This window comes from Gymnoscopelus braueri (assembly GCF_963280865.1).
Source record: "Gymnoscopelus braueri genome assembly, chromosome: 4".
Classification (NCBI taxonomy): Eukaryota; Metazoa; Chordata; class Actinopteri; order Myctophiformes; family Myctophidae; genus Gymnoscopelus; species Gymnoscopelus braueri.
This window is the reverse complement of record NC_137605.1, coordinates 7,699,524-7,771,612: the sequence shown is the minus strand read 5'-3', so window position 1 is coordinate 7,771,612 and position 72,089 is coordinate 7,699,524. Positions and strand designations below refer to the sequence as shown.

Here is a 72,089-nt window from a genome sequence, read left to right as displayed (position 1 = left end):
CTGACCTCACTGGACGGCCCGCCACTTTTCAAAATGCACCTGTGCCGCTTAGCGGAGCGTGTGGCGGTGTAGAGGGGGTCTCCCCGAACGCGTGCGTACCTTGCAAGTTCCGGCACCAAGCTCCGTCTCCTGTCCAGTGTCCAATTTGTATAGGCTATGCACTGAAAAAGGCCCTTTTCTGACCCCTGACCTCACTGGACGGCCCGCCACTTTTCAAAATGCACCTGTGCCGCTTAGCGGAGAGTGTGGCGGTGTAGAGGGGGTCTCCCCGAACGCGTGCGTACCTTGCAAGTTCCGGCACCAAGCTCCGTCTCCTGTCCAGTGTCCAATTTGTATAGGCTATGCACTGAAAAAGGCCCTTTTCTGACCCCTGACCTCACTGGACAGCCCGCCACTTTTCAAAATGCACCTGTGCCGCTTAGCGGAGCGTGTGGCGGTGTAGAGGGGGTCTCCCCGAACGCGTGCGTACCTTGCAAGTTCCGGCACCAAGCTCCGTCTCCTGTCCAGTGTCCAATTTGTATAGGCTATGCACTGAAAAAGGCCCTTTTCTGACCCCTGACCTCACTGGACGGCCCGCCACTTTTCAAAATGCACCTGTGCCGCTTAGCGGAGAGTGTGGCGGTGTAGAGGGGGTCTCCCCGAACGCGTGCGTACCTTGCAAGTTCCGGCACCAAGCTCCGTCTCCTGTCCAGTGTCCAATTTGTATAGGCTATGCACTGAAAAAGGCCCTTTTCTGACCCCTGACCTCACTGGACGGCCCGCCACTTTTCAAAATGCACCTGTGCCGCTTAGCGGAGAGTGTGGCGGTGTAGAGGGGGTCTCCCCGAACGCGTGCGTACCTTGCAAGTTCCGGCACCAAGCTCCGTCTCTGTCCAGTGTCCAATTTGTATAGGCTATGCACTGAAAAGGCCCTTTTCTGACCCCTGACCTCACTGGACGGCCCGCCACTTTTCAAAATGCACCTGTGCCGCTTAGCGGAGCGTGTGGCGGTGTAGAGGGGGTCTCCCCGAACGCGTGCGTACCTTGCAAGTTCCAGCACCAAGCTCCGTCTCCTGTCCAGTGTCCAATTTGTATAGGCTATGCACTGAAAAAGGCCCTTTTCTGACCCCTGACCTCACTGGACGGCCCGCCACTTTTCAAAATGCACCTGTGCCGCTTAGCGGAGAGTGTGGCGGTGTAGAGGGGGTCTCCCCGAACGTGTGCGTACCTTGCAAGTTCCAGCACCAAGCTCCGTCTCCTGTCCAGTGTCCAATTTGTATAGGCTATGCACTGAAAAAGGCCCTTTTCTGACCCCTGACCTCACTGGACGGCCCGCCACTTTTCAAAATACACCTGTGCCGCTTAGCGGAGAGTGTGGCGGTGTAGAGGGGGTCTCCCCGAACGTGTGCGTACCTTGCAAGTTCCGGCACCAAGCTCCGTCTCCTGTCCAGTGTCCAATTTGTATAGGCTATGCACTGAAAAAGGCCCTTTTCTGACCCCTGACCTCACTGGACGGCCCGCCACTTTTCAAAATGCACCTGTGCCGCTTAGCGGAGCGTGTGGCGGTGTAGAGGGGGTCTCCCCGAACGCGTGCGTACCTTGCAAGTTCCGGCACCAAGCTCCGTCTCCTGTCCAGTGTCCAATTTGTATAGGCTATGCACTCCTTTGAACAGCATTTATCCATTTAGATAAATTATTAATGTTTTAAATCCGTTTTTGTTACACAGTAACATAATATGTGTTATATAGCTTCGTTTAAATGCTTAATTTATAGTTTTAATGTGCAAATGAACCGTTTTTCAATGGTTTTCAATGGTTTCTTTTTACTCTAGAGGGTACTCTTATTCTGAAGAGATCGTCAACCGGAAGTCTTATTTCTGCTCCGTTATTTCTGCTCACGGAACACAGATCAAGGGGAGCAGGTCATTATTGAGAAATAATGGGGATTTAATAATGGGAGACATTTGAAACGTTCACCCTCAACAGAAGGGGTCTATTTTTATTTCTCAGAAAGCTTGATGCTCCCAACTTAATAAAGTAAATAATGAATTGACCCCAAAAGTAAAATGATTTGATTTTTAAATGTATTTCATTGCTGCCTACGGTAAAAGTCCCATTAACCTATGTCAGGTGCGTCCATAGCCCTGAAACATGACTGTCATACCATGACAGTCATGGTGCCGAGTCCCCCTGGTCTAAAGTTGTGTTCGATTTTTTCACATTGCCATCTCTCACATAAACATAAACGTTCAGATTTCAAATATAAAGTGCTTACCACCGAGCCACGGATGTTACAAGGCGATGCGGACCGCGATGAGTACCCGTATCTCCCGTATTGTTCAATAAAAAGCATTTTAATCCCATCGCCGGCCATTTTCTCCAAATTGTCTCCGATACTTTCAACCATGCGACACTAATGGTTGGGAGGTGTATTGCACTCTGATACATTACAAAAAAAAAAAAAAATAATGGCCGGCGATGGGATTAAAATGCTTTTTATTGAACAATACGGGAGATACGGGTACTCATCGCGGTCCGCATCGCCTTGTAACATCCGTGGCTCGGTGGTAAGCACTTTATATTTGAAATCTGAACGTTTATGTTTATGTGAGAGATGGCAATGTGAAAAAATCGAACACAACTTTAGACCAGGGGGACGTCATGTGAACCATGGCTAGTGCGTCCAGTGCAACGCGGTCTGCTGTAAAAACAACAGGTTGATGAAATGAATAGAATCAATATTCGGTGTTTTCGAAAACATTGAGAGAGTAGGCTATACTGTTTAGCTGTGAATGGCATCGTGTGTTTGTTTACATAGGTGCAATGTTGGATAATATGGAACAAATCATGGGGCGCAGATTGATTTGAGTCAGTAGCCGTGGATCACAAGACGACCGTCTTGGATGATCTTCAAAATAGTGTTTGCACTTTCTCCCTTTTTGACCCATACATCTACATTAACGTTCAGATTTCAAATATAAAGTGCTTAGCCCATGGCCACGGATGTTACAATTATGTACGGGCCATCAGAAGTACCCATATCTTCCGTAATGTTCAATAAAAGCCATTTTAATCCGATCGGTGGTCATTTTCTCATAGTTATAATGTATCAGAGTGACACAACTCCCAACCGATAGGGTTGAAATATGGAGAAAATACGGAGAAAATGGCCACCGATTGGATTAAAATGCTTTTTATTGAACAATACAGAACATACGGTTACTTCTGAGGACCCGTACATAATTTTAACCTCCGTGGCCATGAGGTAAGCACTTTATATTTGAAATCTGAACGTTTATGTAGATGAGCGGACCAAAAAGGGAGACCATGCTATCACCACGTTGAAGTTCATCCATGACGGCCGCCATGTGATCCATGGCTAGATATGGAACAAATCAAGGGGAACTAATCTTTGATTAGACAGCAGGCTGTTACGAGTTAAGAGCAGAGTGGACCCTGATTGCAAATGGCAGATGTACAAGCTCACAGTGCGTGGTCCTACACCATGTTGTGAGCTTGTAGATCTGCTATTTTCGGTTGACGACTGCTGTACAGGTGGATACAGGGGCACTAGGGATATCTGGGCACCTCGATGTAAAATTGGCTATTTTATCCAAAATCTTAAAAAAAAAAAAAAAAAAAAAATATATATATATATATATATATATATATAAACTGCCCATAAAAAGTTCGATATTTTTTGTTTAAAACAAAAAGTATTTTGTTAAAAGGTTAAAGCACTATATTCTGATAGTAATCATTGCTATAGAGTGTTTGTTCAGTGACAGGAGTCTTCCCGTCTCTCCAGCTCTTTAATAAACAGAAAATACATTTTTCGGTAGGTGTCAAAATCTCAGCCAATCAGGAGAAAGTACCCATTTTAAGCTTAATTTTTATAGTGTTCCAGTTCCAATTTTGCCTGCTCATTTCTTAGTGTCATCACTTCCAATTTAACTTGTTTAATCTATATCCTGATTGAGTTCTCTATCCTGATTGGATAAAATTTGAAATGAAACTTCGGTCGATTATATCCCCCCTTTAATAATACCAATTGGTATTGTGTTTTAAATATTTTTTATCGTTGATTAGTCACCTTTACAACGAGGTACAGCTTGTAAGGATCAGGCTTCGTGGAATGAGCAACACAGCTAAACGTGTGGTATAGCGTCTCCAAAAAAATTGCCAAAATCACCCAATATGCTTCTGTTGGTAATCGCTCTTGTTTTGAGCGACATGCCAGCACACACCTGCTGGGAGGTGTGTGACTGCCTCACAGGTGTGTGACTGGCACCTGAGCATGGGTTCTGCAACTTAGTTGGGTTTGTGTATGCTCCAAGCAGCAACACTGCCCCCATGGAAAAATGCCACGTTCAGGATAAGGCCCGTGCTATTCACCTGTTTCCTAGGCTGTGTGTTTTCCACTTCCTGTCGATTTCATTGGATATCATTGGTCATCTGACCAGTTTCATTGGATTTCATTGGATCAAATCGACAGGAAGTGGAAAACACACAGCCTAGGAAACGGGTGAATAGGGCAAGTCGAAGCTGGTCTTCTGTTATGCAGAGTGACAGTATTATTACCATTTCCAAACTTAGGACCAAGTTCTGTGAGACTGGTCAACAGGGAAGATAAGTAACAACCCAAGACCCCTTGCTTCACTGAGGAACCATAGATTACGGCACCAAAGACGGATGTCAAAGTTGCAGGACCCATGCTCAGGTGCCAGTCACATACACCTGTGACTGGCACACACCTGCCTGCAAATGGTATCAGGGCTAACACCAGATGAATGAGTAACAGTTTGTCAATTAGTTTTTTACAGTTTTACAATGTGCAAGTGACTGTTCACATCATAGGTTTCACTCTCTGTAACTGGAACGCTCGCCCCAAAACACATTTTGTTTAAGTTTTCATGATTCAAACAGTCTATGTAGCCGCAAGCAACTTACATACTATAATGCTGTCTGTCTGTCATCTAGAGTTGCAATACCAACCCCTTGACAGCCCATTCATCCAAACCGAAAAGTCCTATCTGATTGTATTAAACAACGTTAAACTCGCTAACATTGCAGCTGTAAGGAAAGCTTGGTTTATCCTCTTTGTTAGCCTGACACTCAGCCTGAATTTTCATTTCGTTTCATTCCATTATTCAGTCTGAAAGCCCTCTCAATGCAGCGGAGTTCTGAGATGGGGGCGTGGCCAAAGTGGGACTCCACTATGAACCAACGCGATTGGTTCATACTGGATTGTCCCGATCCCGATTCGTCGTACAGAGAAACACCCGCCTTCGAAAGCGTCACCAGACCCTGAATGCTAGGCAAAGGATTCAGGGGGTGGAGCCAGGCTATACCTCTTTGTATCTGTCAAGCTGTTGTCTCATAAAACTCCACCGTATACATGTTATGAGCTACTTTCTGTCAATAAATTCCGTGCAGGTGATTCTTTTTCTAAGTGTTGGAGTTTGGAAGCACTCATTTTCAATAACGCTGCCTCCTACATTATGTGCCATTTCGAATCAGGTGGTACGCAGGACCGTCGAGTGATTTCCAACGAGCGCTTCCAAACTCAAATACTTAGAAATCAATCACCTGCACATAATTTATTGACAAAGTTGGTCATAATATGTCTACTGTGGATTTTTATGAAACAAAAACTTAACAGATACAATGAAGATAAACAAGCTTTCCGTACATCTGCAATGTTGTTGAGTTAAAAGTTGTTTAATACAAATAGACTTTCCTGTTTGGATGAATGGGCTGTCAAGGGTTGGTATTGCAACTCTAGACACCAGATGGCATTATAGCATCTAAGTTGCTTGCGGCTACAGTCAATGTAGCAAGAAATGTTAAAGGCAAGCCCTATGTGCCAGTCCGTAGCCTGAGGTCCTCTGATTCGGGTCTACTGGTTGTTCCTAGGGTGACCGGGCCATCACCATCAGGCCCCTAGACTCAGGAATAGCCTGCCGGAAGACTCGTTTTAAATCACTTTTAAAAACCCATTTTTATAAAAGGCAGCATAGTGCATCTAATTCTAACTTATGTCTGATCATTGTATGTTATTTGTTTAATTGCCTTGTCGTCTGATCATTGTCATTCATTGTTTTATTGCATTACTGAATTATTTTAACTCTCTCAGTGCCAGACCCCGAGTTATCCCGACTTTTATGGTTATACCCTCAGTGCCAGAACGAGAAATCCTGAGTTTAAAAAAAATATATATATATATATTTTTTTGAAAAAAGTGTTCAGAACCCAAGATATCATTATCTGAATATTTGCAGCTCCATCCACTCTTTGTTTAACCTATAACTGAAAAAGGCTGTATCTCGCTTCCTAAGCACTTTTTTTTTTCTTTGAAAAAAAAAAAAAAAAATCTGGCAAAGTTCGCAATAATTTTTTTATTTTATTGGCACTGAGAGAGTTAATGTTGTTCTTTTATTGTAAATTGTAGTTGTATCAAGAAAAGTTTAAAGTTTATTATTATTATCATGAGTTATTTACATTTTGTTTGACATGTCCTTATTCCTCCAGTCTGGCACACCAGGAGGTCAAGGTGAGCATCGAGGAACTAGTGCTTGCAGCAGGAGGGCTTCCTGCCATCAGCCAGGCTATGGGGAACCCGGAACAATACGCCCAGGACAGCGAAGTCTATTCTGTGTGCCTCACAGAGGCACAGATCACTTCCCTCCATGACATATTTAAATGTGTCATATGCTCAGGTTTGTAATCTACAAACTATAATCATAGCTAAATCTATTGCATAAATCCTGTTTGAAAATAACATTTTTTAGTGTTTGTATGGTTCGGTGCCAAACTTTGAACGAACTAACTAACCCCCGGTTATCCGTGGGAAGGACAGGCTGCATGTATGTCTCCTCTGATACATTCACTGACAGCCAACCACTTTTTTTTTCTTCTTTTTTTTATGCAGTGTTTGAAATGTGGACAACATTTAATCGAAATAACTGATTTAAATCGAACCCATTCTAGGCTTACATGTACATACATACATGTGAGAAATGTACCATTGATTGATGAGATTCACTCGAATACAACATTATTAAGTATGCTCTTTTCTAGGCCTTTTTCACATGCTACGCAAACATTTTACATTTGACAACATATACGATTTTTTTTAATGTTTTTCGTATGGGGCCCAAAATAAATGTGCACAATGTACAATATCGCACACCTAATGTTAGGCTGTCACAATAATGATATTTTACTTGCATTGAACATTGGAACATACATTTCCGTTTGGCTTAAACAAAAATTCCACAGGGCAAATAACATAAATATATAATCTAAAGAATATCCCATTTAGACCTGTTGCAACCTATACATCTTTATTCCTTTCAATCCGGGCCAGCATCTGTGTCACATGTTAGATGTTGCTATAAATATATACGTATATAAAAAACATTATTTGAAAAAATTAAATAACTTGGAATAAAAATGCTATGTTCTGTTAGGATTTAGAAGGCGTTTTTAGAATCGGCCTCAGGTCTAAATGGGATGTACAAAGAAATGACTGACATATCTTTATATCTTTATCATAACTTTATACTTTCAAAATAAATACAAAATTGTGTAAATCGATCTACAAGTTGACAACACTTCGCAAACTGCTATTTCTGCTATTTTTGGGAATGTATTTGAAAATGTATTTTACGTGTATAACATTTTTCAACGATTATGCAAAATAATTGTGATTATCTCAAATAATTGCGATCAGGTGATTATGTAATAATTATGACCAAATGTATGATTTCATCAGTAAGTTGGAGTGGGTTTGATAAACATTTTTTTTTTATGTTTTCTCTGTGGGCCGCGTATGGAGCTCTGTTCTGTACTGTGGATTGTGCTGAAACTTGACATTAAATACTAATTACATTTTTCTGATCTACAATTATTATGACTCTTACAGATGTGATGACGGACCCAGTGGTGCACACAGGCTGTGGCTACTTTGTTGGCTGTCGCATTTGTGTGCAGCAATGGGTGCTGATCGACCCAAGCTGCCCTAAATGCGGGAACAACAATTTCTGTGACACACATATGGAAATAAATGGGTTAGGGGAAATAATTGATATCTTTAGAGATATCATTATGGGTTGATTAATCTTTTCTTTTTTTTTTCCTTTTTTCTTTTTTTTCTTGATATCCTCAGAAATACCTTAAGGGTTGATAATTTGTTTGTTATGTTTTCTTTAAAGTCTTTAATTTTATTGTTTTATTGGAGGCGAGAAGATGATTACTTTTGACTTGACAAACTCTTAAAACTGATAAAAGTACAGCACCTCTTTTCCACAATTATAAATCACTTTAGTTCTGTGCGACAGAAATGCCAAACATCTCAAGTGAGAGTATTGGTTGATGATGAAGATACTGTACTGATCTGCAGGAGTTCAACTTTCTTTTGCTATGTGACACTTGCGCTCGCGCGCGCAAGTGTCACATAGCAAAGAAAGTTGAACTCCTTGTTGAACTTTCCTTGTTGAACTTTCAACTTTCCTTGTTCAACTTTGTGTGTGTGCGCGCGTGCGCGTGCGCGCGCACACACACACACACACACACACACACACACACACACACACACACACACACACACACACACACACACACACACACACACACACACACACACACGTGTGTGTTTCCAGCCACCATATTTATCAACACCCATCCATTCTTACGCTGCGTTTGGCTGATACTGTACAGCACAGTTACATTTAAAATACTTTGTCTAAAAGGTCCGTTCATAAAAGTCCTTGCGGTCTTGTTTCCAACGAGGTCCTTGATATTCAATTCATAGACATAACAGTATATTACTACAGTATATATATTAGTGGTGTCTGGAGAAGAGGGTGAACTCCAATTGTATCCAAACATTTGTATATCATAAAGATGATAACATAAGACGATCAAGATGTTCATTGTCAATGTATTCAAAATACAACTAAATTTCGCTTTAGTGCACCCACTTCAAATCAAATAGCAGCATCAACATAGCAATACAGATACAGCAACATTATGCCATAAACTCTTAGGTCTGTCGTAACTCAAGCCATCATAGTCTGTTGTCAAAAATAAAAACATCCAGATGAAGGACCAAAGACTAGGACTCCAAGCATCCTAGACCCTTCTACCTCCTGCCTCCCAAGCCATGGAATGACCTCTGACCTCCCCGTCAGTCAGGACAGCAGACCGATTCTCCATCTTCTACCACAGTCTGAAAACTCACATCTTTAGAATTGACCTCACCCCCCAAGCACTCCTTATTGTCTCCGCCAGGCCGAAAGGCATGGCGAGAGAGTATGTTTTGCCCCCTGTCCGTCCGTCCGTGTGTGTGTGTGTGTCCGTCCGTCCGTCCGTCATTCTGTCTGTGGACAGCTAATCTCCGGCGCCGTTGGCTTGCTCGCAGTGAAACTGTGCACACACACTCCCTGGATGCCACAGCAGAACCTCTGCCCCAAATTTTTCACATGGGCCTTTTATAGCGCCACCAGGAGGCCGATTTGTGCAAAACATATTTTTTGACAGTACTCCTACAGATTGTGTCCAAAAATCCCGTAAATCGGTACACAGTATCTCTATTGTCATTAAACGAAACGGGTCTTTCAGATTTTTCATATTCCATCCTGATTGGCTAAAAATGGCTTCCAAAGTTTGCAGGAGTGCTCCGTTTTGAACAAAATGCCTCAAATCATGAACACAGCATGCAATTTCCTTGAAATTTTGCATGCATATTCCCACTATGCAGAGGAAGAAATGCCACTTGAAAATGTTCAAATCAGCCTCATGGTGGCGCTATAACAGGCCCATTTGTGTTTTAACCTATAACTGCACCGATCTGTGTAAAACTTTGTAAGCACACTCCCTAGAGGTCAAGGAAAAACCCTTGCCCTGCATTTTTCAAATCTGCCTTTTAGAGCGCCACCAGGAGGCCGACTTATGTAAAACACATTTTTGTGTATTACTCCTTCCGATTTGATCCAAATTTCACGCATATCGGTACACATGATCTCTATAGTCATGTGATCAAGACGGATGTGTTTTATTTTTCACATTCCATCCTGATTGGCTAAGATTGACATCTAAAGTTTGCAGTAGTGGCTTGTTTTGAACAAAATGCCGCAAATCATGAATGCAGCATCCGATTGCGGTCAAACTTTGCACGCACATTCACACTATGTTGAGGAGCAAATGCCACCCTTTTAACATTGGCCTGTTATAGCGCCACCAGCAGGTCTAATTTAGCAAAACACATTTTTTGAACAAAATGCCTCAAATCATGAATGCAGTGTCCGATTGCCATGCAAGGCCTATGAAGAAATGGCACCCTTTTCACATTGGCCTATTATAGCGCCACCAGGAGGCCACAATAACCTACCTGACCTGGCGGAGACCTGTGCTCCGAGGAGCACTTTTTCTAGTTCATTGTATCACTTTGTTTACCTCACTTATTCCTTTCATCATTTATTGTTGCCTGTTTTTGACAGATGAAGTACAATATGAATATGTATGTTGTCTTTTTGTTCACATGTCAATTTAGATAGACATACACTGTACATACTTGAACACTAATTCTAAGACTGTTATTTAGATAGCATGTTGTTTAGACACATGCTAGGTTTGATGTTTACCTGCATCCTAGTTACTTTCATTTCATTGTTTTCTATGTACATTTACATGGCACTTTCTGTATATGAGCGTCTTATACAAATGCCTGAATTGTAGGCTAAAATGTATGTTTAACTTTAACTGACTTTTCTTTTGGAAATGTATCTCAACAGACTAGGAATGTACAGTTATTTATTCTGGTAGTTTGTGTGTAACTATTTGTGATAAGTATATCTTGACTGGATCCTTGGATCCCTTTTACATCAAAAGTGTGTTACATACTGCAAGCATGCAACTCTAAGTAAACATGCATACTTATGTAAAAATACACAAGTATGCATGATCCATTTGTACTGCAGGAGTCTAAATCTGGTGTAAATACTTTGAAGCTGGATTTCAAGGCTTATCTGCTGCCATTCATCTTGTGTTATCTTTGTTTTCCACAGCAACACCAAGCAAGTGTCCTATTGTCTGAGGACACCTTTTTAGGGTTACAGCTTTGAATACCTCTGCAGAGAGGAAGTGGATGGTTTCAAACTGATGCAGTACTGTTGTTCCTGTAATATGTTTAGACCTAAAATATATGTTAACATATAGACATACATAATTAAAACTTATGCTTTTGCTTAGCTAGCAAAAGTGTGAGCTACAACACGCCACAATGTGACATGTTGTGAGCATCTCTAGAATAAAGAAACAATGCACTGTGCATTTCCTTAGCTGTGGATGAGTCCACTGACACCACTGATAAAGTTCAAGGTTAAAGGTTCAGGTACACTACATACGAGTAAAACCTATTTTGGTTTGGCTTCTTCAGACATAACAGCATAAGTAATAATAGTAATTAAAAAAGACAGTACTCTAATCATAAGGGAATACATCTGCATAGACGTGTCATGTAGACCCAACATAAATGTGTTTACACAAGTACGTTTTAGACCACTGTCAACACAACAACCTGAAGAGGACTTCTATGAGGCAGAATCTGCACTTAGAAATAAAGCTGTCTGTCAAAAGAAGTGAAGAATATGCACCTGACATGATGATGTACCTGATATGGTTTCATGTGTCATCAGGATGAAGCACTTCACAAGCCATGACGCACAGAATGCATTCTCCCACCAAGTTCAACAGTGGACAGTGGACACTGCTGTATGCCATCTTAGCCAGTAGATGGCGCCCAAACACAGAGAACAGGTTACAAAACCCCCTTATGTACAACAGTGGTTCTCAGCCTGTGGGTCGGGACTCGGAACCCCCAGGGGGGTCTCCACATGATTGTTTGGGGCGGGGACAATTTAAGGACTTTTAAGACCCTTTCAATACCTAAAAAAGCATCAAAAGTAATCCACAAACTATACTATAAAAACTGGTCAAACATTGGCCAAATTGTCAAATAATATAAGAAAGAGGCAAAACATTTGAAAATAGCAGATCTACAAGCTCAGATCTACAATGCCTCACGTTGCAAGGCGTTGTGAGCTTGTAGAGCTGCTATTTTCACAATATTTATCTGGGGGGGTCCCCAGTTCAAATATGATTATTTTGGGGGGCACAGCCTGAAAAGGTTGAGAACCACTGATGTACCAAACAGGTTTCTGTAATGAGGCGCCCTCTACTGGCCAAGATGGCAGATAGCAGTGTCCACTGTTTTAGATTTTCCGGAGGGAGGGGCTTTACCAGGCTACGTACTGTACACTAAAATACAAAGATGGAGCTTTATTGATTCCCAAGTTTATGAGTAATTTTTAGCAACCAGGTTACAAAATAATTCAACAATAAAACAGATAAGACACATTGCAGGCCAGGCAGTGGAATTATTGTACTCTTGAGTTTACCTCCTCAACGGTGTGGAAAAAAGATGGTTAATATAGCATGTTAATAAAACATGTAGCCTAAACATGCTGCAGATCTCTGCTAAATTAAGAATGTGTGCAAATGTGGATCATGGACACATTTTGGAATTGTGTTCATGAAAAAGGAGTTAGTTACAGCTGTTATAAATTGTATGTGAAAGTGAAATTAAAATTTCACTTTCACATACAATTTATAACAGCAGAATATTTCAGTTTGATGTTAAGTTAAAAGGGACAGTTTTTAAGTTGCTTGATTCAGTATTTAGTTATTTGATATTGATTTTATCAGACACGGCTCCTTCCTATACAAACCCATTGTAATTTGTAACTTCAAACTCCATTTTAACCATGTTACTCATTGAAAACACGTCTGATGACTTACATTGTCCTTCCGTGTTTTGCTTTTTTCATTTAAGTGTCTGATAAAAGTGAATATCAAATATCTAAATACCGAATCAAGCAACTTGAAAACTGTCTGGGGTGTTCACAAAAGCCTGAGACGTTAAAATGACCCCCAAACATGTTTGAAAGTGAAATATCCCTTCAAGTGCTATGATCATTGTTGTGTCCGGAACATTATTTATATTATGATAGACCACAATCTGGTCTAAATGTATTGTGCTACACTCGAGTATCAACCATGGCAATCCTACTATATAATCCTACTATATAATTGGAGTAAACTCTGTCTGTCTTGGGTGGTGGGTGGTCGACCGGGTATGGGCTAGTTAACATAATTCACATTAATTGGAGTAACCTCTGTCTGTCTTGGGTGGTGGGTGGTCGACCGGGTATGGGCTAGTTAACATAATTCACATTATACTGTCAGAAATCAGTAAAGTAATCTGTAATGTTGAAATTATATAACATTTTTCAATGTTTAATAAATCTTCATCAGTTAGATTTGGCAAGTGACTAATACTAGGAGTGTATAAAATGTGTCTGAACACAAGTCTCTTGTTGGGATTCCATTTAGTGATGGCGTTTACCATTAACTAAACATAATGTGGATTGTTTTTTAAAGAGCGTATACTACATCTCATAGTGAATTCATAACAAGTTTCACAGCTATATCTCCCTGAAAACAATTGAAATAACTCAACTCACCCTTAACCAGAGGGTTTCTTTAAACCAAATAAAAACAACAGTCTGGAATGTAAATACCAATCATGGTGCTTTATTTTTAAAAAAGAAAATCCTGTGTCAATTTCTTTTGTCATGATTCTTACAATGAGAAAATAACTGGTAACAAAAGGCTTTAACTCGGCCATATTGAGGGCAAGCTTCCAGTTAAAAACATGTTTTCCATGCCATACATTTTTACTTTATTTCATAGGGTTCATTATGCGGACAAAAAAAAAAGTTAAATCATCCATCCTGATAAAGAGGCGGGTCTCCCTTCTCCATATTTGCCCGTCATTGGCCCCGCGGGCTGTCCGTTTTGGCAGTGGAATGTGTTGATGTGATTGGCTGATCACTCCCCTCTCCCCTACACCCTGATCCCACATCACCTCATAAAAAAAAGACTGAATAAAATCACTGGCAAACCAAGAAAAAAAACAAAAACAAAACATGACTACAATGATGGTGATTGGTCAATACATCTGTGGTTAACTTCCAGTTGCAGATATGACATTCAGTCTCATCTAAACACATCAGACGACTAAATTCGATTCCCCCGTGTTAAGAGTTGAGAAGAACAAACAAACCGTTCTACGTACAGTCATGCGATGGTGAGCCTTAACCACTTGCACCATATTTTATACATCATCGTGCGGGCGAAAAAAGCCGACGGGCAAGCTCGCAAGAGCTTGTCCGTCGGCTATGGGCTCTATGCACAGCAGCCATTTTGGAGAGAAATGGGCCTCTTCTTACTTCCTTCACAGGTGTTACCAAGGATACTAATGAAGGCTCTGTTCCATTCTGGTCAAACAGAGTCAGGGTGCCGATATTGTGCATGTTGGCTCACTGGAAACACTCTGCTACACCAGTGGGTCTTCATTAGTATCAACCAAATGGACCCGTAAGGGTCCATTTGGTTGCACTCTCAGAGTTATGGGGGTCCTTGAAATTAAAAAGGCTTGAGAACCACTGTGCTGCATAAAATGGAACAGAGCCTTCATTAGTATCATTGGTAAAAACCTGTGAAGGAAGTAAGGAAGAGGCCCAATTTCTTTCCACTATGGCTGATGTGCATAGAGCCTATTTCCGCATTTAAAAAAAAAAATCTTTGCCTATAATGACATGCCCAGAATAGGGCCGCCAGGTTGGAAGTGGTTAATGAAAGAACCTAAATGTTAAACATCTCCCTTATTCCAGATAAACCAACAGGTTTTATCTACCAGTCTGGCCTCTCATGTCAACATTAAATACTGAGGAGAAGAAGAAGAAAAGGGAGGGGCAGGGGGTTGGCACAGTCAGCTGACAGGAAGAGAAGAGTGCGGTTTTGGTGGCGTCTCTGAGAGGGAGGCTAGGATGGGGTGAGGATTTAGGACAACTTGTGTGTTTTTGTGGGAAAAGAGAAAGATGATTCAGCTTGGCAAGGGACGTGAACAAAAAACACATTAGTTCTCGTCACCAAAACATGTCTCCTGTGTTCAAAAAAAAAGAAAAGAAAAGAGGTGTGACATTCAGGCTCCTCCAGAGATGTGTGCATACAGAAGAGCACTAGTAGCCCTGTTAACAGACCAGACGTGGGACATTTAAGGCCAGACAAGACAGGAGGAAGGTAAAGCATGGAATCCTCTTAGAAAAAACAACAACAATTGCACGCTCAAAGCAGGAATGTATAGAAAGCAATGGAGAAAAGGTTTGAACTTGGCTAAATCAGGGAATATGGAGATGGACAAGTCCTCTTGTAGAACAGAGGAGAGGAGATAGTGGCCTAGTGCGTAAAAGGAGCTAACATTTTGGCTAGGTATGGCATGGCCAAGAGAGCTCCCTTCACCCAAACAAACAAGGACAGAGGACATACATGGGTGGAGGAGGATAAGGGAGGGTTCTAATGAGGAAAGAAGGAATGCCATGGTGACAGATTGCTACCTCCACCAAAACAAAAACAAAACGACTCAAATGACATCTCATCCCGACCCCCATAAGATCTCAGAGAGAGAGAGACTCGGGTGGAGGCGGAGGGTAGGGGGAGAATAAGGGTACATGGATAGAGAGAGGACAGGAGGTGCCGGGGTAGGAGGTGGTGGCAGGAGCAAGCAGCTCAGCAGGAGTTGAGCTCCTCCAGGGTCTGGTTGAGTGTGGCGTTGAGCTTCACGTTGGCTTCCTTGGCCGACTCCAGGGAATCTGCGGAGGACAAGAAACGCCATTTAGTGATTGATGCTACATTCATGCTCCCGTCGTGTGAGGGTGTTGCATGCCGAAAAAAAGGCTCATCTAGAAGCTCACAGCTGTTTTCGGCGAGCGACACAGTCATACGACAAAGCATAAAACCGGGCTGAAAAGTTCCTCGCACGCCGTGTGTGTCTTTTCATGCGATTAATTCACCCAGAAAGAGAAAATCCACATGGTAATGTCGTCATGAGTACATCCACACAGAACACACAGGGGTTGACACTAACGGTTGCCCAACTGCCCGTGGCAAGTAATTAAACGTTCGGGCAAGTGCAATTTGCTTTCAGGTTACTTTGAAGTTTTCTGAAAAACTTCAAATATTTATTAAAAAATTACAACAAATGCATGTTGCTATATACTGTACAAAGCAACAAGAACCCCAAAAGGGATTCCCGTCCTGAAAGGTATAGTTCCAAATCGGGGTTCCCGCCCAAAATGGGTTAAATATTATTGTTATTCATGAAAGAACAAATAATGCTCACCACCACTCTGCAGTTATTAATTGAATTTAACATTAATTTGATTTACTTTTCGGGCAAGTGGGCATGACCTTGGGGCAAGTAAAACTTGACCTGTACTTGCCCGACAGACAAGTGCCTCTGAGACCTTAGTGTCAACCCCTGCACAGAGATAAAACTTAAGTTTTGGGTTTTTGATTTCTTTGGTTTTTGATGTATTTTTTCAACAGGTCAATCTTTCAGCATGAATAAAAGCCTGTATGAATGAGTCATCAACTGATATAAATATTTGACAGTCACATTTATCATAGTTTATTTGTCACGCTGCCCGTGTCACTCACAGAGCACTTTTAACCCATTAACTGACAGAGGTATTTTCATATTTTTTTAGCCAGTGCCAGAGTTTTTCATTGAAAAAGAATAAGTACTCAGGAGCCGAGATACAGAATTTTTAAGTTAAAAAAAAAAAATCTCCTTGGTCTTTGGGTCAAATAAAAAAATAAAAAAATAAAATAATCAGTTCACGTAGATCTACGCGATTGGCACGTGGCGGCTTTAAATAGGTTCGCGTAGATCTACGTGATTGGCAGTGAATCAGTTAATCACCATATGTTTGGCAGAGAAAAACACACAAATAAACAACCTCTTCATGCGACACATTAGTCTTAATAAGTCACTGCCTCATTAATACTTTGTTGGTCGCTGGATGAAACCGAGCGTGCTCCAAGTATACGCATGTATCCAGTGCAGCCTGAGTGTGCAGGTATGTGAGCTGTGGGAATACGGCGAGGTTGCACTAGAAGAGGACGAGTCTATTTTTAACTGCCGAGCGTCACCTTGGCAGCAGCATCTCCTTGGCCTTGTTTCTTACCTCCAGCAGCGTTCAGGACACTGACTGGAAACAGCCTGACACACGCCTTTGCTCGAACCGTTTGCGTCGTTTACCAGCAAAGTATAGGGACTGTGCTTCTGTCAATTGGAGCATTTCCCAGAACTTGGTATGAATGACAAGCACATTCCGGCAGCGTTATGGGCCGACCCGATAGCCAAATGGCTAGATCCACTGTTACCACAGGGGGCACAAGATGCCCCGATCACCAAGTTCCCAGTTCGATTCCCTGTTACCATTTGCTGCATGTCATTCCCCTTACTCCCACTCCACAATTCATGTCTCTCTACTGTCTATCAAATGAAGACTTAAAAACTACTACTTATTATAAACAAACACATTGTTAAACAACACACATTTGCCTAAAAAATTACAAACTACTACTTATTATAAATAACAAACACATTATTAAACAACAAACACATTTGCCTCAGGCAACCACCCAAAACTAGCTTCATATTTTTAGATGTCCTGAATTCACTGGTGTTCCCTTAATTCCTGTCCCAACATTTTTGAGTCAACCCTCCCATTCTATTTTTGTTAGCGGTCCTTCTACCCCTTTAAAGCACTCTGCAGGCCCACCTCATTGCTGTCTACTCTACCGATAGGCCGTATGATATGTGAATCTAATACAACAATATGACTGACGGGCAGATCTGTCAAAAATATTTAGGGTTTAAGGAGTTAACCTGAAACCCTCTGTGATTGATTGCTGTACTGTACATCAAAATAGCAGATCTATAAGCTCACAACACCACACTGTGACATGTTGTAAGCTTGTAGATCTGTTTTTTTTCCCCTGCTCATTTTTGCCTATTTTGGCAGAATATTCTCCCATGACGACATGACCAGAATAGGGACACTGGGGTTCATGTGGTTAATGTACAGCACCTGTATGGTGATGTAGCAAGGCGTAATTGAACAACATCTCCTCCTTTCTAAAATCAGAAAATGGACCGATTCCACTACACTGCCGTCCAATAAAAGCTGGGTTAGAAGGCAGAAGTGGCTCACTCACAGTGACATCTCTGACCGCAGTCCATGCAGTGAGAGGTTCAGCTGGGGACATTTAGGGACAGTCTGTCACAAACACAACTCTGGACACAAAAACTCTCCCTTATTCCAGATAAACCAACAGGTTTTATATACCAGTCTGGCCTCTCATGTCAGTAGCACTGACCCCAGCCATTCCAACCAATGGTTGGAATTTGTTCAGCATTTAAAATCACTTAAATAATAATTATTAATTATAAGGCATATTTCTATGGTAGGTGGACTTCAAAATCTGTGTTGGCACTCTTATTTTGAAGTCAACCTATTATCTACAGGAAGTCTTTATTGAAGCCGTTTCGACACGGCGGGGGGAAAAACACAATGCTGGATTGAAAAAAAGATTTTGTATAAACCTTAGCATCGTTTAGAAATACTAGCATTCGGGCAGTATTTCTGCAGTGTGCGCGCACACAGAACTGGGACAGAGAGACAAACACAAGACAGGATGAGACGGAGGGGACAGATGTGTTTAAATGAATCACAACTAGAGAGCAGGATACAGAGACAACAGACAGACAGAGCAAGAGAGAGACCATCTCTCCGCAACCAGTCCTGAACCAGTACTCCCAATGCTGTCCAGTTAAGTTAATCTCAAATACACCAGCGGTACACACCACTTTATGAGCATGACTGCAGTGACGTCATTGGCAAACAGCTCCACATACAGTGTGTGTTAAATCAGTGTGCACGCGCAAGAGAGAGATAGTGTTTGCATCTTGTGCCAACAGTAGGGCTGCTCAATTAAAAGCAAACGTGCAACAAGAGGCTGTAGTCTTTCCGCTGCAGAGAACCACAAATCAATGTTCACATCAGAAAGCTAAGGCCCTTCAACTGGACTCTCTAACTGCCGCCGTGGCCAAGTGCTTGCTCATGGGTGAAATGTCTGGAAAGGTCAATTTATGCTTTGCATGACAAGTATTGAACACCACATGGCACTACTTGTGTCACAACGTTCTGAGTTTGGAGCATTATACCGACAGCGACCCGCAGACAGCATCGACACAAAAAGTAAACGATGAAGTGAATGTACTTGTGCGCCGTTGTGGAAACTGAGCTTATATTACATTTGAGGAAGGCTTCTGCCAAGCATCACACGTGAGTTACCCTCTGCCAAGATCCTATGAAACACATTTTTTGTTGTTTCAATGTCAGTTTGGTCAGGTGTCGTTCCACACTTGTGGTGCAGAGCTTAAGAGTACGGTCTTAACCTGTTCTACATGTAAAATGTCATGAGACAACTTATTTGATACTAAATAAATAACACAAGGGACAGAACAGAAACCGGAATAAAAGCGTCGACGTGCTGCCACAGTGTGAATCATTTTTCTTTTTGTTGAATGCCGTTTTTATATCAGTTCATAAAGAGAGTTCAAAAACAAACTAAAATAGTTTAACGGCTCATTAGGGGAAACACCAGTTGACTGAAACAAAAAAAGGAGCAGAACTTAACGCAGCCCTCCGGAGAGTGACTCACACTACATGTCTTCCTGTTTCTGATCACCATTCACCACACACACACACACACACACACACACACACACCTACAAGTCAGCACACAGGGGAGTGTGGCGTCTTGCTCAAGGACACTTTAGACAGGACACAATGGGAATTGATACCGAGACCTTTTAGAGGACGAATAGACGGAGACGTTTCTGTGCGTGTGGATTCAAACCCGGGCAGCCCACATGTGGGAACCAAAAATCCACCGCTAACCCAAAGGGGAATCCCCCCCCACCCCCTCCCCCTGCTTGACCAGGGGAGGTGTTAAGCTTATGAGCTTCAGGCAGATATACTGGCTGTGTGCGACTCCTCAAGATGTTTTTTTTTTTTGAGGGGGGGGGGGGGGGGGGGGGGCTGTTTCCACGGCAACAGACGCAGCAAGCTCTGAGAGCTCTTTTCACGCAGGAAAACCCTGCAATGTGAGGATGTTGTGCTGGTCCTCAAGTCAGCTTCGTACATAGCCCCACATCTATGTGCAGGCACGGTGTGCATTTAGAGCAGGGGTGGGCAACTTTGAAGATGGAGAGGGCCACTATACATTTACACACTCACTCCAGAGGGCCACATTGCATACACTGTCGGACAGACACCTCTTATCTCCGTATTTATAGTAAATAAATGCCGTACTTCGCCATTCTATGTCACACAAAAGTAGCAAAAATAGCCGATCTACAAGCTCAAAATGTGTCTGCTATTTTTTTATTGGAATCCTGAAAAGTATCATTTTTTCATTCTAACTTTAATTTCAAATGCATTCAGTTATACTTATGTTAACTTTATGAACTTAAATACAAATACATTGGACATAAAAAAAGACAATAGAATTTTAATACTAGTCATTAAGCTACTAATACAGACTGAAGTAATTAAAGCGGGTCATGATTGCATGTTTGGAATTGTAACAGCTGAAATCAATAATATATCAGTATTCCTATATTAACCTGTGGGCCGCATTAAGAGAAGGTGGGGGTCTCATGTGGCCCCCAGGCCGCCCAGTTGCCCATGTATGATTCAGAGCCATGCAGTGCAATTTCACCTTCCATACACTAGATAGCAACGTGAACATCACCGCTTATTGAGCTACAGGTAAAACTCCAACTCACCAAGTGGAACCGTTCCACTTAGGTTTAGCTTTGTTACATTTGTAATTGTTTATATGGATTATGAATGTTAAATTATACGGGGGTAGGAGTAAATACGTTTTGCTTCTTCCTACTCCTTTTTGAACATGTTGGGGGGGATGATCAATGATCGCTTTTTAAACGTTTTTTGTTTACTTCATTTGTATTTTATTTCCATATTGTGGCTTTCATTGTTCTTGGTTCTCGTTTTATTTTATCTGCAAGTTCAAAATAAAGTTTATCAAATCAAAGTTACATTAGCTACATATAAATCTACTGCTACATCCATCTACTGCAGCGGGTTTTCAACCCTTTTCATGCCAAGGACCCCTAAATTGATATACATTAGGCCGCGGACCCCTATCTGAAAATGTTTTGTGCCAGTGACCCCCAGAAGCAAATTTTGAGTTAAAAACGTAATGTAAAATAAATAGATTATATATATATATATATATATATATATATATATATATATATATATATATATATATATATATATATATATATATATATATATATATTCCAAGATATGCACACTTTTTCAAGATTTTTCAAAAATAGCAGATCTACAAGCTCATAGCGAGGCACTCGGTGCCGCGCTATGCGCTTGCCTTGTAGATCTGCTATTACCACCACCCCCCCCTACCCCCCAAGGACCACTGGTTGAGAACCACCGAAACAACTGGAATGCACCCCCACAGAGATGACAGGACAGACGGTGTGGATTGTCATGGGAACCAGCCAAACGTCCCCCACAGCTCTAATAGAACGGATAATGAAGCACGCCACCCTGAAGTCCCGCCTCACTGCTCTCTACTCCAATCGTCTCTAGGGGCCTTTGTGTCACCTGACGCAGAGTGACGCCTTCCTGCTGGGTGTGCGCGGCATCTCTGAGGCCAGCGCGCACACACACACACACACACACACACACACACACACACACACACACACACACACACACAGCCTCAGCTCCCGCTGATGTACGAACGATTAGGCATTAGAATTAAGGTCAGGTAGGTCTAGGCATGTAGTGGTGAGGGTTAACATTACTATTAGGGGTTGAATCTTGTCAATAAGGATCAATGGAAAGGTCTTCACAGGAATTGTAATGCAAATATGTTAGCGTGTATTTTGAGTTAAATTATTATATAGTCTTCTCATACTCGTCCTTTGTAAAATAACAGCAGTAAAATCTGTCCACTGCAAGTTCATCTGTCGACAAATTAACAGTCTATAAGAGGGTGCAGAGCATATGAATTGAACTTGTGAACACGACCTGACGTCTAGATTAGATGTCAGGGTAAATAATACAATCTACATATAATCTACAATCTAAGGCCTATTTCATAAATGGCGACAATGGCTGATCTACAAGGTCAGAAAACGTTGCAACGCAATGCGTTGTGAGCTTGTAGATCTGCCATTTCTGCTACTTTTGTTAAAGATTTTTTTTACAAACGTTTTCCTATTATGGCCAGACTAGGGCCGCCAGGATTAAAGTGGTTCAAGTTTCTGTTGGGGCGTCAAGGCAAAAAAACAAACAAGGTTATACAATTATATAGGCAAACACTCCACATCACACCAAACTCCAGGCCAAGTCAGACTGCATTCCAGTGCAAACCACACTCCATTCCACAGCACACAAGTCTCCGTACGTGTACAAAAGGATGACAAACTGCACTCCACTAACAGGCCCGAGCAAAAGAAACAGCACCTTGAGGAGCCGTCATAGAAGGCCGGTCACAGAAAGCAGGGTCCATTTCCTGTCTAACAGCCACGTGCTGCTGAGACGGACAGACACGCGGTCTGACCACGCACAATGGCAGCGGACTGGAGGAAACAAAACTAATTATTACAGGAACAATACTGGATCAAGGACAGAGAGAGAGAGAGAGAGACAGTGAGAGACGCATACCTTCCAGAGTGTCGATGGTCTTCTCCAGTTTGGCCACAGTCCTCTCGGCAAACTCAGCTCTGGTCTCAGCCTGACACAAAAGAAACAAACCGTTATAAAGTGGTGGAAAGTAACTAAGTACATTTACTCAAGTACTGTACTTACATACAATGTTGAGGTATTTTTTACTTTACTGGAGTATTTCCAATTTCAGTACTTTTACTTCTACTCCGCTACATCTGAGAGGCAAATATTGTACTTTTACTCCACTACAATTATTTGAAAACTTCTTTGTAATTATCAATTATAAAACATACATTAACCACTTCAGCCCTATTTTATACCTAGGCTATTTGAAAATAGCCGATCTACAAGCACACAACGCGTCGCATCGCGGCGTGTTGTGAGCTTGTAGATCTGCTATTTTCAAACATTTTAATACTTTTACTTTTGGTACTTTAAGTACATTTTGATACCAATATTTTTTACTCAAGTAAATTCTGAATTCCGGACTTTTACTTGTGACGGAGTATTTCTAAATTGCAGTATTGATACTTTTACGTAAGTAAAATATCCGAGTAGGTTTTCCACCACTACCGTTATCACACATGAACCTGCATCAACATCCATCTATAAATACCAGGCATCTCTGTATGTCTGTACAGTATGAATGCCCTTCACATTATCTCAAGAGCTGTTCAGCCATTCAAATTCACACTTGGTGGGTGTTATGCTGAGGACCCAATTAAGTGAAGTGTGTATTTGGGTCATTTCAGGCTTTCCATTAGGTAGCGATAAGGGTATTTTCTACATGGATATTTAGGTCACCCAAGGCCTTTCAGTCAGTCATTCACGGAGCTCATCTTTATTTTTACAAGCGGGTGCAGCTCTCATAGCTCTGATGTAGACACATCACTGGGTGTAGAAATGATTGGGTGTGTTTTTAAACACTATATATCCATTGTGCTGAGGGGTGGAGGATGTTAGCATGTGAAGTTCTTCACTCAGTATCTCTAAATGCTAACAATGCAGTAGACTAGGCTGTTGACATTTTGTTCGCTGTAGATTCCAGTCACCCATCTGTTATCATTTGGTTTAAATGTTTGTGTAACCCAGGGCCGTGTCCCGATATTAATTTCTTAAAGGATTGACTTTTTATCAAGCTTATTGACCCTTAGTTCACTTTCCCTTCATCAAGTAAAGCTTTTTCATGCTAACCTTTTTGTCAAACCCCAAACTATCAATAGAGATATTTGGTCAAAATTATATTTTGTCCACGTCACCCAGTAGGGCTTTCACGACTAGAGAGTTTTACTGGTCAACTAATTTGACCCAGTGGTAGTCGACTAGTCAATGTTTACCTATTTAAAAAAAAAACATTGTTTTAATGCCATTACTATTATCCTCCCGCCTTTATTTTTATGCTGTTTTAAGGGAAGCGCTTCTGGCACAGCAGGGTCTCCAAGGATCCTCAAAAGGGGGTTATTGCCCAATATTAGGCTATTATTGGGCATACTTTTGACCCCCTTTTGATACAAGGCAGGAGGATAATCATAATAGTAATGGCATTAAAACAATGCAAAAAAAATAATCTTTTTTTTAAAATCAACTATTTGACTAGTACCAACAAGGTCAACTAGTGGTTATACTAGTCGACTAGTTGGTGAAAACCCTATCACCCAGCCCTACCTGAGAGTCAAACACAAAAGTGTGCTGGCTGTTTTGAATTTGATATATGTACCATCTAAATGTAGACTGAGCATAGCCTAATTTCGTACAGCAATATGTATTTGTAGCAGATCTATATTCTGTCTCTAACATGTCTTTCATCGTATGGTACAGAACATGAGGCTCTGTTGTCTCTGGTGTGTCATTATGTACTGTATGACTTCCGTATTCTGTCAATGCATGGCTGCTCTAATGACACAGACGACACACGTTTCGGCACAGTGACGGGTTCTAAGAGATCCAATCCGTGGCGGTCGTCTCACCTCCTTGAGTTTGTCGGTCAGATTCTTTATCTCCTCCTCATACTTGTCTTCTTTTGTGGAGTACTGTGGGGAGGAGGGGGAGGGAGGGAGAGAAAACAAAGCAACCAATCAGAGAACCAGACGTCTGAGAAAGCAGTAAGTACCTCTACAGATGCAGATAAAACACAATGACTTTTAATCTGTACAATCATTTGGGCATGGTAGAGATGTCCTGATCATCTTTAGTCTCGGATACAGTCCTGAGCCCAGTTTAGTTGGCGTTTTCAACAGCTGCATTCAACAGCAACGCACTATAAAGATCAAGTAATTTTATTTTACATGCGTTCGTCCTTCTGTCCGCAGCTACACTCGCTGGTCAACAACAACAATGTTATTTATTTTTAAATATCATAAATCACAGGGCAATTGTTTCTCCAGGCTATGGGATAAAACGTCCCACCAGGCTTGCCTTGCCTGCGCATGATCCATCTCAACAGATGTAGTGATGTAGATTAACACCAAAATATACATGTATAAACATGTCGACATATCCCAAAAAAATCACATTACGAGAGTCTTTGCGTCTGTGCACATTCAACCTGGTCGGAGGTGTCTTAGTGAGCCACTTTTACAGTTTAGACTCGAGTCGCTCTGAAAAGCCTGCACCAAAACTAATATAGCCTACCACAGCAGAGTCTTGAAATCACAGACATGTAGCGCTGCCGAACTAGCATGCTGGATTTGAAAATAACATGTTCAGGGTGATGTGATCTCGACATACCGGGTGGAAGTCAGTAGAGATGATGTACAACAGGTAATCTCTCAAAGAGCACTGCTCTTTCATGGCTGTAAGTAGAAATTTGACTGACTAAATCACTATTATTATTATTAGGGCATGACTCCCCTCTACTGAGCACACCTTTTTCTAGTTTCTATATTAAGAGCCATCAACATAATTATACATTTAACACAATGTATAAATTCATTTGCATACCAATATAAAATACATCTGCACAGTAATATATAAAAACTCCAGCAGTTGCCTCACAACTAACTAGCCTATCATAGCTTGACAGTCCCTCCCAGGCTATGGGACCTGGACTTCCAACACTAATAAAACTGGGGGAACAATAGTGCTGGGTAATATGGGATCTATGGACCAAAATATCATTGCTCAACATCACATTCTTCTCTCCGACTGTCAGGACCTGCCCTGGCAAAGGCAGGATCACATAAATGTGAAGCAATAGAGACAGAAGATACTTTTGGCAAATCATCATCCTTGACAATTCTCATGCAGCCTGTAACCTGGGCGTGACGTTCGATTCCTATCCCTCCTTTAACCTACAGGTAACAAGAGTGTCCAGTCTTGCTACTTTCAGTTAAGGAATGTCGCCAAAATAAAATATTTTTTGTCAGTTGCAGACTTGGTTTTATTTCTTCCCGCCTAGACTACTGCAACTCCCTATACTCCAGCCTTAGCAAAAAAAGTTTAGAAAATATATACGGTAACTAAATTCATTATTGAGTCGTTCAAAACTTAAATAAGAATGCTTTTGCAATCAAAATATTGAATTTTGTCAATTTGCTAAACCTAAGTATTATATTGGAGAACTTAATATACCCCCCAGTGAATATAATTTGTGTGAACATTTAAGCACGGATGCCTCCAGTGAAAACTGAACTGAACTAACCATGACAGTTAGCGCTGTGATCTATGCATTGAGTAACACCTTTTTATAGTTCAAATTGATTTATTTTCAATCAATGTTTACTACAGCATAACAAATTCCTCTTCCACGTGACAAAAAGTATTAGTGGCACATAAGTGGATAGCATATTTGTTTATGGGCATTTATGGGTACCACATGTGACACAATGACATCTAAACCATTCATTAAGACCATAAGGCCCTGGGACAGCCAGTAGTAATTACCGCTGTATGCACTATGATCCCTACAGAAGTGTCCAGTCAGCCCAGCCTAGGCTAAGCTAGGCTAGCTGCTGTGTGGGGGGGGGGGGGCTTGGGAGGAAAGCAGCCTGTCTCTCTGAATGACATCAGTGGCAGGATGCATTGGTCCAGTTCTGTCTGCTGTAGGAAGGGAATGCGCTGATAAAGAGCCTCTTTCTCTGAGCTACAAAGCTCTGGTGTGTTGGGGAGCTCAGTGTTGTCGAGCCTTTCAGGGACACGGCTTTATGTGCCGTTTCCATTACTGCAGCTGCTCGGGCAGCCAGGCAGGGTGTGGCTGAATGTCTTCAAGGAGCTGGGGAAATAACACACCAGCTTACAAAGAGTCCGCTTAAGCTTAAATCGACAGCACTGAAGGCTGGGATGCATCTCAGATACATATTACGGGTGAAATGCTCCTTTAAAGTTCCGTGTGGCTCTTTCCCTGTATTTGGGCCACTCGAGCCTGAGCGTTCATTCAGGCAGTTGAGCAATGACAAACAGCCAGGACATAGTGTGAAATGACAGCAACCCTAACAGGTTCTGGGGTATGTGTGTGTAAAGCACGAGAAACAAAGACTTGTAGATCGGCTATTTTCGGCATGTGACACCATCGTATGATGGAGCATAGATTAGGCAGTACTGACTGTGCACTTCTGTCGAGGGTTAGCACGGTCGGCTAAAGAAAGCTAGCTGAGAATGCTGCAGAGCACCCACCTTCATTAAAATAAGTAGAAAACATTTGAGTGGTTCTCAACTCTGATCCTGAACCCATAGCTACCTGGTGTCTTAAGTCTAAATTAGTTTCTAATGAACTGAGAATGACAAACAGGCCCCCCAGGAAATGAAAAATACTGTATTGAGTGAGCAATATGGATATTATCACGTTAGCTGGTAAGCTTCTCTGAGACCAAAGCAATCTCTGCTATAGTGGTTCTCAAAGTGAGTTTTAGAGGGTCTCCAGTAAAAATGAAGACACATTTAATAAGCTACTGTAACATTACATCCTCTCCATTGGAATGATCTATGCTCTGGGCAGACTTTCTGAACCAAATAGCATATAACAACTTGTAGCTCAGGTGGAGGCGCAGAGGAGAGAAATTTACGGTATAATCATCAAATAAGCCTCTTTCTGTCGTCTGCTTCCGTTATCTGCTTGAGGTAAGACTTGATTCACAGCACAAAGATAATGTAAGGGTGCACCAATACCACATTTAGATTTCCATTTGTTTTCCAAATTTCATCACTTATTCGCATTATAACTATATCCAGAGACCCATTCCTAAGACGACACAAAGGGTGATTTATATGTGCACCAGTGTCACGGCCCGAAAATAGTCGATCGACAATCTCACAATGCGCTGTGTGAGCTCGTCGATCTGCTGTTTTCGGGCGTGTGACGTGGCACGCGGCCGAGCATTACTCAGGGCTTTAGCCATACAGTGACTGTGCAGTTAAGACATAGGGGTGATCCACGGTGAGAGCACATTTTCACATGTAGTACTTCTTCATAATGTCTGATGTGTAAAGGCATGCAGGGCCCTTCCATCCCCCTCCTACCTTCTCAGCTTGGGCTTCCAGGGACTTTAAGTTATTGGTGACATTTCTCAGCTCCTCGTCCAACTCGCCACATTTGCTGTCGGTTTGTCGCGTTTTTTAAATGTGGGAGTTTTGTTCGTGGGGGGGGGGAGGGGGAGGGGGGAGAGGTTTTCGTGGTGCGTGGAAAGAGGTGGGAAAGAATGGGAGGAGGGAAAGAGGAGGAGAGGGGGGGTGAAGAAAATGGAGAAGGGGAGAGGGGTGGGGTGGTGGAGGGAGGGAGAAGAGGGCAAAGAACAACCCAGGGTGAAGGGAAAGAGGGAGGACAGAGACAAAAAACAGACGTAGAGATTTACAACAAGTAACAACAGGGGGGGAGCAAGGAATGACCTTTGACCTTTTCTCCGCCGACTAGCGGGGGGGGGGCCTGGCTCCTAGCTACAGAACACCTGACAGTGGATGAGTTACACACCAAGGGAAAAAAATAACCTGCAACGCTAACTGAATGCACGGCCTGCCTGTGGAAGTGTCCTGGCAGAGTGAAGAAGCTGGACGGCTGTGGAGACAAAAGGTCTGCCTAAGAGGAGGTTAAGGACATGCAGATGCGGCTGGTGGAGAACACGAGGGAGAAGGGGGGGGGGGGGGGGGGGACGGAGGACGACGCGAGGTAGGCGTCGAAGCGGCGGGTTGCTGGGAGGTCATGCAGTGATATATATATATATTCTGTAGGCCGGAGCTCATGCAACGCTGCAGTGATGAAGTCCCAGCAGGGGGGGGAGCGGGGAGGGGTCACCTAAAATATAGCGCAAATAATGTATCGGATGCAATAAAATGACAATACTTTAGTGATACGTTGAGTCAATTCCTGAGTGGGCGGGGACTTCACAAGCCACTTTTACGGACGGGGGGGGGGGGGGGGGGGAGGAGTGTTTCGAGTCAAGACGCCTCCCCCGACCCCCTTTCGTATTGGCCGTCGTCCGGTTTGAGTGACTGGGTGGCAAAGAGAGTGGGAATAGACCAGTACCTTGTCCTCAGAGGCCTGCAGGCTCTTCAATGATTGGTCGAAACCTCTCAGTTGTTCCTCCAACATCCGGACTTTACTGTTAGTGATGCGAGCAACATGAGGCACAAGACACAGCGCATGCAGAGAGAGAGAGAGAGAGAGAGAGGGAGAGAGAGAGAGAGAGAGAGAGAGGGAGGGAGAGAGAGTGTGAGTGAGAGAGAGACGGAAAGAGAGACAGAACAAGTGAGTGGGACAGACAGGAAATACAGAGTCAGAGAAGGACAAAGAGAGACAGGAAGACAGAAAAGGGACAAAGAGAGACAGGAAGACAGAGAAGGACAGAGACAGATGCATGGAGGGAGTTTGACATATTGGCAGGACATGCAACCAGCAGGCATATTTTACATGTAAACAAAAAGGGGGGGAAAATGATGCATGTTATTACCACGCGACTTAAGCAGTCCCACGTTTATGGAATTTATTCACCAATTAACCTCATACAAGTCATTCTTCCTGGGCATTCTACTCTTAAATAAATTTACAACACATCACAACGTTACATACATCCTAACAACAAATAATACAGTTCGACGATTTAACCCATTAAAGCCGGGAACCATTATTTTATACTTTGGCTATTCAAAAATAGCAGATCTACAAGCTCATGGCGCGGCACCGAGTGCCGCACTAAGAGCTTGTTGATCTGCTATTTTCCTTTTTTTTTAAATCATGAAAATGTGTGCAAACCTTTTAATCTTTGTATGTATACTTTTGAAGCGAAAATTTTTAACTCAAATCTTTGCTTCTGGGGGGTCCCTGGAAAAACATTTTGGGTGGTCCTTGACATGAAAGAAGTTTCAGAACCACTGATATTATAGCAATATAACAAAAATAAAAGGATTTAGAAGACATTTGTTGAATCCCCCAGAAGCAAAGATTTGAGTATACAAATATACCGTAAATTTTGGACTATAAGCCGCGACTTTTTTCCCGTTTTTCGACCCTGCGGCTTATATAACGGTGCGGCTTATCTATGGATTTTTACAGCTAACGGCCACTAGGGGACCTCCTAAATCTATGGATTTTACACCCGCGGCTTATAGTCCAGTGCGGCTTATATATGTACAAATCATTCAATTTAGCTGCTGCGGCTTATATTCAGGTGCGGCTTATAGTGCGAAAATTACGGTATATATATATATATATATATATTTTTTTTTAAATAGCAGATCTACAAGCTTGTATATCTGCTATTTTTGAATAGCCCACAGAAATCTTAAAATGACACAGATGCGTTCCCGGTCTGAATGGGTTAAAAGCACAAAAAAAATAAACATGTTTGATGGCACAGAAACTAGCATGAATGCTCTGAATGTAAAAATGAAGGTGTGGCGTCATACAAGCGGCCGTGCAGCTACTGATGGTGTTGGTGTGTAGTAAAGCTGTCAAACACAACCCAGGGATCACACTCGATGCATCAATGCCTTGCTTTCTGTTCATATGACAGACAGTCTTCATATGAAAGACTGTTTTCATGTATTTAATTAAAGCTGTGAATCAATCGTTTTGGCCGTGTCATTATATAGGCAATCGCTTTTAAAAAAAAAATAGCAGATCAACAAGCTCAGAACAGATTGTGCTGTGAACGCGTTGTGAACTTGTCGATCGGCCATTTTCACCACACCACGCCATCACACCACAATTATAGAAAAGGGCTTCAGAGGTTCAACTTTAACCACATTAACCACATTAACCACATTAACCCTGGCGCCACTGTTTTGGGCTCTTTTGCAAAACCTCAGAAATTTTTCGAATTTCTTTCAAATTAGTCAAAATAAGCAAACATAGCCGATCTACCGCGTTGTGAGCTTGTAGGATCGGCTATTTTTGACATTTGGCGTACAAATTATATTGGGTTTCACTGGTTAACACAACAGATGCAGTGCATTGTGGACACAGTGTGATGGTGGTGTGGGGGGGAGGGGGGGGGGGGATGTCAGGCAATAACAAGACACAAGGGTGGGTGTTTACCTGTTGACACCTGCACAGCTGAGTTACATACATGCAGACAGTATGGTGGAGGCCTATAGGGACTTCTAACTTAAGACGCTTTGTAATAAGTGTGTGTGTGTGTGTGTGTGTGTGTGTGTGTGTGTGTGTGTTAAGATGCTGTAATGACAGTGTCTGTGAGGCTGAACTGAAGCTGGGAAGAGCTTTTGGTCAACATAATGACAGAGCATTTGAGGGTGTGTGTGTGTGTGTGTGTGTGTGTGTGTGTGTGTGTGTTAGAAATTGACTCACGATTCAGACTGTTCTGCTCGCTCCTCTGCGCGCTCCAGTTCCTGTTCGATCACCACCAACTTCCTGGCCACCTGGGGGGGGGGGGGGGTCATGGGTGAGGATGTTTGCTAGCTTGTTTTCATATCCATCTCTTGTCTGTGCACAGGAAGGTAGATGTGTGTGTGTGTATACTGACCTCCTCATACTTGCGGTCGGCCTCCTCTGCGATCATCTTTGCCTCCTTTAGCTGGACCTCCTGCATCTCCATCTTCTCCTCATCCTTCATGGCCCTGTTCTCAATCACCTTCATACCCCTGAGAGAGAGAGAGACACACACACACACACACACACACACACGGTTCATATTTCATTGTTTGGTCAATGGCTATGTCTACATGCACGCCAATATCCCCTTAGTCACTTAAGCTCTATATACTTTGTCATATTACGGATAGCAAAAATAGCAGATCTGCAAGCTCACAATGCGTTGCGATGCTTGCAGTTCTGCTACTTTTGAAAAAATATATATATATATTTTTGCCTTGAATAGCATTCAGAGATTATTTGCAGCAGTATGAATTTGCCTTATGCTAATCTTGACATCACCTGGCGTCCTCTCAGACTTCCATCCACCCCTTTACTGGAGTATTTCCAATTTTCAGTACTTTTACTTCTACTCCACTACATCTCAGAGGCAAATATTATACTTTTACTCCACTAAGATTATTTGAAAACTTTAGTTACTTTGTAATTTTTATTATCATTACAAAACACACATTAACCACTTCAGCCCTACATACATTTCGGCCATTCGAAAATAGCAGATCTACCGCATTGTGAGCTTGTAGATCTGCTATTTTCAAATGATTTGTATACATTTGAAAACTTGTGAGATGGGACATTCATTGGCCCAACGCTTGAATAAATAAAGGAAAGAAAGAAAGAAAATAATGAGTCTCAGTATTCTGAAAAACGTATGTTTCTATATCAGTGGTGCTCAATCTTTTTCATGTCAAGGACCCCCAAAATTATATGTATTTGGCCACGGACCCCCATCAAAATATGTTGTTCCAGGGACCCCCCAGAAGCAAAGATTTGAGTTAAAAATGTTCGCTTAAAAATATATATATATTCAAAGGTTTGCACACATTTTCACGATTTTTCAAAAATAGCTGATCTACAAGCTCGTAGCGCGGCACTCGGTGCCGCGCTATGAGCTTGTATATCTGCTATTTTTGAATAGCCAAAGTGTAAAATAATGCTTTTTAGCTCAAATCAAAAAATGGCACAGTTCCAGGCCTTAATGGGTTAAGTACATTTTGATACCAATACTTTGGTACATTTTGATACCAACACTTTGGTACATTTTGATACCAATACTTTGGTACATTTTGATACCAATACTTTCGTACTTTTACTCAAGTCAATTTTGAATGCCGGACTTTCACTTGTTAACAGAGTATTTCTACATGGCAGCATTGATACTTTTACTTAAGTAAGAAATGCGAGTACTTTTTCCACCCCCCCCCCCCGCCCCTCACCCCCAGGCCCTAAACGTTACCTCTCGCTCTCGTCCGCCGACTTCTCTGCCTCCTCCAGCTTGTGAAGGGCCGTGGCCAGCCTCTCCTGGGCCCGATCCAGCTCCTCCTCAGACAGCTGGATACGACGGCCCAGAGACGACACCTCGGACTCCGCCTGCACACACACACACACACACACACACACACACACACACACACACACACACAACCGGTGGTGTAAAGTAACCGAGTGCATTTACTCAAGTGCTGTGCTTAACTGATTCACTGCCAATCACTTAGATCTACGCGAAACTATTTAAAGCCGCCACGTGCCAGTCGCGTAGATCTACGTGAACTAAAAAAAAATATCTTTTTTTTTTTCTCTTTTTTTCAATTTGACCCAAAGACCAAGGAGATATGATTTTTTCGAAGATCTAGAATCTCTGGCACTGGCTAAAAAAATATGAAAATACCTCTGGCAGTTAATGGGTTAAGAACAATTTTTTGAGGTACTTTTACTTTACTGGAACATTTCCCATTTTGAATACCACTACATCTCGGAGGCAAATGTACTTTTACTTAGTTACTAAATTTTAGTTACTTTTCAGATATAAACTATTATATTATAAAACATACATTAATCACTTCAGCCCTATTTTATACCTAGGCTATTTGAAAATAGCCGATCTACAAGCTGAGCTTGTAGATCTGCTATTTTCAAACATTTTAGTACTTTTACTTACGCTACTTTAAGTACGTTTTTGATACCAATACATTTACTCAAGTACATTTTGAATTCCCGACTTTTACTTGTAACAAGAGTATTTCTACAATGCAGTATTGATACTTTTACTTAACACATTGGGTGCCAAAACCGTATATATACGGTTTTGCGCATACTAACGTTGAGTGCCAAAACCGTATATATACGGTTTTGCGCATACTAACGTTGAGTGCCAAAACCGTATATATACGGTTTTTGAAAAAAAAAAAAAAAAAATTACTTTTTTTTTTTTTTTTTTCCTTCACAGCAACAGGAAATATCACTCCTACAAGATTTAGACTCCAATCCACCTCCTGGTTAACTTATGACTTCAAAAACATGTATCTCGGCTCCTGTGCACTTTTTTTTTTTACAATGTTAATTTAACTATTTTCAACTGGCTGCAACTATGGAATGGATTTCCGAATGTTTTAAATTTTTTCCCCCCGATTGTACGAGACCTGTATGTGTGTAATGAGGGGATCACCGTGAGGACGGTGATCACTGAAAATATTTTGTGACTACTTGAAAAAGGTTCAAAATGTTTAAAAAGTCCTGGCACTCAAAGTATAATATTTTAATAAACCTCTGGCACCCAATGTGTTAAGAAATGTGGGTACTTTTTTCCACCACTGCGCACAACAACAACACTACACGTTCATGACTGGAGAAGACACACAGACAGAGAGTCAGAGGGAGAGAGAGGCAGGGATGGAGAGAGAGTCAGGGATGGAGAGAGAGTCAGGGATGGAGAGAGAGTCAGGGATGGAGAGAGAGAGTCAGGGATGGAGAGAGAGAGTCAGGGATGGAGAGAGAGTCAGGGATGGAGAGAGAGTCAGGGATGGAGAGAGAGTCAGGGATGGAGAGAGAGTCCGACGGAGGGAGACTCTAGTCAAATGTATGCACCGTCACGCGACAGGCGTCGCTCGTCGAAAAGAGCCGACCTACACGTTGTGAGCTTGTAGGTCGGCTATTTCCTTCATGCGACTAAGTATGAATCGGGCTTCAGACAGAGAGATCGGGCTTCAGACACAGAGAGAGAGAGAGAGAGCGCGAGAGAGAGCGCGAGCGCGAGGGTGAGCGAGAGAGAGAGAGAGAGACTCAAGGTTGGAGAGAATCAGACAAGAATCAGGGTTGGAGAGAGAGAGTCACAGAGAGACAGAGACTCGGAGGGAGAGAGAGGGGGGCGACAGGGATGGAGAGAGAAAGAGTCGGAGAAATGGAGAGGAGGACAGATAGCCTGGGAGCAGACGAATGTGCCAGTGAATCCATTTCCTGCTCCGGAAGTCTGGGGTGACCAATCAGGGCCCAGTATTCAAATATGGGAGACTGTGATTGGTAGTTGGTTGTAGGACTAACCAATTGCGTCCAGAGCCATCGTTTTGATCCCGCCCCCTTGGGGGAAGAAAAAAAACGTCCTCATAGAAGCACCAGACTCGTATCTACGCGAGGCTAGAGGACAGAGGGATGGAGAGAGAAAGAGTCGGAGAAATGGAGAGGGGGGACGGAGGGATGGAGAGAAATAAACAAACAGTTGAAAGAGGGAGGAAGGGAAAGAAAGGGTCAGAATAGGGAGAAAGGGACAGGAGGGCAAAGAGAAGTGGGATAGGGAAAGTGTGATGAAGAGCTATGGAGATAAAAATGGGGGGCGGGGGGGGGGGGGTACTGAGAAAGAGAAACAGGATAGAGACAGAGGAAATATAGCCTTGTGCTGCGAAGAATGACTTGCAATATTAAACACCCACGACCAGTGCTGTGGCCTGTTGTAACAACCAGTGGCTGTTTGTTTGTCAAAGCAACAAACTAAATTTTTTTCAGAATTAGCCAATGAGTTGGGTGTCGGTTCAGGACACGTTCTATTGATTTATCACATCCCAACGAACGACTTGAAAACTCCCATCTTCACAAATAATGAAAACCTTTATTTGTGGAGTCGTCGAAAAGCAAAACTATTCATATCAGGCGTAGTTAGAGGTGTGTCTTCCATTAGTTATTTAAAAAGGTAGGATACGGAATCCCTTGTTTGGGCAACAAAATTACGTATGTATGAAGGAGCAAGCAGGGGGGGGGGGGGATTAGACTCACACACTGTCTGGGTTGAACCGACCCAGCCTGCCCTCCATGTGGGAGAGAGACAGGGAGGACACACACAGAGTGAAAATAAACTATGAAAGGCAGAGTCCGACTCCTGACAGCAGCCAGCCCCCCCCCCGAGAGAACAGACGAGGGAGGAGTAGAGAGCTGTGATGTAACGAGGGAGAGAGAGAGAGTAGTCTCCAGAGTTTCAACAGAGTTGGGAGTGACGTGTAATAAGAATGATTTGCTTTTGCGTTCATTTTAGCCCCAATAGCGGACGGTGGGACTACAAGGAAGACACTGATTGGTCAGTCCAACGCATAGAAAACAAGATATCTTGGAAACTACTGGTTGATTTCCTTAGTTGCTTTAACCCATTGAAGACCAGAAACTAAATCTACAAATGTCTTCTAAATCAAAACGGGCATAAAAATATATATATATATATTCAAAAAGGTTTGCACAAATTTCCAAGATTTTTCAAAAATAGCAGATCTACAAGCTCATAGCGCGACACAGAGTGCCGCGCTATGAGCTTGTAGATCTGCTATTTTTGAATAGCCAAAGTATAAAAGGTTAACATTATTGTGATGCTATATTAGCACATTTTGCTGGTGACCCCCTGGAACCCCCGAAGGACCCCTGGGGGTCCCCGGACCCCCACTTTGAGAAGCAATGCTTTAATAGACTGTTAGTCTTGTTCAACAATCGAAGCCAACGCGTCGTCATGGAATTCACTCACGCGGACGTAAACACACGTGTACTTACAGAGTCCAGTGTAGCGACATTCATGAGTGTCAAAAATATGATTCGCGCACATTTTCTGAAGTGCTTTTGGGTTTAATCAGATTTGTGCAGCATTTTCCAGGGCATGCTGATTGTAATAGTTACAGTAATTGAGGACAGCCAAGCAGTTGCCTGGATTAAAAATAACATGCAACACAAAAGGACAACTGGAGACAGAGGGTGAGACAGACTGAAAGAGGAGAGAGCAGAGGAGAGCAGTGATAGAATAGAGGCCAACCGATGCCAGCTTATATGGATCCATGCCCGTCCGCATTTAGAAGTTGTTTTGACTAATATTTTGTTAAAAAGTGGAAGATCAAAACATGTATTTGATTTAAGTTATAAGCAAAACAAATATAATAAACAAACCATATGTAAGTTTTCAAAAATAGACAATCTACAAGCTCACAACACATCTCAACAGATGAGCTTGCTTGTAGATCAGCCATTGTTTTGTATTTTCGCCATGCCCAAAATAAAGACTAGGTTGAAAAAGAAAAATCAGGACACATCGGCTGCTTAATTGCCGATACCGATGTCAGAAAAGTCAAATAATAGCCAATAGAGTACAGAAGTCCTAGCCTCGATCTCCAGGCTTTTATTGTTTAGTTTTGCTAAAAAATAAAAGCCTGGCCCAACTAGTCGGTGTACTCGGTATGAGGAAGTGTTTCATTTCCCAACCAACCAGAGTGCAGTGGGCGTCGCTCGTAATGTTGTGTTAACGGGGCGGGGGTTGACGGACAGATCGGTGAACCAATGGGATCAGGCGCAGTCTCTCTCCGGCTCTATACACCCGCCCCTTTATACACGAAATCGGGAGGGTTGGGGCAGGCTACAGAAGTCCTGACGTCACTCGTTCATCCCCTGGGTCGTAAAGTAATTTCTCTATGGAGAATAACATTGGGTCATCTTAGAATTGTTTCATATAAGAATTGTGGTCCAAAAATAAACAAACTGTCCCGGCGATATTGTCAGGGAGGAGGTTCTGTATCGTTTATGTTAGTCAGTCACTTATATTTGATACAGTCTGTTTCTGGCGAAAATGTAACTAATTCGGCGGAAGTAACATTAGCGTTTTCTCACCATCAGTTGATGCTTCTCATATCCATAAGAGTCAAACCGCCGGGATCATTCGTTTATTTTTGAAACACAGTTCTTATTTGACGCGATATTAAACACGTCTATGGGAATTCAGAACGGGGGTGGAAAACCGCGAACCAGGTAGGATGTGTGTGATCTTTGTCTTGCTCAAGCACACTTCAACACTAACCAAGGAAAACATTTAAAACGTTTTTATAATATAACATTAAATACGTCAGTCATTTCTTTGTATATTTAAGTTATTTGTCATACCTGCCCTGTGCAAGTTCTGTTTACAAAGCCTAAAAAGGCACATTTTTGTAATCAATGTTCGATGTCAAAAACACAATTAAATTCAGACATTAATGGCAATTATTTTTATGACAATTAATCGTCATCTTACATTTTGTAATCGTGCCAGCCCTAATTATGAGGCAAGATTCAACAGTTGCTGTACATGTTTCTACACTTCCTGAGTTGAACCTTTTTCTTTCACAACGACTGGCTTTGAATGGTGTTTTAGTGGCTATAAGGAGTAGAAACCATTGGTTCCCAAGATTGTTCAGCTGAGACCCGAAAGATGTATTTGGCGTCTCCCCGGGACCCAAACTCCTAAAAACTCCATTATGATTTAACCACTTAAGTACCATTTAATAGTGAAAATGGTCGATCTACAAGCTTACGATTTCTTTTTTTAATGGATTATTTCTTTGAACTGAAATAATTCCCAATTTATTAATAAATAAAAATGTGTAATATATATATATATATATATATATATATATATATATATATATATATATATATATATATATATATATATATATATAAATAAAATTAAAAAAAAAAATATATATATATATATATATATATATATATATATATATATATATATATATATATACACATATATACTTTTGAAACAATGAAAAGAATTGTAGGAAATTGAAAAACAAAGAAACAAGAAAATGGGTCCCGACCCACTGTTTGGGAAACACTGCTGTAAGCGATGCACTGGTTAAGAAAGGCCTCCAGACACACATGTACCATTCAGATGGCCAAGAACTGAACCCCAGTAGAGCTTTCCTCCCCGTGTTGCCATTAAGCTCTCGGCTATCTAAACTACATAAAAAGGGAAACTCACAGGAGAGGGCCACCCACTCTTTTTTTAATAAAGCATTAATCTGTTTGTTTTTTTTAAAGGTGGGGTTAAAGAGCCTGCCAAGTTAACATGCATAAACAGAAAACCAAAACCTTGAGGAACAGTAGTTTGTCTATCAACCATTCTGCTTAAACTACAAGGTTTCTTCACTGCAACCTCCAAAACTAGGAAATGATCATTTTATGACCAGGTCGACATTTGCATGTTAGAAGGATGAAGTTGCAGTTGTAGCATCTAGGACATACTGTACATGGGCAACTGGCGGCCCGGGGGCCACATGTGGCCACCTTCACTTAGCCCGCAGGTTAATATCGGAATACTGATATATTATTGATTTCAGCCGTTCCAATGGACCCTTCGCTAAACCCCACCCCAAAAGCGATTGTCCAATGCCACCTTAGCAACCGTTGTTAGCCTGGCACAGGTCTGGCAAGCTTTCGTCACCTGCCATAGCTGTCAATGTTATTTCGTCCGCACACACACAATCATTTGCAACATAATAGCAAGAATAGGAATACCACGATAACGCAATGGTGACTATGAACCACGTACCCAAACCCGTTGGAGGCTGCTTTTCCCAAGCTGAAATCTGCACTTAAACTGCAAGGCTGAATATGGCTGTGTTGTTGAACACATACACAGCTTAACGTCAGGAAAGTTACACGACACGACTCACTCGCCCAGGTGGTGTCAATAATAGGCTACTAATCACCGTGATCGTAACAAGAATCACAGCGCTGCCTGTTTCGGATTCCGCACGTTAAAGTATATTCATTCATTTGTTCGTCTATTTATTAACTGCTACTGTAGTCTTACCCTGCGGTACATGAAAACTCCTGTTACAGTCATGGATCAACTTCAACCTGGTGTTTGCACTATCTCCATTTACGGTCCGTACATATATATAAACGTTCAGATTTCAAATATAAATTGCTTACCCTATGGCCACGGATGTTAAAATGATGCACGGGACTCTCAAAAGTACCCGTATATTCTGTATTGTTCAATAAAAAGCATTTTAATCCGATCGGTGGCCATTTTCTCATAGAGTTATAATGTATCAGAGTGCAATACACCTACCAACCGATAGGGTCGCTTTGTTGAAAGCATATGGATAAAATGGCCACCGATCAGATTAAAATGCTTTTTATTGAACAATACGGATGATACGGGTACTTTTGAGAGCCCGTACATAAATGTAACATCCGTGGCCATGGGATAAGCACTTTATATTTGAAATATGAACGTTTCTGTAGATGTACGGGCTATAAATGGAGAAAGTGCAAACACCAGGTTGAAATTCATCCATGACGGTCGAGACAGACGACCGTCGTGTATCCATGGCTATTACTCCCTCTAACATTTCCCGTGTTTTTAGTTTATTGAAATAATGTCATGCACATTTGTCCAGTGCATAGCCTACTGCAGGCCTTGTTGACTAGATTTAGAAGAGATTTTGAAGCTATTGCTGCTGAAATGATCGATTATTTTTAAGGGGAAAAGCCGTCATTTAACATGCAAGTCAATGGGTGAGAAGCAGAGATTGCCAGGCGCTGCCAGGCCTGGGTGTGACTAACTTCGCACCACCAGTCACAGAGTGGAGTGGGTGGGGCTTAGCGAAGGGTCCATTCCAAACATGCAAACATGACCCGATTTAATTACTTCAGTCTATATTAGTAGCTTCATGACTAGTATTAAAATGTTATTATCTTTTTTATGTCCAATGTATTTGTATTTAAGTTCATAAAGTTAACATAAGTATAACTGCATGCATTAATCTTCAGGATTCCAATTCAAAATTAGCAAAAATAGCCGATCTACATGTAGATCGGCTATTTTTGCTACTTTTGTGTGACATAGAATGACGAAGTAGGGCATTAATTATAAAAAAAAAGTTATAATACAGAGATAGAGGTTTCTGTATAGTATTATGCAATGTGGCCCTCTGGAGTGAGTGTGGAAATATAGTGGCCCTCTACATCAAAGTTGCCCACACCTGATCTAGGACATACCCTGATTAGTAGGAGAACACATTCCTTCTTTCACTAGGATGGATGGATTATATATATATATATGCATACTTACTGCAAACATATACAAACACTATTATTATATTACAGTATAATACATGAAAATTTTGATTTACATATTGCAAAAACATTTGCATCACCTTCCAACTTCTCAGAACGTAAACATCGCTCTGGAGCCACACTTTAGAGGGATTTTCCTGACACCAGCCATGTGCCAGTGCTCAGTCACGCAGCTCACTGGGCCCATTAACACCATGGCAAAGCTGTGCACAGTGCACGTCAACAGTTACTACGGAAAACCAAGTTTCAGCTCGTACTGAAACCAATCTGGTTCCTTTATGCGTTCGTCATTTTCAATGTGTTTTGGGGAGCCATTTAATCATCTCATTTTAACCATTTAAAATGTAATAATAAAATCTTCGCATATTCTAGTTGTTCCATGCACATATATTCATTTAGAGGACGCTTTGTGGTGGGATTGGTGTTACAACTGTAGATTTGTATATCTACAACAGATTTTATTTATTTATTTATTATAAATATATATATATATATATATATATATATATATATATATATATATATATATATATATATATATCCCAAATTGTTATTACCATAAATCGAAAAAGGACCTAAGAAAATATGTATATGCCTAATTGGTCAACCAATTATCATCACTTCATCTAAGATACCAGTGTCAATGTAGCGTCAAAGTCTAAATTAGTCTTTACTCTCAAGTAATTACCACAGCTCTGCGTCCATTAGGTAGGGGATTGTGGTCAATGTAGTGATAATTACCTCTGATCTACATGCTGTAATGTCAACATTCACCTTTTAAAAATGGCTTTTTTTTTACACAACCTAATGAGAACGCGTAAAATCACTAAAAGGCTCTTATACTGTCAAATCCTAAGTGTTTAAAGTGCTAAAGGGAGACACGGTAGGGGAAGAATGAGGCTAACCTGTCTGATCTCTAGCTAGCTGGTCTGAGGCTCAAGGAGAAACAGTAGGAGACCCAGGCTAACCTGTCTGATCTCTGGCTAGCTGGTCTGAGCTGGCAGAGAAACAGGTGGCCAAATGACACATAGACCACTCCTCCTGACCAGACTAGCCTTGACAAGGAGGATTTGGCCCAGACAAATCTGCCGTACAAACACAAAGCAGCACTGACTGACCTTCGTGCACTTGAGAAGTCTAAAAGCCATGACTAGGGTGGAGCTTTCTACACAAAATGACAGCTATTAAATGCTATCCATTCTGTAAATACATTTTATTTTATCAGCACTGGACATTAAGCGTTTCATGCGGTTACTGGCATTTGTAGGAAATGGCTTCACTTAAAGAAAAGCCACAGCAGGAAATATTAACATTCATAGGCCAGAACCGAAATTATTATTATTTTTGAATCAAATTCCAAGTTCAATGCCTTTCGACCACAAGTACCACCGGTGAAATACTGTCTCTCTACAGAAAAACAAACGTTAAGCATTTACAATAAATGCATAATCCTGACACAACTAGCTGGATTCATAATGATGGGTCACCTCTCACTGAGCTGTAAGCCATTTATGTCACATCCACCACAGAGACCTATCTGATCATCATCATGACCACTTCCTCACAAATGGAGAGCTCAGTCTGTCATTTGTGCAAATACAGTCTATTGTCTTCCGTCTACTGAATGTGTGTTCTCTGCTATGTAATATTGCACTAATGTGAATCCTGTGTGTCCACTCCCTTTTTTTCCCCCCCCTTTTCTTATTTGTGTTATGTTGTCACAGCAACTCATATTGTACATGGCAATAAAAGTGATTATTGGCTAACTACCAAGTGTGAATGAATCGGTTCGTTCTGTGCAATTCTGGGCTTGATGTGTTTCCAGCGCTGACATAAAATGAGTCGAGTGCCTGACAACTGCATTGTGACTGGGGCACTAGCTGTCCAATCCACACTTACTGAACTGAATCTGCCCTAAAAAGGTTAATAGTGGACCCTCGTCGTTTAAAAAAAAGTTAGGTGGGTGGCTCTAGGAAAAGCTGACATGTGCATCACCAGTTCCCAGCTACCATCTCTCTGTCTATATTTGAAACGAACCGTTTCCTCCTCCAATCCGCTGTCTGTCGGTCCCTGCTGTCATTTCCTGCAGCCTCACTGAGCGGCAAATAAGGCCTCGCCACAATCACTTGGCACTCACACTTCCTGACTGTCACCCAGCCATGACACTGTGATGTCTGACTTCTCACCAGAGCCACAGAGAAAGCCTCTGTTAACATATCATTTACCATCCAGTACTACACATTTACAACTCCAAAAAGAGATAATCTATCAGTCAAACTAAATAGAACACACACAACCCTGTTACACAAGTACAAAGTAACATACAAACGTAAGTCTTTATAGGTATTTAATTAACTAGTTCCTTGGATGTTTCACATACTTTTGCCTTATTTGAGTCATCAATCATTCTGTAAATACTTAAGGCCGACTCGGTAGCTACAATGGTTAGAACCCAATAACAAATGGGCTCTAATGGCTGACTGCGAGTCCCTGGTTCAAATTCTGGCCGGCCAAATCTTTTTTTCATTGCGATGCGAACAATATTTTAATGAAAAACAACCAACGTTTCGACCAGATAAGGTCTTCTTCAGGGTTAGACAAAATTACTTAAAAGAAATGTGTAAATACTTGAAAATATTTGACCTCAGCTTGCAGTACAAACAGGAAGACATGTCTATTAATTTTGCATGTTCCTGTCACAACTAAGATTCATTTGGTGTCTCCCTGGGACCCAAACTTACAAAAATACATTAGTAATTAATCACATATGCACTATTTAATAGTGAAAACAGAAACACTGGGATACATCACACAATCCTCTATGAACAATATTCAAGAAAGGCCACTCTGGTAATGACTTCAACTCAATTGAATTCTTAATACATTATTCTTAGTATATTATCAATCTGTCACCTGTGATTGCACAGATGACGTCCTCAGGGAGGAACCAGCTGGCTGTTGCACAGTTAAGGTTTAAGACTATGGGTGACTGTACCTTTGTCATTAGGGCCTATCGGCTCTGGAATGACCTGCCTGAGGAGCACAGCACAGGCTTCCAAATCAGTATCTTCTTTTAAATCATCTTAAAACATACTTTTACATCTTTTGTTTTTATGTATTTGTATGTTGTATGTGAGGCCATTTGTAACAGCTGTGTTTTTGCTATAAAAACTGTGAATTTCCATGGGTATTATGATCCATTTCCCAGTCAAAACGTTACCATTCCATAAGGAATATTTGGAGTGCGTGTTTAAATAAAGGGCAGTGTTTATAAAGGCTTAGTCACCTCTGCCTTGAGTAAGAAGCTTCTATAGGCTAGTTATCAGTGACAACACATGTCTTGAAAGACCCTTATCGCGGTCTAAAAAAAACTCAAGTCTACCATATGGCCAGCCTGATAGGGCTTCACGGTCTGTCTCAGTGTGAATGCTAGCTAAAGCTACAGTATTGCAGTACACTGCTCTCTCCAAGGACACACAAAGAATAAGAACGGGGTCAAAAGAAGTTGGTCATAAACCAGCAATAAACCACACAATAAATACTGCACCTTGTGGCCACCAGGCGCTTACATCCACACACACACACACACACACTGAGGTTGAAGAAAGGGACAGGAATTTGGCGAGTTGTCACGGGCCTTGCCTGACATTCCACAGCGTGGGAGATTGCAAGTTCCTCACACAACAAAAGAGTTCTAACTATTTGTGGCATCTGACCTGACATCATTTTCAACTGCTTTGTCCAACATCCAAATAGTCCTGGCATGGGTGATGTGATTTTTCCACAACTCAATATGATCATCAATATTTGATGCGTGCCGATATGGTCATGTTTTCTCTCAACCTCTTTACCTTAATGATGCAACTCAACCATGTACCTCCATGTATTATGTCTTTAATTACTGACAGACTTCTGAATAGGCCTACATGTTACTGGGAAGACAATGAAAACCTTTCTTTTCATATATCTATTTAAAATCTATCACATTTAAGAATTTGATACATTTCCCAGAGCTATTGTCAAGCGTCCAAAAACCAGTGGTAAAAAAAAATTAGAAATGCATGCTCCAAAGAGTGTGCAAATGTCCATTTGGTTAAACTCTCAGAGTAAAAGCAACCCTGAGGATTTGACTGTGTTGTAGAGAACCTAGCTGGCCAGGTGAGCGTAGTGAGGTCCCAAGCAGGGCCAAAGTACAGCCCATTACATCATAACAAGTCATACAGCTGTGGTCTGATCTGCAACAGGCTAAACCGGAAACACATTAAGGTGTCATTATGTGATTCCAGTTCAAATCTGTCGCTGAAACCAATCAAACTATTAATTATAGGAAACTGAAGAGGAAATCGGAATCAATTGGTATGCCACCTTCTGGAAACTACAGTTACGCACAGAGCCTAGCCTATACAAGGCCAGAATGAAAAGTTACATGTTCTTCTGGTCATATCGGCAACACTAGGTCAGGATGAAGCAGGTAAAGTTACAGGTTATTGGGGTGAAAAACATGTAAAGTTACACGTTATTGGGGTGAAAAGCATGTAAAGTTCCATGTTCTCAGGGTGAAAAGCATGTAAAGTTCCATGTTCTCAGGGTGAAAAGCATGTAAAGTTACATGCTCTCAGGGTGAAAAGCATGTAAAGTTTCATGTTCTCAGGGTGAAAAGCATGTAAAGTTCCATGCTCTTAGGGTGAAAAGCATGTAAAGTTCCATGTTCTTAGGTTGAAAAGCATGTAAAGTTCCATGTTCTCAGGGTGAAAAGCATGTAAAGTTACATGCTCTCAGGGTGAAAAGCATGCAAAGTTTCATGTTCTCAGGGTGAAAAGCATGTAAAGTTCCATGCTCTTAGGGTGAAAAGCATGTAAAGTTCCATGTTCTTAGGTTGAAAAGCATGTAAAGTTCCATGTTCTTAGGTTGAAAAGCATGTAAAGTTCCATGTTCTCAGGGTGAAAAGCATGTAAAGTGACATGCTCTCAGGGTGAAAAACATGTAAAGTTTCATGTTCTCAGGGTGAAAAGCATGTAAAGTTCCATGCTCTTAGGGTGAAAAGCATGTAAAGTTACATGTTCTTAGGTTGAAAAGCATGTAAAGTTCCATGTTCTCAGGGTGAAAAGCATGTAAAGTTACATGCTCTCAGGGCGAAAAGCATGTAAAGTGACATGTTCTCTGGTCGTGTCTGCGACACGAGGCCAGGATGAAGCCAGTAAAGTCAGAAGTACTGTACCTGTTCTCTGGCCCTCTTCTCCTCCTCAACCTGTCTCTGCAGGGTCTCCGCTCTCTCCTCGGCCTCGTCTGCCTGCTGTTGTAAAACTTTGATTTTCCGCTTCACCGCCTCGATGCTGTTGACTCCAGCCATGTTGGGTCTGTGTGTGTGTGTGTTGTTGGGGGTTGTTAGTTAAGCCGGTGAGAAGCCTTCCAAACACGCTCCTCTGATCAGCGAGGTCGCTTCTGGAGAGGGTCAAAGAGGTAAAGAAATAGGGTTGGTTTAAAGTAGAGTCAAGTTAAATCCCCTCACGTCGATCCTAACGCCAGTGGTATAAAGTAACTAATACATTTACTCAAGTATTGTACTTAAGTACAATTTTGAGGCATTTTCACTTCAGTGGAGTATTTCCAATGTTCTGTACATAAAACTTCTACTCGACTACATCAAAACAAAACATACATTACAAATTCAAACCTATGTACATTTCGGCCAACTTATCTACAAGCTTAGCCATGGTTCACATGACGCTTGTCATGGTATGACAGTCATGTTTCAGGGCTACTACAAGCTCACAATGAGTCATACAGAGCTTGTAGATCTGTTATTTAAAAAAAAAAAATTAAACGTTTGAAAACATGGGAAATGGGACATCTGCATAATGAGTACTTTCTACTTTTAGTAGTTCCAAGTACATTTTAACACCAATACTTTTAAACTTTTACTGGAGTTAATGTTTTATTCTGGAGTTTTACTTGTGACAGAGTATGTCTACATCAGAATATTGATACTTTTACTTAAGTTAAGAAAATGTGAGTACTTTTCCCCACCACTGAGTGAAATCCCCTCCCCGTCGATCCTATAAGGCTGATGTCTCCTGAAACAACGCCCTACTGGTGTCAACCATAGAGTTACTCTATTGCTGGTGTCAAACTCAACGCGAAGTCTTCTGCTCTAGAGGATAGCAGATCTTCAATCTAAGCTTCTATAAAAAAAACACCCTGGAGTTCGTGACTCGCGAGCTTGGTTATCGGCTATTTTCGCCGAATGTTCGCCCATTTTCGGACCCAAATAAATCCCAAACGTTCACTCTCTATCATCACATGCCCCAGAGAAACTAAAAGAGCCAGAGGGTTCATAATATGTTGGTTAAATGGTTGGTAACTTAGTGAAAAACATGGAAGGATCATTACCTGGAAAGTTGTTTAAGTCGACGCGTCGGTACAAGTTTGATCTCACTTCTTCACACACACAGCAAGTTTGTCCAGTTTCTGTTAGCTACGGCTAAGCTAACGCAGGCTAACTTACTAGTGATCGGGTGGCACGCTTGTTATATACGCTGCCGGTAGCTATGAGGCTATAACAAATGGATATAGTGAAGTTTGATCGCGGTGAGTTGAGTTAGACGGCAGAGAGGAGCGATCAGGAACCCGAGGAGAGATAAAAGAGTTTTTTTTTTTTTAAGGATAGTGTTGGAGGGTAAAGTTGTCGTAGTTCAGACACGGCCTCTCCCTCTTCTTCCTCTCTGACTGGGTCTCCTGACTTCCTCTGTCTTCAGCTCGAGCGCGGGGTTGCCAGACTTTTGCGAGAGAAATAAGCGACCAGGGTCTAGGAAAACGGTAACTGGTCAGGTGGCCACCAAAACCATCTGGGCACTAGGGACATGTGGGCACCTGGTCAACTGAGCACTGGGGACATGTGGGCACCTGGTCAACTGGGCACTAGGGACATGTGGGCACCTGGTCAACTGGGGACTAGGGACATGTGGGCACCTGGTCAACTGGGCACTAGGGACATGTGGGCACCTGGTCAGCTGAGCACTGGGGACACGTGGGCACTGGTCAACTGGGCACTAGGGACATGTGGCCACCTGGTCAACTGGGCACTAGGGACATGTGGCCACCTGGTCTACTGGGCACTAGGGACATGTGGGCACCTGGCCAACTGGACACTAGGGACAACTGGGCACTAACATGTGGGCACCGGGACGAGTGGGCACTTAAGGGTGGAGACATCTGGGCACTAGGGACATGTGGGCAGGAAAACAAGCCCAGGCCACACTTTTAAACCTATATCATGCATTGGGTGTTTTGAAAGTAGCTGTTTGAAAATAGCATCGGCTTTTTTGAAAATAGCCGATCTACAAGCTCACAACGCGTCCCAGTGCGATGCGTTGTGTTTTTGTGAGCTTGTAGATCTGCTATTTTCAAAAACTCTTGCAATGAAATGTGGAATATTTGGAATATTTTTTACATACATTCTAAAACACAAATGCTCCCCTGAGCACAAAACATTTTCATGAAAATATTTGAGAAACACTGATTTAAATGTTTCTGATTTTAAACTTTACAGAAAAAGAAGCCCAAAGTCGCTTATAATAAAACGACATGGCAACGCTGCTTCAGCTGTGTAGAGTTAAGGGAAAACAACACTTCCGGTGGAGGACTTCAAAGTAAGACGCAAATTTGTGTGTGTGTGCGTGAGTGCGTGCGTGCGTGCGTGTGTGCGTGCGTGCGTGCGTGCGTGAGTGCGTGCGTGCGTGCGTGCGTGCGTGCGTGCGTGTGTGTATGTGTGTTTTTTTTGTTTTTTTTTTTTTTGTTTAAACAACATACATAACAAACAAAAAAAATAAAACATGGTTGATAAAGTGGCCATTCAAAACATTGGTCTCATTCGATGAATTGAATACACAGGACCCCAATGGAAAGTTGGAAACAAGCCATAATTAAGGCTTTCTTGGGTTTAATCCCTTTAGCATCCTTTCGTATGGAACTGTACCTCTGTGTTTTTTTTTTGTAAAATTGTTAATGAATTCAATCAATATTCAATCAATCAAAACATTAAAGTTTTAGTAGCCGTGCTTGAGACTGGAAAATGCCAAAACGTCGAGAGAACATTTCATACAAAGTAAACTTGATGAGCTTCACATTAAAATAGAATAAAAAATATGCCTGTGCAAACAACAGATACAGTAGAGTACACACACACACACACACACACACACACACACACACACACACACACACACACACACACACACACACACACACACACACACACACACACACACACACACACACACACACACACACACACGGTCACACGCATAAAAGCATTTAGATATTCCATCTATCCACACATTCACATGGTCAGCATTTATGATCCCCTAGCCACAACTCGTGTGTGTGTGTGTGTGTGTGTGTGTGTGTGTGTGTGTGTGTGTGTGTGTGTGTGTGTGTGTGTGTGTGTGTGTGTGTGTGTGTGTGTGTGTGTGTGTGTGTGTGTGTGTGTGTGTGTGTGTGTGTGTGTGTGTGTGTGCGTGCGTGCGTGCGTGCGTGCGTGTGTGTGTGTGTGTGTGTGTGTGTGTGTGCCTTAACTCTATGGTGTGTGCAGAGAGAGACAGAGGAGGGGTTTCCTAGCATGGCTGTGTCAATTTATCATGCTTATTATTTAGTTATAATGTGCAAGGGAATGTGTTTATTGGGTGTAATGTGTCATGGGGTTTGTAGTTGTTATAAATGTGTATTTGTCACACACCACTGCACTACAGTAGTACTATAGTAGTTGAGAAGAGGCCTCCTTTCTCCACTTCATCATTTTTACTTTGGTTGGACACATATTATTAATGTAACACATAAAAGAGATTCCTATTGCCAGAAGCTTTTTTCATACCAGCGGTTGTTGCATTGCTCTCAGAAGAGGGATGACATCAGTCAAGGAGATCACCACTCCCTTCAGTGTCTTCATCAGCAGTGGTGTAAAGTAACGAAGTACATATACTCAAGTACTGTACAAATTTGAAGAATTTTGACTTTACTTGAGTATTTTCTATTTTATGTAGGCTACTTTTACTTCTACTCCACTACACCTCACAGGCAAATATTGTACTTTTACTCCATTACAATTATATGAAAACTTTAGTTACTAGTTATATATACCAGACTTTTACTTGAAACAGAGTATTTCTTCATTATGGTATTAATACTTTTACTTAAGTAAAACATGTGAGTACTCCTTCCACCACTGAGTGTACACAGACTACACACAGACACTCACCGACCACAGTAACGGCGCTGCCCAAGATGCAGCAAGAGCAGCTGACGGGCAGTACTGACAACTCTGTGTTGGGAAACACACTGCAGACCTCTGAGCTCTAGGAGCCGCCATGTTTAGTTTATGTTTGGTTTAGTTTATTTCAGTCAATGTTGTGGTAACATTACAGTAGGCCTACTAATAGGTAAAAAAAAAACAGTTTATAAAGAAAAGATAACCACATTTCTGACCAAAAAGGTATAGGCTGAAGCATTGCTTATTACGCCTACCCTTTTACAAAACAAAGAAAAATGAAAGTCAAAATGGAGAGAAAACAAAAAACAAAAACAAAAAACAACCAAAAGAAAAAGAAGAAACAAGGCACACTTTTCTGTACGTGTTTGCTGTAGCCTACTGTACAAGTATATCTCTGCTGTCCGGCAGGAACCAGCCAACTCCAAAATGTTCATTTTTCAAGAAATGAAAAAAAGTGGAGTTGGGAGGTTTTGTTCATCATTGATAAGAACAGCTGAATGGAACTCCAAGTTCACAATGAGGTTGGAGGTCTAAAGGGGGTGGAGCCTGGAGTCAGTAAAATGCTATAGGCTAATAAATAAAATCCAATTGAAGGCATGCCTTTTATGTTTTTTTAATTTCTAAGTAATCATTTGAATATTAATGAGCCAAAGCCAAGTAATTGCACGTACCCCCGAGATAATACTTTGTTTGTCCTTTATGAAACATCTTCTGGATGGTCTTCTGGAGGAGCCGCCGTCAGAGCCTCACTGCGGGGGGAAACACTAAAAGAGCATTCCTCAAACCTGGAGGTTTACTGGCCATCCTATGTGGGCCTCGTCGTTCAGCTTCCATTGCCGCTGGCAGTGCCAAGCAGTGGTGGAAAGTGACTAAGTACATTTACTCAAGTACTGTACTTAAGTACAATTTTGAGGTATTTGTACTTTACTTTAGTATTTACAATTTCCAGTAAAGGCTACTTTTACTTCTACTCCACTACATCTCAGAGGCAAACATTGTACTTTTACTCCACAAAAATTATTTGAAAACCTTAGTTACTTTGTAGATTTTGATTATTATTACAAAACATACATTAACCACTTCAGCCCTATATACATTTCGGCCATTTGAAAATAGCCGATCTACAAGCTCACAATGTGTCACAATGCGACACATTGTGAGCTTGCAGATCTGCTATTTTCAAAAGATTTTAATACATTTGAAAACTTGAAATGGGACATTCTGCATAATGAGTACTTTTACTTTTGTTGCTTTAAGTACATTTTCATGCCAATACCTCTGTACTTTTACTCAAGTACATTTTGAATTCAGGACTTTTATGTGTAACAGAGTATTTCTATATTTCAGTATTGACACTTTAGTTTTACTTAAGTAAAACATTCAAGTACTTTTTTCCACCACTGGTGCCAAGGGTCCCTGACAGCCACCACTCCCTGCTGCTCAGTCAGTTGCACCAGCAGAGCACCACCTCTCTAGGTCCTAGAGGACATGCCAAGTTCTGTTGGTACTACAGAGAAGGGTCTAATAGCGTCTAACCACGTCCAGGTTGAAATAGCGGCTCGACTCGCCGGCTGGCCCGACAGCCAAACGGACGCTTACCTTGGCATTGGAACTGAACTATGCTGCTATGGGCACTTTGGAACAGCAAATTGACCGGCCTTGCCTTCGAGGATGAAGCCAGGGAACAACTGACTGCTAGACAGAGAGGAGAAAAGGAGAGCATATAGGAGCCTGTGTCGCAGCACTAATTCAATGTAGTTATCGCACCGTCCCGTGTCATATCCAGGAACAGTTGGTGCTAAAGGTCTTTATTCAAGGACTCCGCACTAAGCGTCTTGGGGAACGAATTTGTGTTCCCAGCCCCCAGACATTTCACAATGCCCTGAAAGAAGCAGAATGCTACTCAGTAGGTCATTTGTTAATTGACACACACACACACACACACACACACACACACACACACACACACACACACACACACACACACACACACACACACACACACACACACACACACACACACACACACATACCCACAACATACAAATGAAGTGAAGGTCAATCTGTCCTGTTATTTTCTGATGCCATTCTGGCCACAAATTCACAAGGTAAGCAATTCTGCTTGCGTTGCCATGCCTCTCCTGTCTCGTGCTTGGTCCCGCCAATGCAAATGTAGCCAGAGCAAGTGGTTTTAACTTTTGCTGGGAGCAGTCAGTCAGAAAATAAACTGTGTGTCCCAGGATTGAGCTGGCACTATACAGAAGCAGTGCAAAATGCTTATGCATAATGCAAAATGCATTATGCAAAATGTCCCATTTCACAAATTAAAAAATGTATACAAATCTTTTGAAAATAGCAGATCTACAATCTCACAATGCGTCGCATCGCGACACATTGTGTGCTTGTAGATCGGCTATTTTCAAATGGCCGAAATGAATATAGGGCTGAAGTTGTTGATGTGTGTTTTGTAATAATAATCTACAAAGTAACTAGTAACTAAAGTTTTCAAATAATTGCAGTGGAGTAAAAGTACAATATTTGCCTCTGAGATGTAGTGGAGTAGAAGTAAAAGTACTGAAAATTGGAAATACTCCAGTAAAGTAAAAGTACCTCAGAATTGTACTTAAGTACAGTACTTCACACCACTGGCTGGCACTAACTAGAAGGATGCTCATAACTCCACCTGCAAACACAGCACTCTCTCTAGCATACAGAGAGGGGGAATGGCATGGCTAAACAAGGGGAATGCATTTTGATCATTTTTCTAACAACGGGGATGGTATCCCTCCTCATCCCCCCGCAAATTGCCTACTGACTCTCTCTACCCATACTTGTTACCCGCCAGGCTTCCAATGCTCCTGCCAACAGCAGACAAGCAGAGTCGGGGAATGATGACACAGACGGTGAGGAGCCAGTGCAGCGCATGTCTCTAGTTCTCCCCCACTAGTCACAAGAGATGCCGCGAAGGCAGAAGAAAGGCCATTGACTCACTGTCCCTTGTGTGGTCAACAACCAACATGCAGGTGCCTGAGTGATGGGCAGCCATGGTGGACATTCCGGGGCTTGCCTGCACATGGGCTCTGAGACAATAGCCATCCAATGTCGCAGCGGACAGAGAGCAAATAATATTGACATTCCTCTGCAGGCACAGCCTGCGTGCTCATGCACAACCATAGTCAGATAAGGCACCATTAGACAAGCTCAACCAGCCGCCCAGAGGGTCATGCTGGACAAAGTGGGGTCCATACAGCCATAGGTTTGAATGCACAAAGCATCGCCCATGCCACTGGTACTGACACTGCCAATGAAAGGTCCATTGAGGGAGACCCTTGCTGGTATAAAGCTGGCTTAGACATCTGCATCCCGAAGTTTTACCAGCAGAGCAAGGAAGGCCTCTCTTCCACACAGAGCCACCAGCTACGGGACCTGATGGAACAATCGCTCGACGTCTTCGCTGCCTGCGACAAGGACTGTACCCAGACCAAGCCGGTCCAACATCGACACAGGGGTTCTGCCCGTGTCGGTCTCATGTTCACCCACGTGGCAGAGGTAATCAAAACCCTCCAACAGTCCCAGGGTTATTGCATTGATAATAATATTAATAATAATAATAATAATAAACTTTATTTGTATAGCACCTTTCATGACATGAAATCCAGCTCAAAGTGCTTTACAGAGCAAGCATAAAACAACATTAAAATAAAAGCAAAAAAGACAGTGAATCAGGCAAAACAGTGAGGACATGAATAACAACACAGATATTTAAAAATCAACTAAAAGCAAGAGTGAAGAAATAGGTCTTGAGCTGTGCTTTAAAACTATTCACATCCACAGCTATCCACGTGATGTGTCACGTCGCGACATGCCGATCAATATGGTCAGGTTCTGGCACCCAGCATTGGCCGGGTTGTTATGTGGGTGAAATAAGCTCTCTTCTGCCCTATCTGCCTCTCTTGCACTGATCGAGCTCTCCCTCTCTAATCCCTCTCTCTCTCTCTCCCACCTCTTAGTCTCTCTCTCTCCCTCTGTTCATATTGGGGCATAATCAATTTGCGCTGATGTCGGGGATCTCCTTACATATTGTGATCTACATATCGACATATCAGAAACCGCTGCCCCACATCGCTGATTTGCACATGTCCATATTTTGGGCATATTTTGCGCACCCACCTGCCCGTCATTGTGAGCTTGTAGATCTGTTATTTAGAAAACGTGTGAAATCTAACATTCTGCGTAACAAGTACTTTTACTTTTGGTACTTTGAGTACATTTTGTATTTCTATATTGCTGTATTGATACTTTTACTTAAGTAAAACATGTGAGTACTTACTCCACCACTGGTACGTGCAGACGCACAGAAAAGAGGGATTTGGTCTCAGAGAGACCAAAGGCCCTCTGGGTCTTAAGTCTGTTTTAAATAAATGACACAGTTGTGGCAGGTCATCACAGGTCATCAGACAGTTCCAGAGAGACTAAATGCATCTTCACCTGTTTGATTTTATTCTAGGTGCAGTTAGGAGATCAATCCCTGATGATCTGAGCGTTCTGATAGTGAGCAGGCCAGAGATAAGAGACATAAAGATGCTCTGCTGGCTCCAGTGACACAAAAATGAAGATGATTTGTGAAATATCGCCCTCATGTGTTGAAAAGATGTAATGTCATTGTCTACTCATTGATTTGCTAAGTATTTTTACTGAGTGGTAGCTACACTGACTCTATTTATGAAATGTGTTTCTTATATATATTTATAAATTCACGAAACCTCTGTCTGTCTGTCTGTCTGTCTGTCTGTCTGTCTGTCTGTCTGTCTGTCTGTCTGTCTGTCCTGGACATAACTCAGGCACCATCGACCGATTGGGCCGATGACCCGGGGAGGTGTTTTGCCGATTAGGAACGCTGGGGACTCTGTGGACTATCAAATAAAGGCAGAAAAAGCCTCCAAAAATATCTAAAGAAAGAAAGAAAGAAAGAAAGAAAGAAATAATTAGTAATTGGTGGTTGCAGTAGCAGAGGTAATAACAGAATGATGAATTGAGTACAATGGACCACAATGGAAACAAGCCCCTGGGGCTTTTCATGTTATCCTTTTAGCATATAACCTTTGACTGTACTACTTGTACTTTGAATAATCTTGTTAATAAAGTATTCAATCAATCAATCAATCAATCAATCAATCAATCAATAGAAGTGGTGGTAGTAGTAGCATCAGCACTCATTAGTAGTAATAGAGTCATAGTAGCTTTGTTGTAGCAGTAGAATTAGTAGTAGGTGGTCCCTATTATACTTTTAATTTAATAAGATTATTAATTAGATGATTTCTTTCATACATGTGGTCTGAAAGCAGTTCTAAATGTGTTTACACAGTAAGAACACGTTGATTAATCCACACATTTTGCTTAACACATTTGAATGCAGGGTTTCTAATTTGTGAATGTTTAGTGAATGGGGCCAAATGAGTTATGGCCATCTAAAGTTTTGATGTTGCCCCTTATTTCAAGGGGATGGTGGGGGGATGGTACATTCCTATGACTGGGTCATCCCCCGTAGTAGCCTGATTTATGCATCGCTTATAGTGGTTCTCAAACTTTTTCATGTCAAGGACCCCGTATTTGGTCGCAGTTTTTTCAATAATAGCAGATCTACAAGCTCACTTAAAAATGTGCAATGCACTTGTAGATCTGCTATTTTTGAATAGCCAAAGTATAACATATGGTTAAAGTGGTTAAAATTATTGTGATATTATACAACACAACACGCTATAACACATTTTGCTGGGGACCCCCTGGAACCCCCCCAAGGACCCCTGGGGGTCCCAGGACCCCACTTTGAGAGCCAATGCATTATAGAAGACAAGGGCCCTCAAGGGAAAAGCCTGCAATAGGCGATCAGTCAGTGCGGGTCCAACAACAACATGGACAAATCATTCATATGGACACCTAGCAGGCCTGGCAAATGCAACCATGCTGCAAAACCAGAGCTACTCAGTGTGCCCGTCGCCTGCCATGTCCCTGGTGTCTGCCCGACAGCAGCGCTACCTTGCCTACATCTCAGAATAAGTTCTATGCACAGCGTCCATATTGGAAAGAAATTTGGCTTCTTCCTTACTTCCTTCACAGGTGTTACCAATGATACTAATGAAGGCTCTGTTCCATAGGGCATAGCAGTGGCGGCCATATAGATATAGAAGTGAATCATAGAAGTGAATCATGACCATAAAACGTTTGATTCGGTGAAAAAAACTATTTGAAAACGGCAAAACAAAGGGTATTTATTAAATATAGTATATCATATAATTAAATATATATTTAAAAAAAAATCACAAAAAAAAACATGATTCACCAGGACCCTGGATGGCTTGATTCTAGGCTTAAATTAATTTATATAAATATTTTTGGAAATGTCAATGGGGAAAAATGCATTGACTATTTTGGAGTGGATGCGACACATTGTGAGCTTGTAGATCAGCTATTTTCAAAATAACTAAAAAAATATAAAAATAAATGCAACAAAAATAATTAATAAAATAAATGAAAAGGGTAATCGAAAAAACATGGCCCCCTCACGTATTAGGAGGGCAGTATGAGTCACCAGAACAAAGGACAGGTGTTTTCGATAGATCTAACATGGTTAAAATGGAGTTTGAAATTATAATGGGTTTTTATATAGAAAGGGGGGCGTGTCTGATAAAAATGAATATCAAATATCTAAATACTGAATCAAGCACCTTAAAAACTGTCTGGGGGGCTCACAAAAGCCTGAGCAGACTATAAAATGACGCAACATTTTTTGGAAAGTGAAATATCCCTTTAAGTATAAAATGTGAGTACTTTTTCCACCACTGCTCCTGCCTACAGAGCTCCTCCGTACAGCTCACCTCAAAGCACCATAGTGCTGTCTGAGGTACGTGAGTGGTGGCTTGATCATATCAACATGGACCCGGTAGGACCTACACAAGTAGGCCTATGGGACACTCCTCACCCTTATCCTCACCCTTGTCCAAACAACCACACCTATTTGTAGTGGCGCTATCTTTTTATCAGTCCCCACGCTTCTAAACACTTCAACTACTGCAAAGGTGTGGTTATATATGTTGTATTTCATGTTTTGCTGGTTTTTATCTTTATCATCATCAACATCATCACTTTCACTTCCACCATTATCGGGAAGGAAAGCAGTGGTCCCATTATCATAATCATCATCAACGCTGTTATCACTTTCTGTCAAGGGACTGGGAGAGGCTTGTAACTAAGCAGCAACCTTTGCACTAGCAGCATGTGTGTGTGAAAATGTACGTTACTTTATGGAGTTTGGCAATTAACTTCATACTTTAACTTTTTTATGCCTCACACGACCACAGAAAAGAAAAGGGCGAAAAAAGCTATCAGTGTGAGTCACACTGATAGCTTTTTTCGACCTTTTCTTTTCTGTAGTCAGTGCTAGCACAGTATTCTACTATGCTGTGTTGTTTAGCCTATAATACAAGAGTCTTCCTGAACCAAACCATGCTTCACTGCAGTTTGCCAGTAAGATTGAATAATGCACTATAGTCTGGACTGGAAGAGGGCACGTTATCACTGAGAACATGTTTGTTTAGGAATTGTTTAGGAACGAAAACATTTTATGTATCTAATTTATATATATTTTTTATGGCTCCATACTGGCTGCTTGGGCCCCCAGGCAATTGTCTACCTTTTCCTAATGGTAAAGATCTTCCCTGCCCACACTTACTCAATATGGTCTATGGACAGCACCACCAGGTGGCCAGAGGCTGTATACCTCTGGTGGTGACTACTACAGCTCATGTGACTCATGCATTCATTGAAACATGCAGTTGCCTGGTTCGGCATGACCATGGACCCTAGGTCACCTTTTTTCGGAGACCAGTCGAGTCAAATAGTGCTTGGTGTAATGCTTTCCTCACCCTCACCATACAGTGCCATCCAGTGTCGATTTCGTCGACTAAAACTATGACGAAGAATGTCTGTCGACTACCTTTTTACACTGACGAAAACTAAATAAAAACAAAATAAAAGCTAAGCTATGATGACTTAAACTATGAATAAATATACTGACAATTTCGTCAAGAAATAAAAACTAGACTGAAATGTTTGGGAGGGACTAGTGGAGAAGAGATGCTGTAGAACTAAGACAAGTCATCATGGGTGTGCGGCGGGTGTCACAGACCGAAAATAGCTGATCTACAAGCTCACAACGCGTCGCAGCGCGTCGCGTTGTGAGCTTGTAGATCGGCTATTTTCAGCATGCAGCTAAGTGATAATCATTTCGACCCGCCAAAAATACATTTTAGTCAACTGTAGATTTAGTCGACTAAAATCTTGTGGTATTTAGTCGACTAAAACTAGAGGTTTCAGGTGACTAGAATATGACTAAGACTAAACAGAATGTTATTCAAAAGACTATGACTAAAACTAAATAAAAATTTGCTGTCAAAATCAACACTGCTGCCAGCTATAGACGAATCCACAGATGCGCTGCCTGTAGCTGCCTGTAGGCGGCCATTGCTGCGGTGTCGCGTCCGCGGAGCGTTGACACCGCAGCAATGGCTGTGCGCAGGGCAGCGCTCCGTGGATTCGTGTATAGGGCTGCTCAGTGCCATCTATTAGAGAGTTACGCCAACTCCGTTCACTTCTTCGGGCCATGTCTTCTACATACACATACATTGGCGAATAGTGACAAATCCCTAAACCGGAAGTTCATGGAATGCATTGATGTCGACGGCTCCTTGTCACTATTTCCAGCTACATGAACCACGTGACCGACGCTGTTTCTGACCCCTCTTTGTTGCAACTCTCTAATAGAAGGCTCTGGGGCTGCTGTCCCAGCCAGGCCCCTAACAAGTAGGGGACGTCTGTGCGTAGACATAATCCACACACTGTCCTTGGTAACACTTCAGTGTGTGATTATGTGTTTTGGCTGCATCAGTCAGTTGTTGTTGTACAAACCTGTGACAGTGTATTGCTAAAGTTCATAAGTAAAGTGACTAGAACAGCTTGTCTCTAGAGAATGTTGTTGAAGTCTAATAATAACAATAACACATCAGACATAATATAGAGGGTTTTCCATGGTATTGAAAGACACGTTACATAAGCAGAACACATTTTTATGAAAGCAAAATAAATGAATGCTTAAAAAGAGAGACTAAAATCAGTTAAAAATAGAACTGTAAAAACAACCATTTATTTTAGTTCCAATAAACATTACTATACAGTTGATCAGTATGTCATCATGATCATTTTAAAAACGAAACAGGCCTTTGAACCAGCCAATCAGAATAATGAGATACACGGCAGTTTTTATATCAAAAGCAGATTGGTTATTAAGTGTGTCTATTGGCTCTTTTCGACTACTAGGCATGTGACTCTGTGTTGTTAAGGCAACGGTTTCTGTTTATGTCTGACATCAGTGCATGTTGTCCATGTCCACCCACCCATTAGGCAATTTTAATAAGGATGAAGGCCCAGAACCTTCTGAAACTTTCCAGAACCTGTGATGTGTTTTTGTTTACGTTTCCAGGAAAAAAAGAAAAAAGAGAGAAAAGAAAATTGAAAAACGCGTATAAGTGTTGACCCACCTCCTGAGCAGGGCCCAAATTAGGTTCTGAGAACCTTATCTGAAAACCCAGTAGCGTATGGAAACAAATCCATAACCCGTGAAATATGTTTCGTGGCACAGCACGGTTCACTTAGTTCTTAGTCAAAAGAGCCATATGTAGTGGGGCAGGTGTCAATCTATATTATTTACATTGTTAATGACAGAAAATGTGGAGATTTGAGTCATCTACCGGACATTTGGCTGGAGAGTTAAAAAGTAAATGTTGGAGCATCCAGTGTATCGCCGATCTCCTCCGGTTTGGTCACAATCCCAGCTCTGGTTTCAGCCTGGCACCAAGAAACAAACAGTTAACAAACATGAGCACAAGGGGCACCTGCATCAATGCAGATGTTCACAGCAGTGTTGCTCAGTGTGGGTGTAGGCCATGCCACTTTTTTGCTTTAAATCACCTCACTAAGCTTTATTTAATGCTTAGGCTTAAAGTAATTATATGTCTGCTGTCGCCTCTGTTAGTGAAAGATGCTGCAGTTTTGCGGTTATGTGTGAAATAGTGCAATTCATTTTCTTTTATAAAATGACCCTGTGAGGCTAAATATTTTTCTATACGGGTTTCAGGCCATTCATTAGGTTGTAATTGTATGAGTATTTTCTTTATGTGTATTTGGGTCACTCAGGCTCTTCATTCAATCATGCCATGAGTGACCTAAATATTATTTTATTTGATATGTTTAGTCCAGACCATCTAAATATAAAGTGCTATGCATATTCTACTTTGTGTGTATGTTAAGCTCTATCTATAGTGAGGCAGATAATGCTGTAAAGGTTACTATAAGCAGTGGTTCCCAAACTTTTTAGCTCAAGACCCAAAAGAGAAATCAGATGTTTGCCCGGGATCCAAACTAGTGAAAATATTAGATCTACAAGCTCACAACGTGCCGCTTCGGCTCTGTTGTCTTACATTTTTGGAACAAAATGCCTCAAATCATGAATGCAGTGTCCGATTGCCTGAAAGGCCTAGGAAGAAATGGCACACTTTTCACATTGGCCTATTATAGCGCCACCAGGAGGCCATAATAACCTACTTGACCTGGCGGAGACTTGTGCTCCGAGGAGCACTTTTTCTAGTTATTCTTCAGTTCCATTCTGTTATCATATTTGTAGGCCTAATCGTCTTTTCAACACTTATATGGAGAACTTCTCAAAAGTTATTACATTTTAAGCAACTGATATTGTCTAAATATGGACTAATTCTAAATTATGTCAAGGTTTCCATTGTGTTTTCCTTACCTATAAGTATGACAGGATCTGTCATAAACCATAGAGCTATGTGTCATAAACAGCTTATAACTCTATGCTGCTGTTAGCCAGATGTTTGAGAGGCAAGTTGTTGTTCTTCACCGCTTCTCCTTCTACAGCAGTTGGCATTCATTATTTATGCATCACCGCCACCCTCTGTTTACTTACGTATATTAAATATTGTACTTTTACTCCACTATAATTATTTGAAAACTTAGATAGCTATTTTCAAAGAGAAGAAAACTTGTGAAAACGGGATATTCCGCATACTGAATACTTTGAACTTTTTGGCACTTTAAGTATATTTTGATGCCAAAACTAGTTTTTACTTTTACTCAAGTGAATTTAGAATATCAGACTTTTACTTTGTTGTATTTTTACAATGTTGTATTGATACTTTTACTTAAGTAAGAGTAAGAGTACTTTTTCCACCAGTGACTATAAGCACACAAAATATTGTACTTCTCCCAGTGATGTTGGATGTTCTCTGCGGTCTTCACGTGCGTGCTTTAAGAACAATTGGAAACATTAAAATAAAAATAAATGTGTGGTTTAAAGTCAAATAAAACCCATCAATCAACAATGCATGCATGTTTTTTTTAAAGTTGTCAGAACACATCAGTTATAACATTAATGGCCTTATAGCATTCCTTGAAATAATCTTTGTGTAATTTACTTATAATACTTTCCATAGATTAGCACAGAGGAATAATTCATTTATGCACCGTTGTACAACAAAGTAGGCTTCCCAAATAAGGCAAGTATTAACAGAGTAATTGTCATTATGTTCTTAAACTCTCAAGTTAATCTATACAGTTTAAGAAGATATTAAGCTGTGAGATGTCTTTTCAGCTACCAATATGTGACAAATAGCTACTCAATATGTAAAAACAGTAGCCTACTCATGTCTGACATGAGAACCATTTTCACCCACAGGATAAGCATTGTCATTCCTTGTCATTTATTACTGTAAAGAGAAGACAGCCATTTTGAAGCAGAAGCCATGCAAATAAACGAATGATTAAAGAAAAAAGATGAACTGATGTCAGGATAGGATGACTGTGCAAACAGGATTGCCAGTGCTACATTACTCAGCAAATACTTCAAAACGACTGACAAAAAAACCCAGGCAAGAAGAATCTTGTTCAGGCTCATTGTGTTGCATGTTTTTATTTCAAACCACACAACACCTCAACTATTAGTGGTACAATCGAACCTCCCACTCTCAATTATAAAAAACAGATATTTAAAACAATAGTATAAAAAAAATCTACTTTGAAGAAACATAAACAAATCAGAACCCTAGCAAACAACATTTTCAACAGGCAAAACAAAATATGCCCCAAACCAGTGGTCCTCAAATGAGAGAATGGAGAATAAAAAAAATAACACAAATGTAGATATACAATAGAATTGTTAATCTTTTGTAGTCATGCAAAATAAGAACATACTGTACATTTGCTGCCACTAAAATTCTTATGAGAATTGCAAAACTGAAATAAAACATACAAAAAAATCAAACTTTGAAAAAAATAAACTACCAAACCTTCCTTTGATGTCAAAGTTTGCCATTTTGCAAGATTACACCTGACCACAAGGGTCATGGACATTATGTCATGAATCTATAAGGTTGAGAAACACTGGTCAACTTCAGAACACGAAAGGCTCTGAACATAATGTAATCATAACATGTATTTGTAAAGTTTGTTATGATCCAATAAGCTCTGCTGAAAGAAAACAAAATACAGAAAATGTGAACTACTAACAATACCATCAGTCACATTAGTTTCCAGCCAAACATTGGGAATCAACTCTCAGTGCAGTGGTTCACTGATAGACATTTAGACTATCTCTAGAAAAAAAGACAAATAATAATGAATGTAAAGTTTGGAGAGTGTATCGCTGTAAGCATTCTACTGCCTTAACGATACAGTATCATCAACCAATACTCTCAATTGAGATGTTTGGCATTTGTGTCGCACAGCACTAAACTGATTTATACGGAAAAGAGGTGCTGTACTTTTATCAGTCCAAAAGAGTTTGTCAAGTCAAAAGGAGGCTAATCAAAAAAAAGTCAAGACTTTAAAGAAAACAAATGAATTCTCAATCCTTAAGGTATTTCTGAGGATATCAAGGAAAAAAACAAAAACAAAAGTCAAGACTTTAAAAGAAAACAAAACAAATGATTAATCAACCCTTAATGATATCTCTAAAGATATCAATTACTGTACTTCCCCTAGCCCATTTATTTCCATATGCGTGTCAATGAAATTGTCGTTCCCGCATTTAGGGCAGCTTGGGTCGTTCAGCACCCATTGCTGCACACAAATGCGACAGCCAACAAAGTAGCCACAGCCTGTGTGCACCACTGGGTCCGTCATCACATCTGTAAGAGTCATAATAATTGTAGATCAGAAAAAGTATTTCATGTCAAGTTTCAGCACAATCCACAGTACAGAACAGAGCTCCATACGCGGCCCACAGAGAAAACATAAAAAAATGTTTTTTATCAAACCCACTCCAACTTACTGATGAAATCATACATTTGGTCATAATTATTACATAATCACCTGATCGCATTTTTTTTAGATAAATCACAATTATTTTGCATAATCGTTTAAAAACGCCTTCTAAATCCTAACAGAACATTGCATTTTTATTCCAAGATATATATTTCTTTTTTAAAGAATGTTGCTATATGCGTATATATATATATATTTATAGCAACATCTAACATGTGACACAGATGCTGGCCCGGATTGAAAGGAATAAAGATGTATAGGTTGCAACAGGTCTAAATGGGATATTCTTTAGATTATATATTTATGTTATTTGCCCTGTGGAATTTTTGTTTAAGCCAAACAGAAATGTATGTTCCAATGTTCAATGCAAGTAAAATATCATTATTGTGACAGCATAACATTAGGTGTGCGATATTGTACATTGTGCACATTTATTTTGGGCCCCATATGAAAAACATCACCATTTTTTAAATATGTTGTCAAATGTAAAATGTTTGCGTAGCATGTGAAAAAGGCCTAGAAAAGAGCATACTTAATAATGTTGTATTGGAGTGAATCTCATCAATCAATGGTACATTTCTCACATGTATGTATGTACATGTAAGCCTAGAATGGGTTCGATTTAAATCAGTTATTTCGATTAAATGTTGTCTACATTTCAAACACTGCATAAAAAAAAGAAGAAAAAAAAAGTGGTTGGCTGTCAGTGAATGTATCAGAGGAGACATGCATGCAGCCTCTGTCCTTCCCACGGATAACCGGGGGTTAGTTAGTTCGTTCAAAGTTTGGCACCGAACCATACAAACACTAAAAAGTGTTATTTTCAAACAGGATTTATGCAATAGATTTAGCTATGATTATAGTTTGTAGATTACAAACCTGAGCATATGACACATTTAAATATGTCATGGAGGGAAGTGATCTGTGCCTCTGTGAGGCACACAGAATAGACTTCGCTGTCCTGGGCGTATTGTTCCGGGTTCCCCATAGCCTGGCTGATGGCAGGAAGCCCTCCTGCTGCAAGCACTAGTTCCTCGATGCTCACCTTGACCTCCTCGTGTGCCAGACTGGAGGAATAAGGACATGTCAAACAAAATGTAAATAACTCATGATAATAATAATAAACTTTAAACTTTTCTTGATACAACTACAATTTACAATAAAAGAACAACATTAAAATAATTCAGTAATGCAATAAAACAATGAATGACAATGATCAGACGACAAGGCAATTAAACAAATAACATGCAATGATCAGACATAAGTTAGAATTAGATGCACTATGATTTAAAACGAGTCTTCCGGCAGGCTATTCCTGAGTCTAGGGGCCTGATGGTGAAGGCCCGGTCACCCTAGGAACAACCAGTAGACCCGAATCAGAGGACCTCAGGCTACGGACTGGCACATAGGGCTTGCCTTTAACATTTCTTGCTACATTGACTGTAGCCGCAAGCAACTTAGATGCTATAATGCCATCTGGTGTCTAGAGTTGCAATACCAACCCTTGACAGCCCATTCATCCAAACAGGAAAGTCTATTTGTATTAAACAACTTTTAACTCAACAACATTGCAGATGTACGGAAAGCTTGTTTATCTTCATTGTATCTGTTAAGTTTTTGTTTCATAAAAATCCACAGTAGACATATTATGACCAACTTTGTCAATAAATTATGTGCAGGTGATTGATTTCTAAGTATTTGAGTTTGGAAGCGCTCGTTGGAAATCACTCGACGGTCCTGCGTACCACCTGATTCGAAATTGCACATAATGTAGGAAGCAGCGTTATTGAAAATTAGTGCTTCCAAACTCCAACACTTAGAAAAAGAATCACCTGCACGGAATTAATTGACAGAAAGTAGCTCATAACATGTCTACGGTAGAGTTTTATGAGACAACAGCTTGACAGATACAAAGAGGATAAACCAAGCTTTCCTTACAGCTGCAATGTTAGCGAGTTTAACGTTGTTTAATACAATCAGATAGGACTTTTCGGTTTGGATGAATGGGCTGTCAAGGGGTTGGTATTGCAACTCTAGATGACAGACAGCATTATAGTATGCAAGTTGCTTGCGGCTACATAGACTGTTTGAATCATGAAAACTTAAACAAAATGTGTTTTGGGGCGAGCGTTCCAGTTACAGAGAGTGAAACCTATGATGTGAACAGTCACTTGCACATTGTAAAACTGTAAAAAACTAATTGACAAACTGTTACTCATTCATCTGGTGTTAGCCCTGATACCATTTGCAGGCAGGTGTGTGCCAGTCACAGGTGTATGTGACTGGCACCTGAGCATGGGTCCTGCAACTTTGACATCCGTCTTTGGTGCCGTAATCTATGGTTCCTCAGTGAAGCAAGGGGTCTTGGGTTGTTATCTTCCCTGTTGACCAGTCTCACAGAACTTGGTCCTAAGTTTGGAAATGGTAATAATACTGTCACTCTGCATAACAGAAGACCAGCTTCGACTTGCCCTATTCACCCGTTTCCTAGGCTGTGTGTTTTCCACTTCCTGTCGATTTGATCCAATGAAATCCAATGAAACTGGTCAGATGACCAATGATATCCAATGAAATCGACAGGAAGTGGAAAACACACAGCCTAGGAAACAGGTGAATAGCACGGGCCTTGTCCTGAAGGTACAAATGTGGCATTTTTCCATGGGGGCAGTGTTGCTGCTTGGAGCATACACAAACCCAACTAAGTTGCAGAACCCATGCTCAGATGCCAGTCACACACCTGTGAGGCAGTCACACACCTCCCAGCAGGTGTGTGCTGGCATGTCGCTCAAAACAAGAGCGATTACCAACAGAAGCATATTGGGTGATTTTGGCAATTTTTTTGGAGACGCTACCCACGTGTTTAGCTGTGTTGCTCATTCCACGAAGCCCGATCCTTACAAGCTGTACCTCGTTGTAAAGGTGACTAATCAACGATAAAAAATATTTAAAACACAATACCAATTGGTATTATTAAAGGGGGGATATAATCGACCGAAGTTTCATTTCAAATTTTATCCAATCAGGATAGAGAACTCAATCAGTAATAGATTAGACAAGTTAAATTGGAAGTGATGACACTAAGAAATGAGCAGGCAAAATTGGAACTGGAACACTATAAAAATTAAGCTTAAAATGGGTACTTTCTCCTGATTGGCTGAGATTTTGACACCTACCGAAAAATGTATTTTCTGTTTATTAAAGAGCTGGAGAGACGGGAAGACTCCTGTCACTGAACAAACACTCTATGGCAATGATTACTATCAGAATATAGTGCTTTAACCTTTTAACAAAATACTTTTTGTTTTAACCAAAAAATATCAAACTTTATATGGGCAGTTTATATATATATATATATATTTTTTTTTACATTTTGGATAAAATAGCCAATTTTACATCGAGTGCCCAGATATCCCTAGTCTCCCTGTATCCACCTGTACAGCAGTCGTCAACCGAAAATAGCAGATCTACAAGCTCACAACATGGTGTAGGACCACGCACTGCGAGCTTGTACATCTGCCATTTGCAATCAGGGTCCACTCTGCTCTTAACTCGTAACAGCCTGCTGTCTAATCAAAGATTAGTTCCCCTTGATTTGTTCCATATCTAGCCATGGATCACATGGCGGCCGTCATGGATGAACTTCAACGTGGTGATAGCATGGTCTCCCTTTTTGGTCCGCTCATCTACATAAACGTTCAGATTTCAAATATAAAGTGCTACCCTCATGGCCACGGAGGTTAAAATTATGTACGGGTCCTCAGAAGTACCCGTATGTTCTGTATTGTTCAATAAAAAGCATTTTAATCCAATCGGTGGCCATTTTCTCCATATTTCAACCCTATCGGTTGGGAGGTGTGTCACTCTGATACTTTAACTATGAGAAAATGACCACCGATCGGATTAAAATGGCTTTTATTGAACATTACAGAAGATATGGGTACTTCTGATGGCCCGTACATAATTGTAACATCCGTGGCCATGGGGTAAGCACTTTATATTTGAAATCTGAACGTTAATGTAGATGTATGGGTCAAAAAGGGAGAAAGTGCAAACACTATTTTGAAGATCATCCAAGACGGTCGTCTTGCGATCCACGGCTACTGACTCAAATCAATCTGTGCCCCATGATTTGTTCCATATTATCCAACATTGCACCTATGTAAACAAACACACGATGCCATTCACAGCTAAACAGTATAGCCTACTCTCTCAATGTTTTCGAAAACACCGAATATTGATTCTATTCATTTCATCAACCTGTTGTTTTACTGCAGACCGCGTTGCTGCACTGGACGCACTAGCCCCTACGGAACCTCTCCCTCCGCTAAGTAGCTCCGAGATGAGGTCCCTCTTTAATTCCTGCCGGCTGCGGTAGACATTTTCGCACATTTTCCAGTTTTACATGTTTCTTACCCCTTTCTGCACATCGTATCCAAAAAGCAAAGCAATTGCGCCACTCTCTCAGATGTTTTAAGCTCTAGCGGAACATAACAGCTTCCAACGAGTTGAAGAAAGTATTTAATTTGCCTCGGTTTTCATCCGGTTCCATGTTTTTAAGACATTGCGCAAGAGTTGCGCCCGTTGAGATAACATTACTGATTACCCTACTGGTCAAATGTTGAATTGCATCTTCTAATGCAAAATATTATGGAACCGGATGAAATCCGATGCAAATTAAATACTTTCTTCAACACGTTGGAAGCTGTTATGTTCCGCTAGAGCTTAAAACATCTGAGAGAGTGGCGCAATTGCTTTGCTTTTTGGATACGATGTGCAGAAAGGGGTAAGAAACATGTAAAACTGGAAAATGTGCGAAAATGTCAACCGCAGCCGGCAGGAATTAAAGCGGGACCTCATCTCGGAGCTACTTAGCGGAGGGAGAGGTTCCGTAGGGGCTAAGGTTAATGGGACTTTTACCGTAGGCAGCAATGAAATACATTTAAAAATCAAATCATTTTACTTTTGGGGTCAATTAATTATTTACTTTATTAAGTTGGGAGCATCGAGCTTTCTGAGAAATAAAAATAGACCCCTTCTGTTGAGGGTGAACGTTTCAAATTTCTCCCATTATTAAATCCCCATTATTTCTCAATAATGACCTGCTCCCCTTGCATAAACTAGGCTGTAGCTTTAGTTTTAAACACTGACTTACCACATGTTTATAACTCGATATAATTTATATAGAGTTCGAGGACATGTAGTCGAGAATATAAACCAGGCGATCAAGATGACTTTGTTGAACGATCAACGTCAGGACGCAACTTCAGCGTTGCCAGATTTTGCGAGAGAGATAAGCAACCAGGTCTATGAAAACAAGCCCAAAAGAAGCGACTATAGGGCTAGGCAACAGCTATTTGGAAATAGCCGATCTACAAGCTCACAACGCGTGGCCCGTGAGCTTGTAGATCTGCTATTTAAAAAAATAAAATAAAAACATCTTGAAAAAGAAATTGTAAATCTTGGAATATTTTGGAAACATTACACACTAATGACTAATCTTGTATGGGGGGTCCCTGGCACAACATATTTTCAGGTGGGGGTCTGTGGACAAATATTAATTTGGGGGTCATTGATCATGAAAATGTTTGAGAACCACTGGTTTAAACAAGTTAAAACAACATTAGGAAAAAAGCCCAAATAAACAACTACACTTTAGAAACAAGCCCAAAAAAACGCAACCCGCAACTAACCAATATTTACAAGCAACTTTACAGAAAAACAAGCGCAATGTCGCTTATAATAAGCAGACACGGCAACACTGCACAGTTTCCGTCTGTAATCTGATCAAACTAACAGACCAGTTTAGAGGTGAATTACCGCCACCTACTGGACTCGAGTGTGGAACTGGAGATTATTATGCAGAAAACATCAAATAACTTCATTAGTTTCTTTTACAAACTTAATATATCTTGCATTCTGTTTCACTCATCTTCTATTTTCTGTGTTTTCCCTTGTAATTATCTCTGAAATGGTGAGATGATTCATGTAATCTTCAGAGATCATCACACTGTCTCTGGATGGAACACTTGTAATGTTTTATTTAATATAGGCTAGTTTTAATATAAAATATAAATTATATTATACAAAATGGAGAACATTATATATAATTATAGTCTATTCAAATATATTATATTAAATAGACATTATTGTATATAATCTTTATTACTATTGTTCTATAATTGTAACATGTATTTTAATAATTTTAACTTAAACAAATACAATGCTAAAATGATATTAATAATAACGCTCTCTGAAGCAACAGGGGGATGTGACCTACTGTCTACCACTGTATATAATTTCCTACCAGATGGATATACAGTAATATGTATTAAAAGACATAATTTGACATTTTTGTATGTATTAAGAAAAAAAGGTACAGATCTCCAAAGGTATAAAACATCTCAGAAGGAAGAGTAATTCCCCATAATTCCAAGGAGCTGAATTACGTTTCTAGGTGAAGGCATATGGACATAAGCACCCACGTAGGCTGGATTAACATTTAGGGTGGGCAAAATGTTGGGCAAAAAGGCAAAATCTTAATTAGGGTGCTAATTAAACAAGTGTATGTGTCGTATCTAAGCAACCGGCAGAAAATAGGGTCCATATCCGGGGAGGGAATAAGTCACAGCTCAGAGTCCGAGGTTTTCCTTTCTCAACAATTCACTTTATTGTCAGAGTCTTTTAGCAATCACATACAATTTAGGTCAGATCTTGTATAGAGCAATTTGTCCACAGAATCAATTTTATTCTTTTGAACGAAGCATCCGCTTGCATTGCATCAAACACAGAGCCCTGTCCTCCTCAAAAACAGGCCATTATATATCAAAGCATTTATTACACATAAGACTACCTACTTCTGTATCAGTCAATCACCAGTGAGCTTTGTCAGAACAATTGACTTGGGCCAGCCCCTTCTCAAGCAATGAATTAACGATCTGCCCCCTTCACTCTGACACATGAAAATCTTTCTTTATCCCTATCTATAAAACCGTACAGGACGGAAGACAAGCAGCCGTCTCCAGGCCTGGAATGATGATTTCATCATTTTAGGGGCAAGGCCACTTGGTCTTTGGCCTTGTAAATATTCTGAGGGCACTAAGGCCAAATACAAGGACAGCAATCCCATCAAATAAAACTACTGAAATAATACATTTTATTTAAGGGTTAAGAAATATTTTTTATGAATTAAATATGAAGTATTAAATATAAAGTACAACTATCAGTGAAATAAATAAATGTTTGTAACAAACTCCTGAAAAGGAGTTCAGAAGGTCATACTCAGAGTCACTGGACTGGTTTGAAGATGGGGATGAGAACTGAGGAGGAGTTAAGAATTCTGAATCTTGACAGTGAAATAGAAATGGTAATTCTGTATTCTGTCTGATGACCTTATGTCCTGTAACTGTTGGCCCAAACAGCATGTGAATTATTAGTGCATGTGAGTTTATGTTCTGTTTGTCACGTACTCGGTGTCTCAAGTGACATAGGTGAGGATTCTGAGGATGTCGTACCCCCTGGAAGCAAAACACAGAAATGAATAAATGTTAATGGGGTTGAGGAAAACAGCTCAAGAACATGTGCTCACAAGAACACACCATTAACCAGACCTCTCTATGTGTGTGCTCAGTTTCGCTGCGATCAAGCCAGCGGTGCCGGAGATTAGCTGTCCACAGACAGAATGACACACACACGCACACGGACGGACAGGGTGCAAAACATACTCTCTGCCTTTGTCATTCACGCAAACAAGACAGCCACCTATACAAACCTTCCACACGTCACCAATACATTTCTTACTTGTTTGATTCTAGGACAGTATGTGACAGTTAAATGCTATCGTTAAAACCTTTAAGTTTAAGTTATGTTTATGTTGGCTTTACTGTTGTATGTTTTTATGATTCAGGTCAGATGGGAAGGGTTTGCACCCTCAGTTATCTTTGTTGCAGTACATTTAGTTTTGCACATTTGGCCCGTGTTCGGGGGAGGGAAGCCGTGTGGAGAGGGTAATATTTGTCACTCCAAATACACCTACGGGCGGTGTCTGTCTGTCTGTCTGTCTGTCTGTCTGTCTGTCTGTCTGTCTGTCTGTCTGTCTGTCTGTCTGTCTGTCTGTCTGTCTGTCTGTCTGTCTGTCTGTCTGTCTATCTCCTCCCTGCCAGTAAGAACACTGTGAAGCTACAAAGAAAAACCACGTGTGAAAACATGCCAAAAGTACAGATATACCAAGCATGTGTTCACCTAGGACACTTCTCATCTCAAGTCAAGAACTAAACTGCACTTTCTCGCTCTGCAGTGACACACACGCACACGCGTGCCTGCACACACACACACACACACACACACACACACACACACACACACACACACACACACACACACACACACACACACACACACACACACACACACACACACACACACACACACACACACACGTACTGTAGTCCCACCTCTCATAGCTGTCACGGTGTTATACTTTGGGGGTTTTGTCACAGTGTTA

At 41.1% G+C, this 72,089-nt stretch overlaps 1 protein-coding gene across 3 annotated transcripts; it reads right to left on the bottom strand.

The window, feature by feature from the left end:
* Window positions 1–13,613: 13,613 nt before the first annotated feature.
* On the bottom strand, window positions 13,614–47,670 carry LOC308084647 (uncharacterized protein). 3 transcript variants are annotated; one of them, XM_080427415.1, is made up of 9 exons: window positions 47,323–47,670; window positions 46,151–46,374; window positions 33,017–33,150; window positions 31,652–31,769; window positions 31,477–31,547; window positions 29,197–29,272; window positions 24,710–24,772; window positions 22,740–22,809; window positions 13,614–15,755 (listed from the first exon to the last, which is right to left on the bottom strand). In XM_080427415.1, exons 2-9 carry the CDS (start codon window positions 46,280–46,282, stop codon window positions 15,673–15,675), a joined length of 747 nt encoding a protein of 248 aa, XP_080283541.1. In that variant the 5' UTR covers window positions 46,283–46,374; window positions 47,323–47,670; the 3' UTR covers window positions 13,614–15,672. The 3 variants fall into 3 exon arrangements, with proteins under 3 accessions (XP_080283541.1, XP_080283540.1, XP_080283542.1); XM_080427414.1 differs by lacking the exon at window positions 47,323–47,670 and having other exon boundaries at window positions 46,151–46,376; XM_080427416.1 differs by lacking the exons at window positions 29,197–29,272; window positions 47,323–47,670 and adding an exon at window positions 28,197–28,272 and having other exon boundaries at window positions 46,151–46,376.
* Window positions 47,671–72,089: the final 24,419 nt, after the last annotated feature.

Bases quoted from the DNA above. Each gene is read 5' to 3' on its own strand.
- LOC308084647 (XM_080427415.1), bottom strand. From the start codon at position 46,282: ATGGCTGGAGTCAACAGCATCGAGGCGGTGAAGCGGAAAATCAAAGTT. The intron at 31,770-33,016 runs GTAACGTTTAGG...TCTCTCTCTCAG, and splicing joins TCGGCGGACGAGAGCGAGAG to GGGTATGAAGGTGATTGAGA. The intron at 29,273-31,476 runs GTGAGTCAATTT...CATCACTAACAG, and splicing joins CGAGCAGAACAGTCTGAATC to TAAAGTCCGGATGTTGGAGG.